The 65,908-nt window shown below is 38.0% G+C and overlaps 1 protein-coding gene across 1 annotated transcript; it reads left to right on the forward strand.

The window, feature by feature from the left end:
- Positions 1–34,945: 34,945 nt before the first annotated feature.
- LOC149202447 (uncharacterized) lies at positions 34,946–37,457 on the forward strand. The gene is made up of 2 exons (XM_089399991.1): positions 34,946–35,248; positions 35,990–37,457. Exons 1-2 carry the CDS (start codon positions 35,068–35,070, stop codon positions 36,997–36,999), a joined length of 1,191 nt encoding a protein of 396 aa, XP_089256117.1. The 5' UTR covers positions 34,946–35,067; the 3' UTR covers positions 37,000–37,457.
- Positions 37,458–65,908: the final 28,451 nt, after the last annotated feature.

Raw genomic sequence — 65,908 nt, forward strand, 5'->3', positions numbered from 1 at the left:
ACATGAGTTGGATCACAGAAGCCCTTATGCTTGTAACATTTCTTTAAATACAATTTCATTAGAGTTACAGGTCTATGGGCCTTCGAGCACTATCCCTCTAGGATGCACTATTCCTTGGCACATTTCCTTTGATTTTTTCCCAAGCTCCTTCAAATTCTTTCCCATAATGTTTATCCTTATTCATGGATCGAAGGCCCTTAGTCACCGCGACACATGAAAACTTCAAAAAACCAAGTCTTGGGCATACCTTTCAATTTTTTATGGAACGACAAATTTTGGCAAAATATTTGTCTCTCGTCTTTGTTACTTACCACAGAATCCCAATGCTTTATCCTTTTTCTTTAATTCCTTACGTGCTTTTGGGCATTATAGGGTTTCATGATTTCAGGTTTAGTTCTCGCTACCCAGAATCAATGCTTATCCCATGAATTTTCTCCCAAGGTTCTTGGATTCTACACTTCTGAGCTCTTGGGTAATTTTCCCACTACCTCGGTTTGATGCCATCTCATAACCCATTTTTAAATAGACCTTTGGGCTTCTAGGCTTGTAGGATTTATGGGTTTCGAGCTTCCCGCTACCCTGATTCACTACAATCTCGTAATAATTTTAAATAAACCTCTATGCTTTCATGCTTTCTAGGGTTCTAGACATTACTACTGAGGACTTCAAGGTCCTTACTTTGACTTATCATAATTTTTTATTGAGAGGCCCATTTTCTAAATTCCACATTTTGTTGGAAAGATCTTTCCGGGAACTTTACAACTATGCCACCTTCAAGAGAAACTGAGTTGATCTCTTGATACATAATATCATCCAAGTTTTGGGACTCCCCAACCATCATAGTCATCTTTTTATGGATTCTCCACTAAGCCTGTTACTATTATGATTCTCTATAGAACACTACAACAACCATGGGACCCCCCTTGAACAACATGCTCATCAATGCCAACATCTTCTTCCTCTATTCTCAATATTGGTCTGCTTGACATCATTGACAACATACCAAGTTCCACCAACCATTCGGACAATGCCAATTGTCCAACATAACCCCGACTACCATAGTTACTTAGAACAAGAGAATCATCAGGAATTTAGACATGATCATATGTCAGAGGGATAATCTTTTGGCGACATCCCTTAGCTCCCAAATATTAAGGGAGGGAACCTTCATGGAGGAATAAAGACCGCAGGCATATATTCTCTAAGATCTCAAGAAATGTTAGAATCAATGATGGGAACCTCTTAGAGGTCTAGATCCTTCGAAAATTTCAAAGACTTTACCATCGATTTGTTGCCACCTCGTATTCCCCTACATAATCCCCTATTTTTGTTCCTGATAGTAACATTCATGGAAGAGTTTTGACTAATAACCAGCCCTACGGGAGAAGCCTTCTTTTTTGAACAGTGAGGGGAATAAGGTCCATCAATGGCTTCCACATGAGAAGGTTGATATCCATTAGAGAAAATTTGAGGTTAAAAATGGGCCTCAAAATAGAAATGTACAACAAAAATCAAATTCATAAGAACCACTAGGATTCAATATGATGATGTCAATCATGAGGGATGATTCACCATTTTTGGAGTAAAAAGGTTATAATATATTAAGAAAATAAAAAACTACTTTTTCAACTCGTACTTTCAAATTATCTCCCTACAAATTTACTCAAATTTTGAGAAGGAGCACTTGTTGGAAATATAATTTCATTTTCCATCCAAAAAGTACCCATGTTGCATACTTTTGATGGATCCTACTACATGAAAAAATGTGATTGCAATCATAATTTTTCATGTATTTCACATTTTTTGCACAGTAGGGTCCATCAAAAGTATGAAATATAGGTACTTATATGGATGAAAAATTAAATTATGCATCCAACGTGTGCTCCTGCTTGAAATTTGAGTAAAATCATAGGGAGATAAGTTAAAAATATGAGTTGAAAAAATAGTTTTTTCTTTTTTCCCTCCAAAATTTGATGAGTTATTATTTCCACTATTATTTTATAATATTCCTTACGAGGCACATTTTAGACCTAAAACTATCTCTAATGACTACCAATTTAATTATTTAATGTTGTACCTATATGTGAAGATCCTAGTAGGCAAGGAGAATTTTCTTTCAGTGAAGGAGGGGCTGTGGTGAAGTAAAATTATAAGTGTGGACACGAACAAATTCCTCTAGCCCGATAATGGGTCTAGCCACAACAGGTACATTCTAAGGAAGATTTCCTTAGATTATAATCAATCAAGAGGGCCTACCTCTTGGTCACTTATTCTCCTTGATGATGTCCTCGCTTGCTCACTCCAGCAATCTCTCGCTTCCTTCTTCGAGCTCCTGAAACAAGTAAACAACAACAGCACACAAACATAATAATAGACAAATCAAAATTCAACCTACTTAATGAGTCAAGAAGCATTAAGACACAAATATGTATGAAATCAATCGATAGTTGCATATATTAATATCAAAGAGAGGATTACAACCATTCGTCTTGACGTCACAGTCTTCCTCTGACAAGACCAGGTTCCCACATAATTCTGCTATCACTTCATGATGGCTTCAAACAACAATACTTTAAAGGCTCCTCCCTCTATACTTCACTCCAAACCAAACACACTTCTCCCTCACACAACTAGATGGCTACAACTAGTAATAGCTTTCTTGTCAAATCAAAATAGTATACTCGCACTCAACCAACACTCTAACTAGCTTGTGCTTGGGAAGAAGGGAGGTTTATATAGGAAAGATGGATGGGAGGTGGATCCTCTTCTTATGGGAGAAGGACTTATCACTTGAGGTAGTTCCATCATTATAGGGAAAAGGATCCCAAACTATCATCCTCGACCCCATCCAGCCAAACCATTTACCAGACTTCCTTTACGAAGCTTCTAGAGATGGAAGCTTCAACTCTAATTTAAAAAACTTTCCATATCAAGACTAGCGCGACTAGAACACAGCTCAGTCACACTGATCGGCGTGGGGAATAGTGCTAATATCTACACATCAATGTGGGAGAGACAAAGGCCATTAGCGTCGGTCTTGTAAATTGGGCAAAATAGAAGTTTCAGGGGAAATGGTGCAAAACAGAAATTATCTGCTCATGAACAGGGACGTAATGGGAGTTTCTCCATGAAGGAAAAGCATGCGAATTTCACTATAGAGGTCCTCCAGGATCAAGGAATGGGGATTACAAGGACAGTGACAAAATGTTGTGTAACAGATGCCCCCTAAAGCGTGAAGGCCGAACCGGAGTGAGGGATGAAATGCTTTATAAATCAGTATGAGGAACCAGTCTGCTGTTGGAAAACCTGCAAGCAAGTACAGATACATATACATAAATGGAGATCTTTGTGGAATGATACATGAATTGTGCCATGGACGTAGCCATCTAGAGAATGATCATGTAAATGGATCCAGGCATGGGCGCAGCCATCAATCAAAGAGGATCATAAAAAAACCAAGGTATGGTCGCAGCCATCCAATAATGAGAAGGATCACATATGATAGCTCATGGTCTGGTCATAGCCAGCCATCTGATAGAGACATGCATATCATCATAACCATGTCACATCGCTTCGCAACTTGGACTTTTGTGATTTGAGTCCAAGGTATTGTGCTCCAACACGACCCAATCAAAGTATAGATTCTAACATGCAAATAGATGTGTTGATGTTGAGCATGCTAGAAAGCCACTTGATTACTAGTCCATGATGTAAATTGTTAACAAGCATGAGAGAAACCACAAATAATGATGATGGCCCTCAAGGTACTATCACCACAATCCACGAGATGTGAATACAAGAACTGAAGTTGAACATCCACGAAATCACTCGATCGAAAGCCAATGATGTGAACTTGTCATCGAGTGTGAAGAACTTGCCATTATGGCATGCAAGCTCTAAGGTACTAGAAGGGAATCTCTCGGTCAACTTCCCGGATAATGAGTCGAAGTCGATGGAAAGCGACCGTGTCAAAGGAGGGCCATAATGAATCCCACATCATCAACGCGAGACGGGAGGATGTAAAATGATTTTGGATGATATAGAGAAATAGAGGTAAGTACAACTGTAGAAGGACAACTCTTGAACATATTGGCGACACAACTAGAAGTTTGGCCACTTCTGGATCCATAGAATTGGTGGTCATGGTGACATAGCAGAGATCGAAGCGAAGACAAAAATGAATGGCCCAAACCCAGGAAAGTCAACGATGTAAAGGAGGTGTCCCAACCCGACACGAAGCAAAGAGTGTCATGTTCAAGAGTGAGTTGTTGACATGATTCGATATATTTCCAAATTTTTCCCCCACCATTTCTGGGGAGTATCCCAATTATTTTTTAATTGCAAGCTTGAAGAGGATAACATATGCTTACATTGTAAGTTCATCCTTCGGACGAATCTAACCTAGTAAGTTTAACGAGCCCTAGGAAGGAGAAGCTTGTGTTCGTCATGGTGACGAATCTGATGTCTTTTAATAGTTTAACGAGTCTGAAAAAGGTGTAACTCGATACCTTTTACATGTTTAGAGAGTTTGAAAAAGACATGTAAAAGAAAACTCCACATGGTCCCTTTTTGTACATTTGTGTCTCTTGAGCCCGAAAAGGTAGAAAACAATTCTTGAGAGAACTGCTTGACCATTTCAGTCAAGGAGTACCTTTTTAGTAAATAGTGCCTCCCAGTCCGAAAAAGGGGTAAATTTATACTAGGCACATGACGTTTCACATCCGTTAACAAGTTCGAAACAACAAGGGCTCGGCCATCTTTTCGTTTTTTAAGGGTCGGAAAATAGTTGAAAGTGGACCCCCCATTTTTATTCTCTTTAACGACTCAAAAAGGGAAAAATACTCGGCAATCTTTTCATATGGGTTTAACGAGTCGAGAAAAGAGTTGAAATATGACTCATCGCCATCATCGAACATCCATCACCTGTCGCTGCACAAGCAAGGCAAAGTGTATTATCGAGTCCTTGAGGCAAAATAGGTCAAAAATATTTACAAAACCTGATATTTTCATGAAAAATTGAATAAAAAGGGGAAAAGTAAATATATTTTTACCATTTACCATTTTAACTTTGTAGTGAAAACTTTTACCCACTTTTTCCCTAGTTTTTCTGGAGCGTATTGTAGGAGATCCAGGAGCTCAATCGAAGAGTTGTTAGTCCCAGATAATAGCTGAAGCCCTGAGTGCCATTTTCATGCTATTTATTTATGCTTTTAACCATTTTTTGGATCTTTAGGGAGGTTTTTGAGAAAAATTTTCACCCTCGGTTGGCGTGATTTCTGGGAATGGGATAGCGTTGGTCGAGGGTTATTTTCACGACCATTCGCACAAACCGGTGCGACTGTTTCTAAAACAAGTGAGTTGGCGTCATGGATAGGGAACAAACATTTTTTCTCAAAATTGACCATTAAAATTTGATTTTTATGTGCCAAAATTGATGATTGACTCAAATAAATGGATTTTGCAGCAGAGAAATCATTGAAAATGGTGGACTGGAAGGAAAGAGAACATGAAGATGTGGACACCCAGGCAATGAATGATCCAAATTGCTTGGAGGCTTTGAGGGCTGGCGGGCTCCTCAAATTTTTCCTTACACCAAGGATGCAGGCCCATCCCGAATTGCTTCGGTATTTGATAAGCCTTTGGGACATCAATCGTGAGATTTTTGTCATTGGGGACCAGGAGTTGGATTTGACAACTTCAGACATCTACTTAATCATTGGGTTGTCTCGTAGAGGTGAGCCAGTGAATTTGTATGGGTCACATCCCGTCAGAGCAAGCATATCTTCTCTTCTTGCCGCGCATTGTCTTGAGGCCCTGAAATACAAAAGTGGGAAGATCGAGATTTCCAATGTGTGGGATTTGACACTGAGGGTACTTCTATTGACCCTCAAAAAAGAGGTAGGGTCCTAGGCAGAACATGAGACTAATAAGTTGAAGTTCCTTTACGCTATTGATTGCACAGCTCCTACGATCTTCAACTGGACAGAGGCTATGAAGATGAATATCAAGCACCAGTTGTCCAAGGCAAAGGCGAGAAATCTGAAGCAATTTGGCTTCAAATCAGTGTTTGTGACCTTTTTCCTAGAATGGCTGCCATTGTTCTAGTATCATTTGACTGAGGTTGACCCTCTTGTGCCACGCGATCTGCGGATGGCCCGCTAGAGTCGTTTGATGCCCAGGATCACTGGGGGTTAGTAGATGTCCTACCGACCAACATTCTTTTCATGGCTACGATGACAAAAAATCATCATGGAGGATTGGCCATACAATGGCACTGATTTCTGTGGAGACCCAGATATGCCCTTGCCTGATGGGGAGGACTTTGTTGACAAAGGTAAAAACCAAACCAAATTTTGATTTTGATGTTTTTTAATTGTTTTTATTATATGCATGCTTATAACATTTCTCTTGTGTATGCAAATGTTGGACCAGAGCGGCCAACCGAGATGTCCCCGAGAGCTAGGCATTATCCCCATCCTATTGATCTTGTCACCCCTTATCAGGAAGGGAGCGATAACGAGGAGGCGATTGCGAGGAACCTCGAGGGGTTGACTCATGGTATCCCTGAGTATGCTCAGGAGACATGCCTCGGTAGTACCAAAGGCACATAATGGGAGTCTTAAATCGGATCCACCAATTTCTAAGTCGTGTAGTATGAGCCGTCTCGTGCTATCATGACCACCATGCTGAGTAGTTCCTAGGTCCAGTACTCACATATTTTTTTTTAAGGCCTGCGTGCCATGAATGTATGAGGCCTACGAGCCTCCAATGTTATTGTGGACATACATATTATTCTTTGGGGTTTTGATTATCAAACATTCTCACATATGTATATATGTTATATTTTCCTTTCTATTATGGTACAAATGGTTTGTCTTATCTTTTACAATTTCGCAAATATCTATCCAACACGTAATTAGATAATGCATCTAGGAATATGATGATAAGTAATATAATCAAAATGTATTTCCAATAGAAGAATATGGAGATACATTCATAATTTTTAAGGGTTCCTGATGGAATATTTCTCATTGAGTTGAAGGACGACAAGCTATGAATCCAGGTTGAAAACCAATTCTCTAATGCCCAGAGTGATGGCTTCTAATAACAGTTCGATGACCGCACTGTATTCAGCAATGTTGTTGGTTGTACGACCTAGGCAAATACCTTGATGGTTAATCAACTCACCGTTAGGGTTGTAAATAGCCCATGCTATGGATGATAGGTTCCAGGTACTTCTGCAAGCACCATCGGCAAAACCGAAAAGCATAGTAAACAGGAGGGTTGTTTGAAAATCTTCACACAAAACCACGATGTACAAAAATGAATCACACACTAATGTACATAAGTAACCATGCAAGATGACCTAAGCATAGTAATGTTTGAGGTTGGATTCCATGCTAGAACTTGAGTAATCAATCAACTCAGATGAACTTTGAAGCTTTTCCATTGTCATGACGAGTAAGCATCGACTTGGAAAAATAATAGAGTAGAACTCATATAAGGCTTTGCCCCCATGCCCCTTGGGCGAGGGAGGGTTACAAGTCAGAGGACAAGAAGTGAAAATTCAAGGAGGGTGAAAAATCTTGAATCCATAAAGGGATAAAGGTGCCCTCAGTTGAAAGATCTTGATTATGTCAGGATAAACTGAGACACCAATGAACAACAGACAAGAGGGCTCTTTGAAAGCAATAGACATGACCATTGGACTAGGCAGGAACGAGGAGCAATGATGGGTATCAATCCATGGTGGTTCCTTGAGAGACATGATTTCCATGATACCTTCATCGGTGAGGAAGGTCTCGTCTAAGGGATCAGAAGATTCCAAAGTGCCAAGCTAGGGGGATTGAGAATACACATCGAGAGAGTGTCTTCGAGATACGAGAATCAAAGGATGCAGAGATCACAGCCGAAATAATTTCCACGTAATTGACTTTGGCGGGACTAAGCGGCATCACATCGCCCCAAGCATCAACCAAATCTGGCGCAAGTATGATCCAAGGATCATATTTGACCGAGATCATGTTGATGGAGGCAACATGAGGAGGTGGGAGTGGAAAAATCCCCTTTAAGGCAGAATATTTGAAGAGACCTTCCCCCACACTCTGAAAGGGAGCACTAGAGCGATTAACATACGAAACATTTCCATCAGACGAGGAAGAGGCAAAGAAAGATAGCTTATCAACGGCGAAAATCCTCCCTTGATGGGGAAAACGGATCACACTAAACAAAGAGGAGGCCATGGAATGCATGGCATGGGTCCAACATCGGCCGGTAGAAGATTATAATTGAGATTGGTGTCAACAATCTCTACCTCGACTTGCACTGTCTTGCCTTCCAGGGTGTTGGAAAGGTTGTGCAAGACACTGAAGGGTCGTGAAGCATGCCCACTGAAAGCTTCCAATGTGTTTGGAGACTGGTTCAGTGTAGGGGAACCAATAGCCTTCCAGCACATAGTTGACATGATGCAAGTAGAAGAACCTTCATCAATGACAATGCAGTGGATGGTCTTTTCATTAATGATTACCTGAATAAGAAAGGCAATATGATGAGGGAGTCTCGAAACATGGTTCTCTAGATCGAAACATATCAAATTAGAATCAATGGGATCGATGCCCCTGATAGTTGACAGTAAAGATTTCCACTGTGATGGGTAGCTTTAGAGTACCTCGAGAGTGGACATGGTATGATGATGCCTTAGCCAAATCTTCAACAATATTGTAGTGCTGAGTAGCTCGGGCATTGGGATTGTATGAGGATTTCCGTAGCACACCTCGAGAGGGTGGTCGTGGAGCGGAATCAAGGTTAGGGCGATCGATTTGCAGAGGGCCATAAACTAGGGTAGAAGAAGAAGGTGGAACTTCTTTTTCTTTCCCTACTGTGGGAGCTGGAGTTTGATAATCCTTTGATTGGGTAGCCACATTAATGGGTGTGCTCATCATGAACACTTGAGATTCAAAGGAAGCAGATTGAGGTTGGTCTACCATCTGAGCCTGCTAAGACAGAAAAGGATATTTGAGGACAGTAGGGGTCGCTTTGAGCAATCTACTAACTTCAAATCGTCGTGGAAAATCCTTAGTATAGTGATCCTCCTCGCAAATGAGGCAAGGATACTTAGGTTTCCATTGTGATGATTTGTCGGCAGACAATTTGGGAGGACCCTGTTTCGGGGCCGGCTTGCTTTGCCTTTCCTTTTTCCTTTCGAGGATTTGTCCACTGCAGGAGATTGGATAGCATGGACCTCTGAGGTTTTACCAGGGCCTGGAGGGTTTTGAGATGAACTATTGGGAGCAGTATTCGAGACAGACTTTTGTTTGGAAGAAGTTTTGACAAGGGCCTGGGACACTGAACCAATAACTCCATCAATGGGAGGGACATCGAGTGACTTTGATGTCATTGGATCGGATGATGGCCGCGGAGCATTGGGTACTAATTCGTATAAGGTGCCAAGCTTAAAGTAGACCAGGTCCAAGTACTATGCACGAGCGATGGCTTGCTCTTCAGTGACGCATCCTCCCATGGCTATATCGTGAGAAATTGGGGCTATGAATGATTTGGTAAACCATTCAGAGAGCAACTGATCAGCTATCTCGAACCTTATCAGTCGACATCTGCATCTCCATTCATGGATATGATCAGATATATGAGTCGCAGTGTCTTTCTTAAGCAATGTGGGCAGATAGGTACCCATTTCATAATGAATTGGTAGTTGAAAATGCATGAGAAAGGCCATAGCTAACGATTTGAAGTCATGAAAAGTACTTCGAGGTAGCTCGATGTACCATTTTGTTGCGGCACCCATGAGGGTTCATTGGAAAACATGAAAATGAATAGAATCATCCACGTATGAGTTCGACGAGCACTAGAGGTGATATGTCATCACATGGGCCTGAGGATCTTCTTTAGCTTTTCCATTGAACTTTGGGCAATCACTTGGTATCTTGGACGGCACCAGAGGCCAGCACGGAAAATGAAGAGTCGAATCATTCATAAGACGCGATACATCCAGCAAATCAAGTGGAGCCAAGAAAGGTAATTAAGTGTTAAAAGGCATGGTAGGTCGATAGGCGGGCCCATAAGGAGGAGCCCATCCTTGTTGGTAAAGATTTTGACCCCACAGCGGGGGATTTGGTCCATATGGCATCTGAGGCTACCCCCATTACAAATTACCTTGACCAAAGGGAGGATTCAGACCTTGAATACCTTGAAACTATCCATGCACAGGTTGCTGATAGGCAATGTATGGGTTAAAAGGTTGTTGATCCTGTTGACCTTGGACATATGGGTATGGGACCTGTTGTCCTAGAACATAGGGTTGTTGGGCCTGTTGTCCCTAAACAAGAGGGTTCTGGACTTGTAGTCCTTGGGCATAAGGTTGATGCACTTGTTTCCCTTGGACGTATGGATTCTATACCTAGTGTCCTTGACCGACAGGATTCTAAACCTGTTGGCCTTGGACAAGAGGATTCTGCACCTACTGCTGTAGGATTTGACCTTGAACCTGTCCATGCAAGGGTTTCCCTTGTTGATAGGTATACAAGGGTTGTTTCTGCCTAGGTTGGTTTTGCTGACCTTGCAGTTGCAAAATTTGTCCCTAGGTTTGTAGAGGTTGGGCCTGCGATGGTATGGGTTGACAGGTATGTAGAGCATATTGCATTTGTTGCTGCGCAACCTGCTACAATTATTGGAAGGGCTGACCTTGCGCTTGTTGTAGGTGACCTTGCTACGAGATAATCTACCCTTGCTATTGCGTGGAAAGCCCTTGCTACAACAAAGGTTTCCCTTGCGGTAGCAAAGGTTGCCCTGGTTGTTGCAAAAGATTTCCTTGTTGTTGCAAGGGTACTTGAATAGTGCCCAGGAAATTACCGAACTGAATTTGGCTGTAGCCAGACTGGATGTACTACCCAGACGGGATGGTGTAAGGTTGATTAACAAATCCTTGAGAACCATATGGAATGTAAGGATTTTGGTATTGGAGCTGAGCCCCATAGGGTTGCTGATACTAAACATTGTTCGATCCAAATGGACCAACAGGTTTCAGAACCTATTGGTACTAGACATTTCTTGATCCAGTAGGGTTAGCAAGGTTGTAAATAATACCAGTAGAGGGTTGGCTTATACCAAGCATGTGAGCTTATGAGTCGCTTGCATTAGTGGCACCTAACACCAAAGAGAAATTGAGGTTGTGCCCCCCAGGCGGTGGCACAATCTTGCCATTGACTGATGGGATAAAATAACTGGTAGAGACAATCTTTGAAACTACCAGTTGCGAATGATGCGTAACTAGGATTGATGATACAAGAGTGTTTGGGACGGTGAGTTGCACCGGGATTGAAGTAACAACTGGGTGGGAAGTCGTGTTTGTGATAAACGGACCTGACGTAGGTCTGACACCTGACGCCCAAACAGATTTATGGTAGAGTGATGAGGCACTCAATGTGCCTGAAACTAAGTGCCCTAAAGACACATAGCCAAGTGGAAATCTGGTGGGAATACCTTCCGAATAAGGGAAACCTTTGGGAGGGAACTACAACTACAATTCTTCTCCCTCAACATAGTGTGGAGTTGAGACTTCAGACTCATCTGGAGAAGTGATTGGAGCATCGCCTTCGGGTTCCATGTCTGGAAACAAATGACGATGAACAACCAAATGTGTACTAGGGGATAGCTCTAAAGGAACCCAGTTGATCATACGGAATGTAAGGGTGCTGTGGTGATATCTCAACAGTGTCAAACAAATGGTTCGGAGGATAGATAACCAGTCCATGTTGACCATCAATGGTCGACGAGTTCTCTAGCGTTTGGACGGGATTATCTGGAGATTCCAGGTCAAGAGCAATAGATGACCTTGAATCCAAAGTAGGTGGAGGATGAGATGATAATGGTTGAAAACTCAAAAAAATTGCGAGTTCAACATTTTCGTCCTCAAATGGCTTTGATAACTTAGGAAGTGGCTCCTCAAACAATCTTTCAGACAAAGGAGAGGAAGAGGAAATGGGTGAACCAGATGGTTCAACCACGATGACCTTGTCTTAACCGACAAAACAAATAACTTCAAGGCTTTAAAATGTCTTTTTAAGGGAACTCACGATTTGGTAAAAAATCTAACAGGATGTTTTGGATTGTGGGCAATCAATTATTTATGAAGCATAAAATACTGATGTTCTTTCATTTTTTAAGAGTCGAGAAAGAAACAAAGATGACTCTATTTATTTCGATTGGAAACGAGATCGAAAGGACAAGTGCTCGGATGATCTTTTAAGTTTAATGAGTCAAAAATATCAAATGACTACTCTGGATGATCTAGGTAAACAAGATTATCAGGCAACCATGAACTGCAGAATACCTCCTAGCGAACCAAGAAGTACGAGCAGGTAATCTCCCTGAATGTTGTGTTCGATGTATCACGTTCGCAAGGCGGCCGACTCGGCTTCCTAAGTGATCTGAAATGGGGACCTAAAGGCTTCTTGTCAAGCTTACAAGAACCTCTCCCACTCCAAAGCTTGTATATTCCCAAGACCTATGCTTATGATTAACCAAATGCAAAATTAAAGGACTTGAAATAGGTGTATGCTTTTGTTTGCCTTTGAACTATTTAATGCCTTAAGTTCTGTTGCTTATGCTGATATTTAAATACATGTAACAATAAATAATGCAGCAAACAAACAAACACATAAGACAACAATATAATATGGAGTTCACCCTAATATCTTGGGCTACGTCTCCTTGAGCTCTAGTCAACTTGACTAGGCTCTATGGGATTATGGATGAATTCTTTTACAAGCTCCACACTCAACTCCATTGGTTTACAACAGAACCTATGGGTTTAGAATACCATCCTAACCTGTTGACTGTCCATACTTTGCAGATAGATCTAGGCTTCTCTGTACTATATTCCTTCACTTAGCACTCTAAGCTATCTTGAGCTCTAGCTTGCACCAACTTCCTCAGAATTTTCTTACTGTCTCTGGAACTCCTTCTTCTATCTTCAGCACACATCAAACACCAGCAACAGCTGGATCACTTCGATCTCTTTGTTGTTCTGCAATTTCATTACAGCCCATGGCTCTTAGAAGTCTGTTTTGAGCTCTCTGGCTCTCTAGCTAACTAGCTCTGGCTCTCAACTGTCTGGCTCATCTGGCTCTAGCTTTCTTAGCTATCTAGCTCTGTCCATCTGGCTCTGCCTCCAACCTCTGGTGCCTATGCCTTTGCTTGGCCCTCTGGCTTTGGAGCTCTCAGGCTTTCTGGCTCTCAGTGCTCAAGTTCTCGGGCTCTTTGTCCCTTCCTCATCCTAAGGAATCATCCCTGGGAAATTCACCCCCAACCTCTGGTGGCTCTTTGCCTCTATCAGCTCTGTGGCTATGGGATGTTACAGCGTGAGATCTCTAGAGAGATAACTTCCTTGACGGGAGCCTGCTGTGAGCTCCTCTGAGAGGGAACTCACTTCTCTGCTACTACATTTTTGTGAGCTCCCTGAAGGGAGACTAGCTTCTTCACTTGGCTCTCTGGCCTTTTAGGAATCCCCTGACTCTGCGGCTTCCATGTCCGTTCCTCTCTGTGCAATCATTCCTCTATGGCCCTGCGGCTTCTTCTACTCCTTGTCTCTTCGACTGGCCCTCTGTCTTACTGGCTCTGTGGCTCTGCATCTGGCCCTTTGGCTCTCTATCTTTGTGGCTCTGTGTCTGGCCCTCTGGCTTCTAGCTCGGTGTCTCTACGCATTACATAATGGATTCCTATTACAAACGCATCATTGTTTCAAAACACATCATTTGTTACAAAACGCCTGCTTACAGCGTGGCACAAATGATTCAAGGACAGGGACAGTTTACAAAGGAATCAACGGCCTTTCTTCAGACAAATTCCCGAAAGCAGAACAAAATTCCAATACACAGAGATAACGCGAAAATACATTGAAAATCCGAAAATCCGGATTTCAAAATTTATGAAATCACATTTATAAACTCATCGGGTCCACACTTTATTGCAAGTCACAATCGCATTGGCCCTTGTATCAGGGATTCACCGATCGTCAATTGTCGATCAAATCAAGACCGTCCATTCTTTTTCTTATCCGACGGTTGATATCGCACATCACATATCACTATCGCTATGGCTCGGGGGTTCTTTCCATATACCATGGAACATGCTGATGTAGATTCTCTGATCTGATCATTGTAATCACAAGTCGCACATCGCATGGCCCTTACGCTATCTCCTCTGATCGCTAATCGTCGATGCCGATCATCGCATATCGCAATTGGCTCCGCCTGGGTCCCAATATCATGCTAAGGCCTACCTCCGATGCGATATGTCAGAGATCGCTATCAGGGGAGTCCTTCCACCTTTGGTCTAAGCCCTCCTTTTAACCCTTCTGATGCGATTTTTCCATATAAGGCCTTAAGCCCCATTTTTATAAGAATTTGCCTCCTTTTCAAAGGACAATGGGCAAACTTCTTATTACAATAACTTTTTCATCCGAAGTCCATTTTAGCCCATTCAAATTGCATTAGATTAAGAATGGAGAAATCTATGCAATGAGACTATTCCCAAGGGCATCCTTTGACTTTCATTTTTCTCTGTGAGGAATATTCATAGACTTAGAAGTCTATGTTAGATCCATTTTGGATCACACCTTCCCACTAAAAAGAACTTTTGGTCTCCAAAAGACTGATATACTGATCTAAATAGTAAATGAGAGTATCTCACCCTCTTCTTTCAACCTCCATACACTTGCCTTGCATAGTGCCTCTGAACCAAAGCCTTTGAACACTTCCTTCCTGGATGTGCTTGTCCTCCTGGGAAGAACTGTCTTCCTCCTTAACTTCTTGCAGGACTTCTACTGAGAAGGTTACAGAAGGTAGTTTGAACTTCTCTTCCTTGATCATTAATCCAAGGTGGCTCAAACCAATGTGAAGTTACATCTGCTTCACAAAATTTTCATTTGTACATGTTTGACATACTGTCAACAACAACTATTAACAACAACAACAGGATTACAGACAACAATTGGATGGCCTAAACTCCTGCTTCAACAAAAGAAACAGATTTTCACATCTTGTGAACACCTCCATGTCTTTACATCTACATACAAATGATTGACTAGATAACAAGCCAACAAAACATTCCTTTAAAACAATTGACCCTTCAAGTCAAGCATGTAGAAAAGATCTCAAGGATTCTTTTTCAAAGATGAAACACTTCATCATCATCTCCATCTTCAAGCCAAATCAACTTTTCTCAAGTCAATATTGCATTACATGCATGTCTCAACAAAGTAATCAACCCTTCAAGTTAATCACACATACATGTTCAAATACAGGAAATCATCAACATCCCTATGTTCATGCATATCATGCTTATGCATGCATTTCATCCTTCAACTTTCTCTTATGCGCATTGTACTTTAGAAGCTGAAATGAAGTATAATGTTTCATCCTTCAACTTTCGCTTAAGTACACTGTACTTTCGAAGCTAAAATGAAAATAATGTTGCAGCAATAAAGTGAGTCTCATACTCAACTTTTCCATTCACCTTCTTAGTAAAATCCTACAACTTGCATCTCATTAACAAAGAAATTCAAATAGATGTGACTTGATATAATGCATCTTCAAAAGACATGCAACCTTAATTGGATAAGAACTCTAGCCATTTCTTACCAATCCATTTCAAAGGTCCTTCCTTTGTCTGCACATCAACAATAACATGTGAATCATCCTGAACACATCATTTATGGAAACTTCCTTTCCATTCTTGCCATTTTCTCTTTCCACCTTCAAGTTTTGTGGAAGCATTATTGGATTCAGAGTCCAACATTTTCCAGCAATATGTCCTTGCTTATGGCAGTAAGTGCAACACATGTGCATCCTCTTGACAACATGATTTTCCTTGTCCAATGGACCTTTGGCACTTTGCTTCCATTCCTTCAAAATTTTCCTATGTGTGGCCATTCTCTTCCAACATCTAGAAATATTATGGTTATCCAAACCACAAAAGGAACATGTAATTCTTTTCCCATACTTATATGGAAATTTACCATGCTGAACATAATCAAAAGGAATATGGTTAGAACTAGATTTATACCTTTCTTTTTCACCTTTATTACCTTCTTGAGGAGGTGAATTGAATGAAGAAGTAGCTCCCTTTGGAACACCATCAATCTCTTCAATGGTTTTAGAGTTTCCAAAACTCTGGTTCACGTGTATGCTTATGAACACTTTCTTCCTGAAAATGATTTTCAAACTATTTCATTCCCCAAGAATACAATCTTTACACTTCTGAGGTAGAAGTCCTGAAATGAAACTCCTTCTTGGAACTGTTTCAATGGCCTTTATGGCAGCTTTGGAACTTTCTCCATAATACTGTCCATAGCCAAGACCCAAATGCTTAGGCTTTTCTTCAACCATTATTGGCTCAAAAATACCCTGTGCATGTTTTCCCAAGCCTTTTCCTTCATAGCCCATCTTGGACATTAACTTGGAACCTATGCCTCTGGTATGTTTTTCAAAAGAACCAATATAAACATTCTTAGAGGAAATTGAAGACAAACTGGAATTATTTACCTCTTCTTCAAGCTGATACTTGACTAAGGCTTCCTTTGCAACAAAGAGTTGTGTCTCCAACTCATGCATCCTTTCCAGGTTCATATTTGCAATATGAAGTTGCCTCTCCATTTCCTGCAATTTGTCAGAAAGAAACTGCTTCTCTTCCTTCATGGAATTCAACTGCTCTCTAAGTATGATGCTCTTCCTTCCATCCTCATACATTTCTCTCACCATATCCATCATGATGAACAAGTCTTGCTTCATGTCTTCATCAAAGACTCTTGTGAAGAAAGAAGAATTTGAGGACTCACTTGTAGAAGTTGTCATTATCAAAATGAACAAAAGAACTTCAAACAAGATTAACAAAGAGCTTATTCAAGCAACCTTTTGTAACAAACCTCTTGTGCTTCAAGGATTTCTATGAGGTCCTTTGGTATAAGAAGAATGCCTTAAGCCCTTCTTCCTTCTTTTCCTCTCCTAGACTTAGCTATCAATAGCTTTCCCTTCACCTTTGCAAACTCAAACAATAGTCAATTTTCAAACATCAAACAATCGATCCTCAACTATTTAAACACCTTTCAAGTTAAGCAAGCATATAGATTGCTCTGTCAGTCAAGCATTCTGATATGATACCACCTGCTTTGGTATAACTTAAGCTTTGATATAACCTTCTTTGAAGGTGGGGTTAATTAACCTTTGGCTCCAATACCAATTGATCTAAAATGGGGACCTAAAGGCTTCTTGTCAAGCTTACAAGAATCTCTCCCACTCCAAAGCTTATATATTCCCAAGACTTACGCTTATGATTAACCAATTCCGGAACTAAAGGACTTGAAATAGGTGTATGCTTGTGTTTTCCTTTGAACTATCTAATGCCTTAAGTTCTGTTGCTTATGCTGATATTTAAATACATGTAACAATAAATAATGCAACAAACAAACAAACACTTAAGACAACAATATAATATGGAGTTCACCCTAATATCTTGGGCTACGTCTCCTTGAGCTCTAGTCAACTCGACTAGGCTCTTTGGGATTATGGCTGAATTCTTTTACAAGCTCCACGCTCAACTCCATTGGTTTACAACTGAACCTATGGGTTTAGAATACCATCTTATTCCGCTAGCTATCCATACTCTATAGATAGATCTAGGCTTCTTTGGACTAGATTCCTTCAATTAGCGCTCTAAGTTATCTTGAGCTCTAGCTTGCACCAACTCCCTCAAAATTCTCTTACTGTTTTTGGAACTCCTCCTTCTGTCTTCAGCACACATCAGACACCAGCAATAGCTGGATCACTTTGATCTCTTTGTTGTTCTACAACTTCATTACAGCCGATGGCTCTTAGAATTCTGTTTTGAGCTCTCTGGCTCTGCGGCTCTAGCTCTCTAGTTAACTGGCTCTGGGTCTCAGCTCTTTGGCTCATCTGGCTCTGGCTCTCTTAGTTATCTAGCTCTGTCCGTCTTGCTCTGCCTCCAACCTCTGGTGCCTCTACCTCTGCTCGGCCCTCTGGATCTGAAGCTCTTAGGCTTTCTGGCTCTCGGTGCTCAAGTTCTTGGGCTCTCTATCCCTTCCTCATCTTGAGGAATCATCCTTGGGAAATTCGCCCCCAACCTCTCGTGGCTCTATGCCTCTATCATCTCTGCGACTATGGGATATTATAGCATGAGCTCTCTAGAGAGATAACTTCCCTAATGAGAGCCTGCTGTGAGCTCCTCCGAGAGAGAACTCACTTCTATGCTGCTACATTTTTTTGAGCTCCCTGAAGGGAGACTAGCTTCTTCGCTTAACTCTCTGGCCTTTTAGGAATCCTTGGACTCTGTGGCTTCCATGTCCGTTCCTCTCTGTGCAATCATTCCTCTGCAGCCTTGCGGCTTCTTTTGCTCCCTATCTCTTTGACTAGCCCTCTGGCTTACTGGCTTTGTGGCTCTGCATCTAGCCCTCTGGTTCTATGGCTCTGTGGCTCTGTGTTTGGCCCTCTAGCTTCTAGCTCATTGGCTCTACGCATTACATAATGCATTCCTATTACAAATGCATCATTGTTTCAAAACGCATCATTTGTTACAAAACGTCCACTTATAGTGTGGCACAAATGATTCAAGGATAGGGATAGTTTACAAAGGAACCGGTCGCCTTTCTTCGGACAAATTCCCAAAAACAAAAAAAAACTCTAGTACACAGAGATAACGTGAAAATACATTGAAAATCCACAAATCTAGATTTCAAAATTTATGAAATCGTGTTTATAAACTCATCAGGTTTGTTCTTTATCAAAAGTCGCAATCGCATTAGCCCTTGTATCGGGGATTCACTAATCGTCAATCGTCGATCAAATCAGAACCGTCCATTCTTTTTCCGATTCGACGGTTGATATCACACATCGCATATCGCTATCGCTACGACCTGAGGGTTCTTTCCATATGCCATGGAACACGCCGACGTCGATCCGATCATCGTAATCGTAAGTTGCACGTCACATGTGCCTTAGCGCTATCTCCTCTAATCACCGATCGCCGACACTGATCATCGCATATCACAATTGGCTGCGCCTGGGTCCCAATATCGTGCTAAAGCCTACCTCCAATGTGATATGTCCGAGATCGCTATCGAGGGAGTCCTTATGCCTTTGGTTTAAGTCCTCCTTTTAACCCTTCTGATGTGATTTTTCCATATAAGGCCTTAAGCCCCATTTTTATAAGAATTTTCCTCCTTTTCAAAGGACAATGGGCAAACTTCTTATTACAATAACTTCTTCATCCGAAGTTCATTTTAGCCCATTAAAATTGTGTTAGATTAAGAATGAAGAAATCTTTGCAATGAGACTATTCCCAAGGGCATCCTTTGACTTTCATTATCCTCTGTGAGGAATATTCATAGACTTAGAAGTCTATGTTAGATCCATTTTGGATCACTGAGGATAAAAGGATTGTAGCCTAGTGGGGTCTCCCATTATATACGCAACGGTACGGGGAGCACAAATCCGTGCTAGCATTGTGTAATGCCGAAGCTAATGATAGTTGTTATGTTTACAAACTTCGGAACACGTCTCTAGCCTAGACCTTCTAGATGTGATCGTTAATGTCAAATGCACCTTAGGGAAATTGAATTCATTTTAGAGTTGATATTGAGTTAAGTTTCAGTTTTTAGGTCTTAGCGATGCTACTCAAAAAACCTAAAATGCAACTAAATGGGACAAGACCCTTTCAATTCGATAATATTCCTACACTAGAGAGGGTAGAAACTACTCAATCAAATGCAAACAATCAAGCAACTGGAAACGAAATGATTTTTCACTACTTCACTTTTTGAAAAATAAATTAATTGAAAAATGCATTCCAATTCCTAATTTCCTGACAAGCACTTATCTATTAGTCCTTTCGAAATGAACAAAATTCTTTTCCTTTTCAAATGTTGATTCAATTCTAGTTTTTAAGAAATGCGAATCATAATGAAGCAACAAGATATAATTTCATATTTTCTCATGAATCAACGAAATAAACTTTCGCATACAATCTTTTAATGAAAAAAAAATTTGAGGCCATGAGCTCTTCAAGAAGATGACAACATGAAAAGAGAAGTTCATTCAGATCAACGAAACACTGACTTTGCCAAACACAAGACTGACAATGTAATCTATGCTGGAAAAATATGTTGAAACTAGTAAACAAAACTTTTTTCAAACTTGTGCAAAAAGAGGTCAAAGTCGTAGAAGGGACTAAAAACAAATGCAAGGAGAAAACTCACCCACAATCGGACTCGATGAGTCCACAAGCTACTGAATGGACGACTAGCTAAATGTCCTAGTGTCATTGGCCACTCAATGACTCGATCAATCAAACAACAAGATAACAAGCCTACAAGAAAGCAAAACCAAATGAAAAGTAGCTTTCTAATCAGGGAGAAAAATAGTCAAAAGGCTCACAGGGTCAAAAACACAAGAGAAGAACACATTGGCCAAGATTGGGGTCTAGCCCTAATCTTCACTTACAGGAATCAGCGCGACTGCCTAACTGACAACAAGCACCAGAGGCAGGTCGGCGCAACTATTCCTCTACAATTCACACTGATCGACATGACTGTCAGCCAATTACACATGCTGTCCGAGAAAACTAAGAAAAAAATAAAAAAAATCAAAACAGGGACCAGATCTGCTACTATGGATTTTAGACTTAGGCCAGTAAGCAGGAGAAAAGCAACAGAACCAAAGGGAAAACATGAGACTATAAAAGTTCTCACGAAATCATGAAATCCAAAACAAACAAAAGATGAGATCTCCCCAGTGGAGTTGCCAATCTGTTGTGAAGTAAAATTATAAGTGCAGACACAAATGATTTCCTCTAGCCCGATAATGGATCTAGCCACAACAAGTACATTATATGGAAGATTTCCTTAGATTAGAATCAATCAAGAGGGCCTGCCTCTTGGTCGCTTATCCTACTTGATGATTTCCTCGCTTCCTTCTTCAAGTTCCTGAAACAAGTAAAAAACAATAGCACACAAACATAATAATAGACAAATTGCAATTCAACCTACTTAATGAGTCAAGAAGCATTAAGACACGAATATGTGATATTACAAAACATGTAGGAAATCAAACCGTAGTTGCATATATTAATATCAAAGAGAGATTACAACCATTCGTCTTGATGTTGCAGTCTTCCTCTGACAAGACCAGGTTCCCACACACTTCTACTAGCACTTCATGATGGCTTCAAACAACAATAGTTTAAAGGCTCTTCCCTTTAGACTTCACTCCAAACCAAACACACTTCTCCCTCACACAAATAGATGGCTACAACTAGTAATAGCTTGCTTCTCAAATCAAAATAGTATACTCACACTCAGCCAACACTCTAACTAGCTTGTGCTTGGGAAGAAGGGAGGTTTATATAGGAAAGATGGATGGGAGATGGATCCTCTTCTCATGGGAGAAGGACTTATCCCTTGAGGTAGTTCCATCATTATAGGGGAAAGGAGCCCAAACTGTCATCCTCGACCCCATCGAGCCAAACCATTTACCAGACTTCTGTTACGGAGCTTCTAGAGATGGAAACTTTAGCTCTAATTTAAAAAATCTTTCCATAACAGGACTGTACGACTGGAACACAGCTCAGTCACACCGATCGGCGTAGGGAATAGTGATAATCTCTACACATAGGCGCGGGGAGACAAAGGCCATTAGCATCGATCTTTTAAATTGGGAAAAATAAAAGTTTCAGGGGAAATGGTGCAAAAGGGAAATGATTTGCTCATGAAGAGGGACATAATGGGAGTTTCTCCATGAAGGCAAAGCATGTGAGTTTCACTATAGAGGTCCGCCAGGATAAAGGAATGGGGAGTATAGGGATAGTGACAAAATGTTGTGTAATAGGGGCCTTCACAATAGTGGGTAGCTCTCGTTTGGCCCACCCCACCTCAGTGATATTTGAGTCGAATCAACGAAAAACAGAACCTCATGTGATGCAGGAGGTATACTAGACCAAGGATGTGAAATATGGGCAGAAACCAAAAGATATTTTAGAATAGATGACCTTCTAGAGGCACCCATGTGCACCGTTGGGTTTTTGAAATGAGGCTGGCATATATCTTCAACAGGACCATCACCCAACCCTGAGTAGTCTAGGGAAACAACCTTTTAAAAATGATCTACCTTCTAAAAAAAAACAGAATTGGATGGAGAATAGGAGAGTTTCTTGGAGTCGAAGATCTTTCGTCATAGCCAGTCGATGGAAAAAACATAATCATGTGTATCTCTTCCAACCCTACCATGAAAACAACTTGAACATTTGGCTAAAACATGCCCCATTTGGTGACAGGACAAGTATCTGAACGGGGCCACCCAAAAATCAATACATTGGTGAAATGAAGAAGTCTCCCACTTAAGACCAAGAATTTTGTTTACCACCAATGACACTCCAATGTTCACATAATTTACATGATTCTAATGAGATTTTTGGGAATAAGTCTTCATTGATTTCAATATCTCTTCAATACTCTAACCACTATTCAAGTCTTGATATCCTTCCAAGGGTTAAATTTCATTAAATCTCATCAAGTGCTAATAGGTGAATTGAAATGAAATGATAGGTTTCTTGTGCAAATGAAATAATATTATTTGAATATTCCCTTTAGAGGACTATTTAGTGTTGTTGAAACAATATTTTGATGGGTATTAGTGCACCAAATAGGCAGCACTTGATAAACATAATAGAGCAGAAAAATAAAATCAAGGGAGTATTCCCATAATATTCTTTTGGGGGTTTATGAAGAGTTGCCAAAATAATGAGGATTTGGAAACTTTCACATACTTTTTAGCTGACTATTGATGGGAAAGATAAAGCAATCCATATGGGATGATTTTAAAAATTATCAAAACAAATCAAAAGTGAGTTTTCACATGCATGCAACAGACTAATCATTAATGGAAAATTTAATGTTTGGAAGTTTCATTTAAGTTTCAAGGTATGTAGAATCCAACTGTAATGATCAATATTTGACAACTTAGAGTGCTTAGATTCACCCCTTTCCATTTAAATCAACATTCAAATTCCCAATTTACTAGCTTTTCTCTATCTTCCAATTGAAAAACACTTGTTATTGATATTCCCAAAAACAATTGTGTTGCTCAACTTACCAACTAGAGGAGGTGAAATTATGAGCTATGCATTAGTTTTTTGTCTTGTTATCAGTAGTAAGTATTCAATTGAGGTTAGGTACACTGACAACAAGTGATTATAGGTTCTATTATATTTTCATTGTTACCTCCATCCTAATTTAATTATTCTTAGAGTATCAATGTGCTTAGTATAACATTAAATGTTTCCATTGTAGGTAAAATGCCACCAAGGAGACCTTTCATTCAACAATCCCTAAAAAAGTGGAGGGGAAAGGAAAGGAGCTAGTGAAGGCATCCAAACCAACATTGATGGAAGAGATAGCGGTGAGGTAAGAAAATATTTTGGATCTAGCTATCAAATTACTACTAAATAAAGTGTTTGTGTAGCCATTACTATATAAGGACATGAGTCGATCACTCAAACACAAGGTCCCTTACTAATATGAAACATGTTATTCATGAAATTAAAAAATAAGAATACCAAGACTCCAAGACACACAATGACTTCTTTGTCATGGAAAGGGATGACACAATTTTTCCCAACTTTATATTGTCTTTGCTACACTTAGCTATAGCAAGGGCACCAATGTTCCCATGTAAGGAAGCACTTAAATGGATGATCAACCACACAAATTGTAAAACATTCTCAATTTATAATGAGAAGTGGTAATGTGCTAGAGTGTTTCTTCTAGAAGAAGTTGTAAAGTACTATAAATTCTATGAATCAGAGATATTTCTCAACAATGAAGTTGTAGTAAAATTCCATACTTGACATGATGTAGGCATGATTTTGGCTAGTTAGTGGAAATAATATAATAAATATTTTAATAACTCTAAATAATGGTATAGTATGATAGGTTTATTGGATCCATACATGTACATCATGATATTACTATGTAGGCTATGTGGAGAAAATGATTTCTCCCAATTTAGCAAGCTTGGGTCCCCTTAGATCATATAGTGGGTTTATATGGAAATATTTTCAATTGGAGAGCCATAATTTCCAAACAAATTAGTGTTAAAATTGAACAATATTAGAACCATAAGCCAAGTAAAGTTCCTTTATTCTATATGGATTCATATTTACTTAATTTTTTTGTGCCAAAAATGCTTTTTCTAGATTAGGTCTAAGTTGGGACATTTCAAAATCCCCGGTGTATTTACTTTAATTTTTTATGGGATAATAAATACAATAAATCTTGCTCCATGATATGTAATTCATTCTTATTATGATTATTCTATAATATCTTAACAAGGATCTCCAAGGTTATCTAAGTAGGACAAGAAACTGCCTCCATATATTGGCAACTAGTATATTGATGAGAGGCATACATATCTCATAATATGATGTAATTGGACCACCTCATCTTCTACCAAATTTTGTTCCTAACAAGATGGTTCTAGGAGAATTTTTTTATCAAACTATTTTACAAGGTTTCAATGCATCACTAGTCAAATATAAGAACATGGTCTTTGTACCCTATAGTTTTCACACTAGGAAGTATTCGATTAAATACACAAAAAAGTCCAAGAAAGAGAGACAAATTCATATATAATATAGATTTGAGACAAACCTATATAGGGGGCATGACCGCAAAGGTTTAGAGCTTAAGCATGTTGAACATGTGGCTTACCACTGGCCTTACTCCCATGATAAATGGCATGATGAAACCCTTTATTGGGGACGCAAAAAATGGTATGAAGTTCTACAAAGGAAATCCAATCCCAAAGTTATTATCTTCAAATATATCTCGTACAAGGAAAACTTGAGGTGATAATGGGAGGATTAGTTTTAAGTATGGAAGTAGAAGAATCTTGGAGGGCACAAGAGATAATATTGAAATAGGAAGAAGAATGCAAATCCATACAAGATGAAAAATCTTAAGGAAGAGGCTTCCCAAGGAAAAATTTCCAAATAGATATTGGAGGAAGAAACACAAAAACAAAAAAAAATCTTGGAGGAACATAGCATAAAGGAACATGAAGAAAAAAGTAGACATGATTTAGAGGAATATAAAAGAATCATAGAAGAGATAATATAACAAAAAAGGGGGGTTGAAGTTGAATAAATAGATAAGTAATTCGAAGAATTTCCCACAATAGGAAGATAAGAAAAGAAAATATGGGAACTAGAGTAGAAAAATGTAATAGAGGAGCTATTGAGAACGCAAGAAGAGGAGAGAAAAAAACAGTTGGAATAGGGAAAATCACAGTAGTTGACTATGAAACAAGTAACCTTATCTTGTTAGTCATACTTCTCAAAGAATGATTGATTTAACTCAATAATAGGAGGGGGTATTGAAAGAAAGTTTCCTAATAGAGAATGAAAACCCTTCTAGTATTGAATATCCTACTCAAAAATCCATGCAAACTAATGCTATCAAAGGGTGTAATGGGGATGATAGAACCAAAACTCTTGATCAAAAGGATGAAATTATATTACCATATATCATTGAGATAAAAGGTCACATTCCAACCCTAATTGAAGAACTAAAATGTCTCTGAATATTCAAGATACTACTCAAAACTAACAAAAAATAGAAATACCAACTTTAACATAGGTCCAATTTTCATAAAAGACTTAATCAATGGACAAAGACAAGGAAACTATGGAGGAACATTTCCATACTCTTGGTAGTTTGGAAAATATATTATCTTGAGGGGACTTGCCAATCCCCCAACCCATAAATGAAGTATCATATTTAGACTCCATTTCCTACCATCATGGGAGAAAATCCATTGTCAAGAAGACACAAAAGAATTTGAAAAATAACTATAAGTAGTGGTATAATTTTCACCTTCAAAGAGATTCATTGATGTGAAAGGGGCTAATATGAATGAATTGATATCTATTCAGATGGAAATATCACATTCTTATCTTGATAAGGCCATAGCATAAGAAAGAATTAGAAGATATGTGGAAAGAATTAATGCCACTCAGACATCAATTCTAATACTACAAGAATCCATAGGAGGTGTCTCTAATTTTTTACATCTCACATTCTTCTCCTTGCGAGGCTTGAGCATAAGAAAAAGAATTAGAAAATATGTGGAAATAATTGGTGTCACCTAGACATCAAGTTGAATATTATAAACAATCCATAGGGGGTGTCTATAATTTTGTGAATATTTTCTAGAATAACATGTCAAGCATTAATAGGTAAGACATATCTTTTATAAAATGTACCATAGTTTGAAGAAGAAACATTATAGCTTTCATTAGCAATCAAAGAATTTCTTCAAGGGAGAGAGAAAGGGGCTAAGGCCCTAAATCAAATTAAATTCATCAAGGAGATCTAGAAAGCTCATGGTGTGGAATATCATGGTATTTAAGTGTTAGTTGACAACAACATAGAGATGATGTAGTCTATAGCAAAATATGGACAAATATAGCTAGCAAACCGAGTGATTAAATGGAGGAGGAGTGGTCTAAATGTCACAAATCATGGAGAAAATCATTAAGGAAATAATTGACCTCCAGCTACCAACTTTTGGATCACTATAAGGTTTTCAATAGATTGAAGAGGTGATGGTAAAATTACAACAAGTCACTGAAATTCATCAAGCTAACATCAAGGGGAAAACCATAATTGTACATAATCACTTGCAAAAGGTTTTGGCTACCTAATTAAAATGTATCGATAAGATGGGGTAGCTAGTATCAAAGTAGAACAATACATCTATTGCTACAAAGGGAAGAAAGAAATCCTTAGTATCCCAATGGATCAACACAAGTTTCCATAAATTCATGTGTATGACAAGTTTTTCACACATTATTCATCTTAACTTTCACACTTTGTTTAAATTTCCTTACACTAAGTTAGTTATTTTTAGTCAATGTAAGTTTAGTAAATAGAAACATCGACCTCCTATAAAGGATTTTTTGCATAATAGAAGATATTCTAAACTATTGTTGTGAGAATTATTTTGAAGCATAGTTTAGAAGCTCTTCAAGAGCCAAGGTGATTTATGGAGTTCCTATCAAATTTGTTTGTATTCTGAAGTATTCTGTGAGGAACCTAATATGTCAGGTGATTCTAGTAGGGATTTCAAATGTGTTTAAGATTATTCTTTATGCATGAATGAATTCTAAAATTTGTGATAAATAAATGTTGTAACCATAATTGTGCTATTATAAGTATTTTTTCCCACAAGAAAAATCATAATTTTCATTATAAAAGGTGAAAATTACATTTTGCAGATGCACTGTAGTGCATTCAAAAACCATGTCATTGAAAAGAAAATTCCCATCCATCATAAACAATCCCAAAAAATTCAGGCCCGAAAGCCTTCTCAGTTCTACATCCGAGTATAATCAAATATACATAAATATCATCGTAAAAACATTAACAAATACCCTCCTTCAACAAAGGGAGGATCCAAAATATAGACATGCCATAAAGATCATAATAAGACAAAAAAATTAAGCTTGCAACTGGCTGAACCCCATGCCTTCTATGAAAGGCATGTGGTAAAAATTGAAGTGAGCATCTCCATTTTGTTAAGTGACCTTCCATGTACCATGGTCTTGTTGTGCCCCCTCTTTGGAAGGGTCATCTACCATAAAGTTCCTTTACCTTGCTATTATAAGACTATTTATATGTATCTCATGTTTCAATTTTTCTCTTTTTTCATAAATGCTTTTCTTAATTTGTCAAATTTGTAAAATCCAAGCTAAACCAAAGTTATTTCTTCCCCTTCTTTATGTATGGGATTTCTCCATATAATATCAAACTACCTATTCGAGAGTTTTATCTACTACTTGAATTTCATTCACTTGATAATGATCCACATCTTCAGAAATGACATTGTAATCAGAGATTATGGATGTATCCACAAAGTTTTTTAAATCCTCTTGCAAGATACTAGAGGTACATGTAGCTGTTAGTATGATCAAATTGAATTTCCTTCTTATCTTTTGAATAATATTATCCATGACCCTTTTTCTAGAACTATGTGCTAATACGTGATGATCTACTATACTAGAAGTTGCAGGAGTAAAATTATTTCCCATTCTAACTTAGAAAACATTACATTAAAATAATCGTCTCCTAGAGGAGCATGCATAATGGCATGGACATTTTTGAATGAACTAGATACTTGTAGAGTTCCATTATGAGCAGGACCAACATACATCTAATGGGATAATTTCATAAATTGAACCATATCTTAAATTGATCTGTGGTCCCATCTTGCACCACAAAGATATCCCTCTATCTATTCCCTGTTGTTATCACATTCCCTTCTAATAATTATGGTGAAATTATGATAAAAAGGAGAAAAAAAAATTCATTGGGTTTACCCTTTATGAAAGAAGAAAGGGAAGAGCGAGGGAAGGGAAAACATGAACCAATGAAATAAGTCTAGGATGGAAGGATTCAAACATCCGAATAATAGGATCAAAACTTGATACCTTACCGCTTGGTGATACCCCATTCCAATCCTGTTTCCCTGTTCATATGCTAATGAATACTTATATCAATTTTTTTTCAATTCATTAAATCATATCCCAATTGGGCCAAAATATTTTGTCAATATTTCAAAAAAATAGGTTATTGATGGAATTGGACATAATAGGAGAAACAAAAAAAGGGAGAAGAATATCCATTCATTGATCATTTTCTATTAGATTGGGTAAAATATTTTATGTATGAAAGAATTGTCCCTTCTAACCCTAGGTCTAGTCAAACTTGCTGAAAAGATTTGATCAATCAAAGACTTTTTTGGCTTTACCACTTTCTTCCCCCCCTCCCCCCACCAATTTTAATTGGAGAAGAAATTTATTCATTCAAATAATCCATTTTTTTAAATACTTGAGGCCTATGCGATTTTCAATCTAATGCCAATTATTTTTGTTCACTCTTTTCTCTTAGCCTTTGTTTGGAAAGATGCTACAAGTTTTCGATAAAAGTATCCCCTTTTTCCCTTTTCAAACTTTTGGGTCATTGTCATTAATCCAATTTTTGTATCACTCTTTACATTTTTTTGTGACGGATGTTCTATCCTTGCTCCACTGGATGATACCAAATTCAAGTACCTTATCTTCTCCTAGATAAAATATTTTCCACTCACCTTCATCAATTACTTTTGATCCCACTGCTCACTTTAGATCAGGCTATTTGGTCATGTATTAACATGATCGATACCATTGAAATGTTTTCATAAAGATTCGATAAGTATCTAGTTGATACAAAAAAGAAGAGGGGAAAAAAGACTATTTGGAAAACAAAGATATAAATTATCTCCTTCTTTAAAAATGATTTTCATATGTGATTTGGAGGCACGATTTTGTGATTTGTAACAATATTATTGTTTGGTATTAAAATATCCATATATGGTACAAAGATTGATGATTTATTATGTTGTACTTATAATGAGGATTCCAGAGATTATGTAATTCTTACTCTTAAGTTATTTGTTTATGTAGTGGTTGTAGTTTTCATTTCCCTTTTTATATTTGGATTCTATCAAACGATCCAGTAGATAATGCCAGATGTAAAGAATAATGAAAATGTTCTCTAGGTTAATGGGTATTTTTGGTTCCATAGAAAGATTTAGGGTTATTCACTTTTAGGATCAATAGTGGATGAACAGAGAGAGAGAGAGAGAGAGAGAGAGAGAGAGAGAGAGAGAGAGAGAGAGAGAGAGAGAGAGAGAGATTTGAACCCTTGGTGAGGAGGATTCGCACAACGAATTAGAAATCTGTCACTTTGGTTTGCTTAGCCATCTCTCCAAGATGGAAGATTCCATGTCTAGCAAAATGAATGGTGAAGTAAAGGTGCACAAGATAGCATGTATTGATTGTAATGGAAATATAATGAATATTGCAATTATTCAGCTGGATATTGTAATTATTCACTATGGCTATAGGTTACATATAGCATAACCTTCTTTCAATTGCATTAATTTATTTTTATTTTGAACACAAATAAATCTAGAAAACTTAAAATAACCAAAAAAAACATAGAGAATAAGTTCTTATACTACTAAAGCTTTTCAAAAGATCAAAAGATTCTCACACGTAGGTATTATTGCACACCAAATACAAAGGAGTCTAATTGGACTTCTTCACCAAATATGGAAGATTCTAATTGGACCTCTTTCTTTCTTTATTTTTTCCTTTCTTTTAACCATGGTGAATTGGTAACTCATTGGAGTAATCTAGAAGAGGCCCAAGATCAAACCTAGCCACTATCACTATAGCACCAAGAGCATATCCAACAACTAATATGCTAGACATATTAAAAATTTATTTAGTTAGCAAGAGTTCAGTGTCCATAAGGGTGGGGGAGTCTACTCCTTGACCCTTATCACAATGGGCCAAAGATGTCCCACCATGGGATTTAAAACTAAGTGGAGGGGATAACATCCCATTGCACTCCCATGATGAGACTTAATTGGATCTCTTCCTTGGGAAAGCCCATGAAAAAGTCTAATTAGACCTCTTCCTTGGAAAATCCCATTAAAAAATCCTAATCAAACCTCTTTCTTAAGATTAATTTGAGCATTAGAAATCTAAATTCCTTAACATAATCAATTTGTTATATTTTGATTAAAATTACTATTTTTTATTTTTATTAATTTTAAAATTTAAAATTATTAGAAAAATACCCAGTTTATATAAGGTTTTAATTTTTGTTTATATATTAAATATTATCTTATTAAAATATATTTTGATTAATAATATATTAGGATTATCAAGATTATTATTTTGAAATGAATGTATGAATGGATTATAGTAAGTGATATACATTTTGAGGCGAGTTTTCAAATTCTTAATATAAATTCTATTATAAAATTAGAAACCTCCATTCAAAATGCCTATCACTATGCTGATTCACTATGTTTAAAAAAAAATCTATTAATATGAATAACTCAAACATGTATTTATCTAAAAACTCATGTCAATAAAATGTTATTATTTTTATTTTTTTATTAATTTAAACATTAAAATCATTAAATTATAAAAATAAAAATAAAAATAAATCCATAAATATAAAGGAAAATTAAATATTTTATTTTATTTTAAACTAACATATCTATGTTAATTTAAAATAAATAAAAATTAATTTTATTTATGGTAAATAAGTTTTATTCATTTTATTTTAAACTTTAAACTTATATTTTTAATGTGATTTTTAATCTTTTTGAATTAAATAATAAATTATTTATTTATTTTTTCATAAAAAAATAAATAAAAATGAAAATTAGAAGATGAATAAACTTCGAAATAAAATTGATTTGTGCATCGAAAGGTACCTTGTATATATTTTTGGTTGAGAAATAAATATGGAATAAGAATACAATCATTGGTAAGCAAACATCGAAAGGTACATTGTATATATTTTTGGTTGATAAATAAATATAGAATATGAATACAATCATGGGTAAGCAGGCATCAAAAGGTACATTGTATATAAGTTTGGTTGAGAAATAAATATTGAATAAGAATACAATCATGGGTAAGCAGGTCTAAAGTTAACCCATTTCTCATAAACTTTTAGATCACTCCAAGGCAATTGAGGGTGTTCAAGTGCCTTGGGATGTCCAAAAAGTCTATTGAAGACACTACGATTACAATGGCACATCCACTTTAACATCGACAAAGTATCATATAATAAAACCAGAAAGCTTATTCAGAAATTGTTCTTTATTATCTCATCTAACAATGCACCTTCAATTACCTTAGAATTTTGTCAACCTGATTAGTTTCTCCCTTTTCTAAATATTTTATTTGTCAACCTGATTAGTTTCTCCCTTTTCTAAATATTTCTAAAAGTAAAAAACAACATATAAATAATAACAATGTTCACTTAAACATTATCCTTTATTATCTCATATAACTATGCCCCTTCAATTACCTTAGGTTTCTGTCCAACACTTACATTACTCTTTTATTCAATTCTATATTTATTTCAATACAATACATAAAAGTAAAAAACAACATATAAATAATAACAATGGTCACTTAAACATTGTCCTCTATTATCTCATATAACTATGCACCTTCAATTACCTTACGTAACACTTATGTTACATTACTCTTTTATTCAATTCTATGTTTATTTCAATGCAATACATAAAAGGAAAGGACACAAAATAAACATATATGTTAGGTGAAAGTTGGTAAAAAAATAAAATAATTTTTTTAATTTTAATTATTAAAATATTATAATTTCAAATTATAATAAATGGTTATTGATAATAGTAATTTGAATAGTAAATGTTATCATTTAATTTTTAAAATTGTTTCCGTTTAGCATTAAGAGTTAGTTTTTTTCGAATGTAAAGAATATTTAAGGAAACAGGTATGACCCAAGATTCAAAGGTATTTAGCAAGAGTAAAAGCCGAATTTTTCAGGATTAATAAAAATTATTCCAGGTAACAAGATTTTCCGTAAATAAAAATAATAAATCAACCTATATTTGTAGTTAGCTGCCAAAAATAACTATTTTCACTACTGATTTGATAAAATTTTCATATTTAAAAAAATATTATCATTCAAAAATTTTAATATTCATTTATTCCCAAGAAAAATAAAAATAAATTAGGTCAATAGGCCCCTAAAAATAAATTATGTAAATAGGCCCCCATACTACCCCGCAGAAATGTTCAGTTCACGATGACACTTCGTTTTTGGCGTTCTCATGTGATACCCAGGCTTGTACCTCCGATTTGACTCGAAAGTTACTTCTTAATTCTACTTTTTCGCTGACACGGGATCGAATCTCAAATAAGTTAAGTTCGAGAATTCTTAAAAAAAAAAAAAATCTCGACCGGTGAAGACAAAGGCCCACGAACCCATCACCCACCAGACGACACAAAATGTAATAATACTTCGTACCAGATTATATACCATCACAACAAAACAAACGGCCGTTCCAAAACCTAAAGAAAAAAAAAAACTATGTTCCCTTTTACTTTATTGCACTAGATACTGCTGCATTGTTTTTAAAAAACCGTGGAATGTACATTATTTATAATATTCTGAAACAACAGCATTTCGGAACAGAAGTAAACCAATTATTGGCTGTTTTCTGATCTTGTATGTGGGATAAAAATAATATGATGTTCAATAAATAAATTTATTGATATTGTGATAATAAAATGTTAAATAAGGTTACAAATAAAATATTAAATAGTGTTACAAAGTAATTTCGGTTTTTAGAGTTTGTGTTTGAAATAGTTTTTTGATAGTAAGTTATTAAAGTGTATCTCAAAGCTCTTAAATTTAAAAAGTTATGACCATCAAAATGGATTAAAAAAAGTTATGACCATCAAAATGGATTAAAAAACTTATCAAAGTATTTACAAACTAATCTAAATTCAAGTAAAGTAAGAAACATTAAAGACATTTTACACAATTTAAAAAAAATAGATTTTATTAAGTTATATATTTTTGAATGTTGTAATTAATTTACAAATGGATTTTTATAGAACTTATAAATTTACTCTTACATAATTATAAGTGATCATAACAGTCTCTTTAATTATCTTCACAATATATTCATAACTATCTTCTATGATCTCTCTATTATATCCTTAAATCCTTTCATGGATCTCTCAAAAAATCTTTATCTGTATTTTCACTCATTTTTCAACTTCTTTAGAATTCTAAAATTAATGTACATCTCATCATAAATATTTATTAATTAACCATTACAAACTTAGAAATTGATCTTTTTATATCTCTTTTTCCATTTTTGACTCTAAATTTACCTTTAAGTATCTTCACTTTACTCTCTTTAATTTTCTTAAATTTCTATCATATAACTGCAAACACAAACCCAAACCCAAACCCGAGTGAGAGTCCATATAAAAAAATTCGCCATTTATTAAAAATACATAAATAACCAACAATTTTTTTAAAATCCTTTTATCATAAATAATTTATCAACTATTTTCCATCCCGAATCTTCAAACCTACAACTTCGCCATGCATCATCTTAAAAAATAATCATCCATACTAGCCATACTCTTATCATAAAAGTGTTAGTTTGACAACGAATTATGTAATTTTGGGTAAAAATGTAACTAGTCAGTTCTATACCAAAATAGTAGTTATGTAAAGAGGCGGCTAGTATAAAACTAGTGAATGCCCGAGAAATGTAATAGTGGGGAATCATTGTTGAATTAATAGAAATTCCAATCTCTTACCCCGTGGATTCATTGTTGAATTAATAGAGATTCCAATCCCTTACCCCGTAGAGGTTTCCTTCACACCCTATCAAGGTTTTACCACATAAATCCTGTATGTATCTATTATTGTGTTTGGTTTCAGTTTTTCAATCAATTATGTTCTTTTCTTGACTAATGTATAACTGAATATTCATTTCTTCCCTAATTTCCCCTATCCGCAACAAAAAGAAATTTACGCTGAAAAGCGCTCCGACACAATCTGTGTCCATTAGTGTAATTTTATAGTATTTGGCTTCCAGATCGTATGCAAACCATAGAAAATAACATTTTGAAAATCTACCTGTCCATTAGTGTAATTTTATAGTAATTGGCTTGCAGATCGTATTCAAACTACAGAAATAACAATTTGAACAACAAATAAATACAATATCAACAATGGTAAAGCTTGTAAGTTTACTATACATATAAAAACCAGGAGACATGAATCACAGTTATCAAACAGATTTGAATCTTTTACCCTTTTTTAAGCCATGTCGTCACGTGATATGATGAAGACCTAGGTTCATACTTTTCGCACAACAGACAAAATCCTAAAAATTGCTGTGTGCACCCGTGACTTGGAATACTTTTTTGATCAGTGTGGTGCAGATCACAGGCTCTGGTTCATTCTAGTTATTATTATATGATCCCCACCAACTTTGTGTCCCGCGTGTGCATCTTTAAATAACTTCTGTCTGTCACTTAATTCTTCCAAAGCCATCTGATACATTCATGAGCTCAATGAATTTCAAATTTTTGTTTGTGGCAGCAATACTAGTGATATCTATATCATGCAAAGGCAACGATGCAGCGGATCGGAAGAAGGAAAACCCGTCCATCGCGATTGTGGGAAGCGTCTTCTGCGACACTTGCTTCCAGCGAAAGTTTACGACCAGAAGCTACTTCTTACCAGGTTTAAGCATTAGATCAAAATTGTAAACACCGGAAGTGTGGTTTTTTTATTTAGATTTTAAACATTCTAAAGTGTTTCGATGTTTGGAATCTATTTGCAGGTAATTTTAGTCTGTGCTTTATTTTGGAATAAGGTTTTTAGATTTTTATTTTTTAATTAAGAAAAATATCTATTTTGGAATGGAGGCCCCTAAAACTTAGTAAAAAATTTCAAAAAATCTTGTAGAGATAGTTTTTTAATCATGTTTTTTTATAGTGGAAATGGATTCAACACCATGGAAATGGATTCAACACCATCAAAAACTCGTAGGACACCTAAAATTATAAATTTTGACAACTTTTAGTTGAGTTTACAAAAATCCCTGCTTGATTTTTTCAAAATATAACTGGAATTTTCAGGGTAAAAAATATAATTGTTACATAAAGGTTTTTGGAATAAGGTTTTCCAATTTCTATTTTTTTAAATAGAAATATATGTATAATCTAAATAATAATATGAGAATTTTTTTTGGTTGGTATATTAAGAATGAAATGAAATTAAGAATTTCTAAACTGTTTTCAAAAATTATGGAGTAAGTTTGTGACTTAGGTCTATCTTAGTTATCTCGGCATTACAAATTCTCAAATAAAGAACACATATAAATGTTTTGATAACTATTAATGTTTATCCACCATTCATTTATATGCCTATTCTAAACCTCCATAAGATATTTGATATATTTACAATATTTCCATTTTGTAGGAGTTTGGGTAGCCATAAAATGCTATACCAGAACAGGAGGGAGAACAACAACCCTGGGCATAAATGGCCAAACCAATAGCCATGGAGTATTCAGAATAGAGGTCCCTTTCAGCTTTGATTCTGAAAAAGAAATTCAAACCTGCAGCGCGCATCTACTTCGTACCCCCAGTGCCTCCTGCAACGTTCCATCAATAAAGACGAAATCTCACTTTGCTATCAAGTCCAAGATGAATAACAACTATGTCTATAGCGCAGGCCCTCTGAGTTATCGGCCAGCGAGGTTTCCTGCGTTATGTCACAAGGAGCAGCGAACCAGAAGAAGAGGAACAGAATGGACGAGTACAGCTGATTCTCGGAAGTCAAATTTTAGTGTTTCTTCCGACTTTGAATTCCCTCCCATACCCGCTTTTCCATTTCCACCGCTTCCTCCTATAATTATTCCATTGCCTCCCGCTCTTCCTCCATTTTGGAACCTGCCTCCAATTCCATTTTGGCCACCGCTTCCTTCGCCATCTTTTCCTCCGCCCCCACCTCCGCCGAACCCCATTGGGGGATCGCCACCGCTGTTTCCACCACTTTCCCCTCCTCCTCCACCACCTTCAAACCCTATTGGAGGATTGCCAATCCCTCCTCCACCACCTTCAAATCCAGTTGGAGGATTGCCACCATTGTTTCCTCCACCTCCAAACCCCATTGGAGGTTTGCCAATCCCTCATCCACCACCTTCAAATCCTATTGGAGGATTGCCACCATTGTTTCCTCCACCTTCAAACCCCGTTGGAGGATCGCCGCCCCTACTGGTACCACCCCCTCGTCCTCCCCTGCTTCCAAATCCCATTGGAGGATCGCCACAGCCACTTCCTCTGTCTCCTCCTCCCCCACCTCCAAAGTCCATTGGAGGATCGCCACCACTGTTTGGTCAGTCTCCTCCTCCGCCAAATCCTATTGGAGGATTGCCACCACCTTTTTCTTTATCACCTCCTCCGTCGCCAAAAAATGTTGGAAAATAGTCACCATTGTTTTCTCTATCTCCTCCACCATCACAGCTACCATAGACTTAATTTATCTTAATGGTAGATTGTGAGAATATCTTCAAATCCAACTAATATCAACTCTATGTACTCTACAACCTAGATAAAATGCTCCTCCTACATACATTAAAACTGCAATATTTATAAAATTGATTAATCTAATGAATAATCTGTATATTCCATGTAGCTTCCGTCTGAGAAGATTCTTGAATAATGCTCTCTACTTTACATTCTAGATAAGAATGCCCCTTCTGTATACATTAAAATTGCAATATCTGGAATTGATGAATATAGCCCTTCTATAAACATTAATCTGTATATTTCTTGCAGAATGGCTGTGTGTGGCTTCCATCCCAGAAGATTTATGAGTAATACTCTCTTAGAACTTGAACAAGTTGGTAATGTATTGCAATCAGATTTCCCTATAGGAATCCGGCATTTAAAATCTTTTAGAATTCTAAATTTGCATTTATATCATGCATTTGAAACTTCTAGAATTCTAAATTTGCATTTATATCATGCATTTGAAACTTCTAGAATTCTAAATTTGCATTTATCCACCACTGCACTATGTCAGAATGCAGAGAAAGCTGAATTTGGAAACATTCACATCCAACGATCTCTATGGATTCCGTAACCACATTTAATAGATCACAGGTTGGATTCAATGAAAATGACCTGAGTGGCAAATTTGACCTAGTGGCAAAATCTCCAGAATCCGGCTATATTTTTCTCAACAAATGCGACAAAAGAATTGCTTTCAAAATCAAAAATCCCCAGGCTCTTAAAATCTTCAAACTTAACAGCTGTATGGTGGATTTCCCAAATTTTCTATCAGATTTTATCAAAATCTGGTAGGAAATTCCATTGTGTTGCAACAAATTTGAAGTTTTTTTAGACCACACATATTTGGGTGTCACAGCCATTTTAAATGTTAAAGGTTAAATGGAAAACATTTACCCTATATAAAATCCTATCATGGCCATTTTTGTTTTATTAGAGTTACATTCTTCTATCGTCATTGGTTGAATTTGTTTTTAAATTCAAGAAACTATCTCATCATTATTGCTATATATTAAAAGAATTAGTCACTATGTTTTATATTATAAATCTAGACATTTCATTGAAAGCTTCTTCTTATTGAAAACAATTTACCCATTTATAAAATGTTGTCACCAACATTTTTGTTTTCTTAGAGTTACATTCTACTATTTTCAAAGTCATGAGAGGAAAGTTTGTTTTAAAATGTGTCTCGTGTTTAACATATATCCCTTCCTGGTCGTGGTGTGTCCTGGAAACCCTTGGGGTCATCAACTCACGTCATCTCATTATAAATGCATGGTGTTAGATGAAGGGTGGCGAATGTGCGATATTATCTAGGGTGGTGGGGAGGAGATCTCTTCACCTTGCTGCTTATGGTTCTTAGTTCTGGTACTCTTTGAATGTTTGCCTCGCTTGTATTCTTCCTTTGGTAAATTTGCTAGTGGTTCCAGTTCTGGTGGCAAGACGACATCATTTTAGTCCCTTTTCTTCAGATTGAGGAGCACTTAATAGGGTCACTGTTTCTCATTTTGTTCTTGAAAAATACAATGTTTGGTTCATCCTTCGAGTTGGCAGTTGTTTTACCCACCTTAGGCACTCCAAGGAACTGATTCTGTAGGCATTTCATTCAATTGTATGGTCTTGGTTTGTGGCGTATGGTATCTTGGTAATTTCTCTGAAATCGGCGCGTCTCAAGTTTCCGAGGTAACTCCCTTTGTTACATCCATCTATAGATTTTAGGTGTTAAGTTTGTGGTATGTTTTACCCTGAAGAGGGCTTTCTACCTTATAGTGAAATTGGCCTTAGTCTACATTGAGGGGTGTCTAATTACAACCTGTCAAGTTCATCTACCTCGTACTTTTTTTGGGTTCCAATTGTGAAGTTTTGTAGAAGACCTATTTGCGCTATGCCCGAGTTTTGAAGAGCCTGGGGTTTGTTCCTTTGTTTGTCTTGTTGGTCATTATTTTGTCCAACTTTATGCGAACTACTCGTTTCTCTCTGTAACTATGCCTCCTCGACAAAGAATGGAAAGTCGTAGAGGAGGTGCAAGTAGTTCGACCCCTCATCGTCTAACATTGTTTGGTTGGGACTTGGTTGCAAAATATTTTGATTTGGCCCCTCCCAAAGTCAGGAGGGAAATTCTCCACCTTGAATCAAAGGAGTTCAACTACCAACCATACTTCTCAGATTCTGAGGTGGGAGGAGATGGACTTAAATGGATTCATAATCTAGGGAAACACAGAAAACAAAGAATTTATTTTCTACATTCTTTTGCATAACACCAACAGGTGGATAGCCTCTTTTGCATGGTCCTCAGAGACAAGCAAGTGGATAATTATAAACTTTTTGCAGGACAAGAGGATATTAAACGACTTCTCCAGAATGTATGCTTCTACTTGGATGATATTGTTTCACGTTTGAGCAGGGTTGAAAAATATGTGGTCTTTGAGTCTGAATCTGAGATTGAGGAGCTCACTGATCCCCCTGCAGTCATAAATGCTTCAACTGCTAATTCCTCTCCTCTTTCTCCAGTTATTATATCAGACTAATGAGGAATTGGATGGTTCAACTTTTTGACTACCTCTAGCGGTACTATCACTTGGTTTCCTGGAACTCTTGGAGGCACCCTTGTTGCTGATCTAAAATCGAAGGAGAACTTATCCTTCCTAAAACTGGCAGTCCTCTGACGTTTTGCAACTAAAAATGGGTCTTATCAAAAAAACAAGTTTTATGTTATCTTCAAGGATAATGAGTTAGTTTTCATGTGACCTTTAAACAAGCAACATAACATCATGAAACTCACAAAGTAAAACAAGAAGAGAAAAAAAACAGAATTTGGTGATGGAGTTCACCCCTCCTGGACTACATCTCTGGGCCTTCTAACACAGCTAGACTGCTCCATAGATTTCAGTGATAAAAGAGTACATGAAAGGTGTTGACAAATGAGTTGCTATTTTTCCCTTCAAGGAAACATTCTCCTGCAAAGAACTATCACTCTAAAAAGCATGACAACCTACAGTCAATCATGAAACAATCAACAAGAAAAGGGCTTTCACATCAAGACCCCATACTTCATCCGAAAATGAGCATACATGTACAACAATTCCACATTGAAGTACTAAAAGAGAGCTTTCCTCCAAAAGACATAATGAGAAAATACAAGCATGATTTGCACCATAGATGGCATAACTATTGTAGATAACATATGAAGGCTATAAAACCCCTACAAGGTCCTCTCCATGCTCAAAATCCTTCAAAAACTGCTTCAAACCACTGATTGTCCCTGGCACCCATAGACTCAAACCTGCAAAAGTTCCTTCTAAAAGTGCTCCAATCAGTAAACAGAGGCTTCCATTGGATTCAGAATGTCCAAAAACCCCTATATGGGTTCTTCTTGGGCTCAAAAAGACCAAAAACTCATCAAGTTATGGCTCTCCCAAGTTTCTTCTGCTATTTGTCCTCCAAATTGGTTGAACCTGCAAAGAGAGTGACATTTTCGCCCTTTCATCTACTTGGGAGGAAATATATTCTCCCACCATTGGTGCAAATTTTCTCTTCATTAATTTTTCCAATAACCTCGTAGGCGCAAAAACATGGCCACATGGTGTGCCATAAGTCCAGGAGTTAGGCCAACAGTCCGCCCCCGCCATCCTTGGCGCCTTTTCTGTCAGGTTGATGTGGCCAGAGGTCAGGGCTAACTACTCACCCCCGTTACACTAGCTTCTGAATTTATAGCTTGTGGTTACACGCCGGCACCGTGACTTGGGGATAGGCCTCAACTCTGCCCCCACTCTGGTAGCACCCACCTAAACTGCGTAGGGTCATATGGCTTCCACGAAACCTGGGGCTAGGGCCTACAACCTGCCCCCTCCACCAAGCACCTCTCCTCTACACCATGGTCCTGTGGGAGTTCTCGTGACCAAGGGCTGGGGCTGGTCCCCAAGCCCTCTCCAACTGTGCTCTCGGTCTAGTGGAAATGCACATGACCATGAGCTAGGGCTAAAGTCTAGCCCTCTCTGCTAATGTTCCACTTTGGCTTGTGCTTGGTCCTATGGGTGCTTAATATGACCAAGGGTGGTCCACGATATTCTTCTCCATTCGCGCTAGGTTTTTATGGTGATGTACAAGACCGGGGGTTGGGGCTCACTGCTCGACCCCTCTCCCAATGCGCCATAACTTAGCCCTTAATTATATGTGGTAATGTATATAGGTTAAGACCCATTGTGTAGTAGAGTTGGTAAGGCTCATACTTTGTAAGTGGAAAGTCACCCGTTCGAACCCTGTCGAGGTCACCGAGATCATAAAAAAAAATTAGCCAGCGTGGAGGCGCCACATGGCATCTTCATTTGGGCCACATGACATCCTTCCATTGGGCCACCAAAACAAAAAGAACCAATGAAAATCTACCATCTCACCCTGTATGATCTAGACACATGGCGAGTTGTGGTTGGTCCTATACGCTTGATTGGCATGCTAACGTCATCATGACATCTGCAGTACGGACTACCCAGTCAACACATCTGCAATTTTTTTAGTTGTTGAGCCAAATGATCAGAACATCATAAATTTTTCATATGACATTGGATTGAGGTGATTCAAGTGTTTTTGGAATTAGAACGATGAACATTGTGACTTGACACTAGTTTTGAAAGTATCCGATCACTTTCATTTTTGAGCAAAATTTTGATCTCTGAATCATACCTCTCCACTAGGAACTTTTGGACTCCAAAAGTTTATCTTCTCCTAGTAAACAAAATGAGGAAAAAACTCAAAACTTTCCAAATCTAAATACTTAATGTTTTGTTTTCAATTAGTGCCTTCAAGTTCCCATCAAGGTACTCCACCTATCCTCTGCATGAATTCCTCACCTTCCTATCAAGAACCAAGCCACAATTCTTAAAACCATTGAGGAAGAAAAAACATTGATGGATGGAATATGAACATTCTCTCCAAACCCATCTTTCATGGCTCAAACAACTTCATCTTGAAGTTCCCTTGTTTAAGACAAACTTGACTTACCATTTTGGAAATCAGAAGCAATTCAATGCTTGCCATGCACTAACTCAACTTTGCTTCATTGTCCTCAAATTGTGCTTGTACACAAAAGTGATCTGGATACAATAATTCAATGACACATTTGGCTTTGTCCAAAAAAACATAGTCATTTCTTGTACAATCTTTATCAAATATTTCATTCACAACAAGCTTCATCTTAAACACCTATGTCGTTGAGTACATGATGCAACTGTAGACATATTGGACGAAAAAAATTATTCATCCCAAAACATCCTCAAAAAATTGGACTCATAAACTAGCCAACATAACATGACATGTCAATGAAAAACATACTTGCTGCAAATAGTGATTATTCTTGCTTCACTTTACAAAACACCCGAAACAGGTAATGCACAAAAAGTATTTACAATTTACCTTAGAAACAAACAATACAACAGTATATCAAATATGTTATTCTTCAGATGCTGATGATGAATTTCAAGATGGCTCAAGCCACCCACTATTACCAACATGCATATAATGAGAGTTTTTGAGATGCTGACAAAACTTGCAAGCATCATTGTCCACATAAGGTCCATAACTTGTGTTTGGACCATGCCCACAAATTGGTTTCACATTGTAGGAATTCTTTGTTGCTTCTAGAGTGGAACTCTCACCAACCTATTCCTCAAGCACACATCGCTACAATTGAAGGCACATATGTCTCTTCTCCTCTTCAGCAACTTCAAGGAACCTCTTCAATTCAACATTCTCCATTCGAAGAGACAAGTTCATCTCCTCTATCTCTTGGATACTTTCAAGCTTCTTTCCCATACTTGCAACTTGGTTAGAACCAGCTCTAATACCAATTGATATGAAATTAGAGGAGAACTTCTCCTTCCTAAAAATTAACCATCCTCTGACGCTCTATAAGTAAAAATGGATCTTATGAAAAAAACAAGTTTTATGGTCTCTTCAAGGATAATGAGTTAGTTTTCATGTGAACTTTAAACAAGCAACATATCATCATGAAACTCATAAAGGAAAAAAAGAAGAGAGACAAAACAAAATTTGGTGATGGAGTTCACCCCTCCTGGGCTACATCTCCGGGCTTGCTAACACAGCTAGACCACTCCATAGATTTTAGTGATAAAATAATACATGAAATGTGTTGACAAATGAGTTGTTAGTTTCCCCTTCATGGAAGCTTTATCTGGAAAAGAACTGTCACTCTAAAAATCATGACAACCTACAGTCAATCATGAAACAGTCAACAAGAAAAGGGCTTTCACATCAAGACCTTGTACTCCATTTGAAAATGAGCATACATGTACAACAATTCCACATTGAAGTATTAAAAGAGAGATTTCCTCAAAAATACATAATGAGAAAATACAAGCATGAGTAACACCATAGATGTCACAACTGTTGTAAATAACATATGAAGTCTAGAAAACCCCTACAAGGTCCTCTCCATGCTCAAAAGCCTTCAAAAACTGCTTCAAACCACTAATTGTCCCTAGCACCCATAGACTTAAACCTGCAAAAATTCCTCCCCGAAATGCTCCAATAAGTAAAACAATATTTTCATTGGATTCAGAATGTCCAAAAACCGCTATGTGGATTCTTCTTGGGCTTAAAAAGACCAAAAAATCATCAAGTTATGGCTCTCCCAAGTTTCTTCCGCTATTTGTCCTCCAAATTGGTTGAACTTGCAAAGAAAGCGACATTTCGCCCTTTTATCTGATCAAGGGCAACAAATTTTCCTACCATTGGTGCAAATTTTCGCTTCATTAATTTTTCCAATAACCTCGTAGGTGCAAAAGCATGGCCACATGGTGCACCATAAGGCCAAGGGTTGGGCCAACAGTCTACCCCCGCCAGCCTTGGAACCTTTTCTATCAGGCTTTGGTCGCATGGTTTGATGTGGTCAAGGGTCGGGGCAAACCGCCCGCCCCTTCCATGCTAGCTCCCAAATTTATTATAGCCAATGGTTACGCACTAGCACTGTGACCTAAGGCCAGGCCTCAACTCCACCCCCACTCCAGTAGCACCCACCTAAACTATGCAAGGTCGTATGGCTTACAAGAAACCTGAGGCTAGGGCCTACATCCCGCACCCTCTGCCAAGTGCCTCCCCTTTGCACCATGGTCCTGTGGTAGTTCTCATGAGCAAGGGTTGGAGCTGGTCCCCAAGCCCTCTCCAACTGCACTATCATTCCAGTGGAAATGCACACGACCATGAGTGAGGGCTAAAGTCTAGCCCTTTACACCAACATTACACTCGAGCTTGCGCTTGGTCCTTTGGGTGGTTAATATGACCAGGGGTTGTTCCTCGCTACTCTTCTCCATCCACGCCTGGGTTTTATGGAAATGCACAAGACCAGGGGTCGGGGCTCACTACCCAACCCCTCTTCCAACGCGCCATAAATTATCCCTTAAATATATATGGCAATGTATATAGGTTAAGACCCATCATGCAAGAGAGTTGGTAAGGCTTAGACTTTGTAAGTGGCAGGGCACCTGTTCAAACCCTACCGACGCTGTCGAGATCATAACACAATTTTTAGCTAGTGTGGAGGTGCCACGTGGTGTCCTCTAATTGGACCACGTGGTAGCCTCCCATTGGGCCACCAAAACAAAAAGAACCAATCAGAATAGACCCACTCACCCTCTATGATCTAGATATGTGGCGAGTTGTGGTTGGTCCTGTATGCCCAATTGGCCTGCTGATGTCATCATGACATCAACAGTATGGACTGCCCAGTGAGCGCATCTGCATTTTGTTTAGTTATTGAGCCAAACAATCAGAACATCATAAATTTTTCATATGACATCGAATTGAGGTGATTCAAGTGTCATTGGAATCATAATGATGAACACTACAATTTGACATCGGTTTTGAAACATTCTAGGCACTTTCATTTCTAAGAAAAATTTTGATCTTTGGATCAGTTGCCTTCTTTGGTGATATGGTAGTTAACACCACGATTTTCTGCATTGGGCATAAAATTTGGTCTCGGTTCTTACATAGGGGCGGTGAATGTTGGTTTCTATCCTTCTATGCAAGTTTTTAAATGATTTTGTTTTCATGAAGATGCATGTTTTTAGTTTCTAGTCTACTTATGGAGTACAACTTATTACATTTCACAATTAGAGTTATGTTTGATAAGACAAATCAATAATAATTTGTAGAAAAAGCCAAATTCATCAAGAAAGGTGGATTTGAGGTTAAATCCCTACCATACACTTAATAATTATTAATGTGGTTAACCACATTTACTATTGTGATTGTGCTAGTAATTATAAATTGTAGCCATATGTAATTGCATCTTAAATAGATAAAAGAGTATTATATATATATATATATATATATATATATTATAATACTTATTTGAATACTATTTTAATTTAATTCATTTAATTATATGCATATAAATATATGCAACACTTTTACACATATAATATATATTAAGTCATTTAATAATTTAATCTTAATAGAGTTGAATAAATAAAAAATTTCTCATATTGTCAAACCAACCCAAAGTTTATTCTTGTATCTTCTACAACAAATCAATTTTCTTAGAAAAAACAATATAAAGAGGATGTTTGAGAATTTGCATGTACAGTATAAGTATAATAATGACTCATCTTAAGGAACTCTAATCTGCTACCAGACATAGTATTTTGGAAATAATGTATACTAGGGAGATTATATTTACACACAGGAAGACAAAGAGGCTATATAACGATTATCTCTAACTGGGTTTATTGAAATCATCACATGGATTTTTGATCTCTCCCTCATAGCCTATTTTAATGCCCATGTTTCCAATCTTCCATGACAAGTGATGGGGCTCATCAATAGGTACATTTTGAGGTTCATTGGGCTATCCTCCAACCCTTAAAATTCTCCTTTTCTCACATTAATTCACATTTTTAACCATAATATTCTTAGTAAGAAGACTAAAGGGTGTTTGTCATATTGCATGGCCTAATGTGATTAATATGCAGGAAAAAGAAGCAATTTTGGATATATTTACTATGCAGAGGCTTGATGGAGACACTCAGAGAGAATACAGGGGGTTTGTTCACCTCATTAACTCCCTAACTCGGCTTGAGATCAAAGATTCCTCACTAAAAACTTGAATTCACTAGAAGCTGAGGAAATCCAAGTGCATGACAAGGTTAAAGGGAACCAAATCCACAAATCTCAAGATTTTGGAAGGGAGCATTCCTCCTTTCAAGGGAGATTCCCCCTCAGTTAATTTTGTGTAAATAAACCAGCTGAAAGGCTCATTAGGATTCTAATTTTTGTTTCAGTTAGGAGTAGCTACTAAGAGCTTAGAGCTTGACATTGGTATTCTTATCTTTCATATGATGTATGTGCCTATTATTTCCTATTAATGAGAAGTTTACCATTGGTCTACATTTGAGTTAGTTTTGGAAGGCTGAAATCCTTGGGTTTGGGCCCAACCCAGAGGCTTTAGTCCCTCTCTTGTATTTATTTCTTGTTCTTTTTCAAAGCTTTGTAATTCTTTCATGTTTCAGTAGATGTTATATCATAAAAAGTTGTAATTTCATGTTTTTTTGTCACCTCTCTTGTGGGAAGAGTGATTGGAAGATCTAATAACAACCCAAAAATATGTGTTTATGATTTCTTGGAAATTGATAAATGTTGGTTTGTAATCCTTTTGCATGTCTAGTTTCTACAACTTAGAAGTTAGTGTCATTGGTTTGGTAATTAGAGTAGTGTTGTAGGTTGGAGAAGATTTTAATAAAATTCAACTCATATTTTCCACGTTAATTTATCTCACTTTACTATTGGTCATTTGATGCATGTATTTGACTAGATGCAGGAATTGTGTTGATTTACAGGGGTGGGCACACCTTTCCACATCCACCTGGACCCTTCCATATTCCTCCTAGACACCTCACATTTCTCTGAAATTCTGCCACCAAAGTCACTATGCTAGGGTAAATGGACACCATGGACATAAACTTTGGTGCAAGATAGACCTCCGAGGGGTACTAGGCTTGACCAAGGGGATCCCACAACATTCATTCACCTCCTTCTACGTTCATCCACATTCTTCTGCCTTCAAGGCACCATTTCTATCCTCAAAAATCTCTTAGACCCTCCTCTTATATCAAAACAAGGTCTCCTGTAGCACTCCAGTAGCAGTCCTATAGTGTTGCTTTCTTCAACCATATTTTCTCCATACTTTGACCCTAGAATAGTTAAGTTTAATAATGACCTATAAACTTTGATTTCATGATTAGGGAAGACTCTAATACTGATCAGGAGCTCAGGACCAAGTGTCGTAAAATGCTCAAAAATGAAAGTGCTCAGAACTAGTTTGAACCTAAACAACCGGATAGAGCTCATCTTCCTGATTCTGGCGCCATGAACGGTTTGGAAAACGCTCGCCGTATGAGAAAGTTATGCTAAAAAGAAGAATTGCCTAATAACATTGAAATTTTGAATTTTTTTCAAAAAAATAATTTAAAAGAGAATATTCCACACGATATTCATTGGAATATTCTGTCATGGGCAACGAATGGCAGACTGCCACGTGGCAGGCGTGGAGGCCGCCACATGGCTAAGGTGACATCAGCACTTTGGGCGCATGTTTAAAATTTTGGTCAAATTGTGGTTTGAACCCGCGACCTCTCATGGGGAAATGCAGCGCCATACCAACGCGCCACAATAGTCGCATTTGAAATGTATGCCGAATGACATGAACAAAGAGTTTAAACATCCGTTTGGGCGGGAAATGAAGGGGGCCAGCCCCTAAGGGCCAACTCCCATACATATGTCTGCAGCCCCAGAACCGTGGGCCTTACCATAACTGCTGGCGCCATAAACAATGGTCACCGCCCTTTGAAACGTGGTCACATTCCCGTAAGTCAGGGGCTAACACGTCAATTTAACCGCCAGTTCTTAAAGGTGGGCACGGAATCCTATGTAGAACCTCCGAGCCCGAAATCCCGTTCACATGCACAGTTATGAAAAACGGATAACCGATGATCAGTTAGCGGTGGAATTGGTGGAGCGCCAAAATTGGAGGGCTTATCTGGACTCTAACTACAGTTAGCTGGAGTGATTCTAGGCCAAATTGGAGGAAATCTTTAATGAGCCATAACTTTGGCTAGGAAAGTCCTTTTTGGACAATTTTTTTATTTTATTTTGGGTCTCTTCGACATTCTGGAGCCATTGGCACAGGTTTCATAGCCATATGAGGTCGTTTGCAGGTGTTTTTGCTTCGTGAAAGTTCCAAGAGCCACTAGGGCCAAATCAGTTTGAGAGCTGCATTGGGATATGTGCAACGAGTGAATGTGGAACGAAGGTCATTCTTGAAGTTTTTTAGCATTTTGAATCCATTTCTACAGCTCATTTTTCCTGTTGACGCATTCTTCTCACTGTTTAGCTTCAAGGAAGCTTTCAGGGCCACCAGGGCCATTTCAGTGTTTGAGCTGTTTGGGGGCTATGTTCATCCATTTTTGGTGATTCAAAAGCATATGTTTGCTATTTTCGACCTTTTGAGTCTAATGGAAAAGGTTTCAGAACCAATTGAGGTCATCTTCAGCTCAAAATTCTCCATTCAATTTTAAAGGGCCACGAGGGCCAATTGGGGAAAGTACTGTGTAAGGTACAATTTCACTGTTTAGTGTTTGGGAAAGAGCATGTTTAGCTAATTCCTATCTTCTAATTCTGTATTTACAGTCATATTTGTCTTTTGAGACACTCATATTCTTGTATTAGCCTTTGTAGCATTTTTAATACAAGAGGACAAGCCTAGTTTGAGAGGCTTGGTCCAGCAAATGTAGCCTAGAAGGGGTGAACTACTTCATCATTCGGATGTATTTATTTGCTAAAGATGATATGCTAAACAAAACTGATGTAAAGTGTTAAATAGAAAATATACATAACTTTCATACACACATAATCACCTATTCAGCTATAGAAAGTTATTTGTCTTATTCTGCAAGACATCAAACTTCAAGTATGTGTATGTCAAAGGCTTCTAAGTGTTTACTTTGTTATTTCTTTAGGCAGAGCCTGTAGAGGGCCAGGTAGCCTCTGGAACTCATCCTCTCTTTAGAGGTGACATGTTTGGTGAATGCCCCTACAGTCTATCTCTGTATAAGAAATAAGAAGTTCTCACATTTTCAGACGTCACTTGGAGTGTATAGCTCACATTTGAAATTATGGGAAATGGATACCTTGCACCCTTAAACAAGTACATTCCATTTTTAGATCAGATGGTATCAGAGCACTAGGTTTTCTTGACTGACATCACTAGCTTGATTGTGTAGCTTGAAAGGTGTCTTAAGTAGTGTTGAATATTGACTGCTTTATTATTCTGCAAACTACTTGTTGTTTGAGTTTGCTAAAGCTCTTTTTTTCATTTTTATAATGACAACTTCCATAAGTGAGTTCTCAAAATCGTCCTCCTTCACAAGATTTTTTTATGAAGGCTTGAAGCAAGAATTTTTCATCATGATGAATATGGTGAGAGAAATGTATGAGGATGAAAGAAAGAGCTCTAGACTTCTAGAGCAGTTGAATTCCATGAGGGAAGAGAAGCAGTTGCTTTCTGACCAATTGCAGGAAATGGAAGGCCAACTTCATATTGCAAACATGAATATGGAAAGGATGCATGAGTTGGAGACACAACTCGTTGCCAAAGAAGCCTTAGCCAAGTATCAGCTTGAAGAAGAGGTAAACAATTCTAGTTTGTCTTCAAATTCTTATAAGAATGTTTATGTTGGTTCTTTTGAGAAACATACCAGAGGCATAGGGTCCAAGTTGATGTCCAAAATGGGATATGAAGGAAAAGGATTGGGCAAACATGCACAGCGTATAGTTGAGCCAATAATGGTTGAGGTAGGGCCTAAGAATTTGGGTCTTGGCTATGTACAATCTTATGGAGAAAGTTCCAAAGCAGCCATGAATGCAATTGAAACAGTTCCTAGAAGGAGTTTCATTTCAAGTTCTCTATCTCAAGGTTGTAAAGGTTGTATCCTTGAGGAATGCAATAGTTTGAAACATACCTTGCAAGAAGAAGGTGTGCATAAGAATGCACTTGAACAAGAAAATTGTGAAAGCTCTAAAACCATTGAAGGGATTGATGGTGTTCCAAAAGGAGCTTCTTCTTCATTTGATTCACCTTCTCATGAAGGTAATGAAGGTGAAAGAGAAAGGTATAAATCTGATTTCAATCATATTTCCTTTGATCATGTAAAGCATGGTAAATTTCTACATAAGCATTGGAAAAGAATTGCATGTTCTTTTTGTGGTTTGGTTAACCATGGTGTTTCTAGATGTTGGAAAAGAATGGAAACATACATGAAACTTTTGAAGGAAAGGAGGCAAGAAGCCAAAGTTCCATTGAACAATGCAAATCATGTTGTCAAGAAGATGAACATGTGTTGCACTTATTGCCATAAGCAAGGACATACTGTTGAAAGGTGTTGGACTCTGAATCCAACAATGCTTCCACGAAAATTGAAGAAATTGGAGAAAGAGTATGGCAAGAATGGGAAGGAAGTTTCCATCATTGATATGTGTCAGGATGATACACATGTTGATATCGATGTGCAGTTAAAGGAAGCGCCTTTGAAATGGATTGGTAAGAAATGGTTAGAATGCTTATCCAATTAAAGTTGCATGTCTTTTGATTGAATGCATTTCTTTGTTAATGGAATGCAAGTTGCAGGATAGAAAATCTGAGTATGAGACTCACTCTATCGCAGCAAAAGTTATATTCATTTCAGCTTTGAAAGTACATGTACATGTGATCGAGGATATTGTACTTATGATTGTACTTAAGAGAAAGTTGAAGGATGAACTTCATGCATGAGAATGATATGCATGAGCACAGGGATCATGATGATTTCCTTGTATTTTAAACATGTATGTGTGATTAACTTGAAGTGTTGATTACTTTGTTTTTAACCATGCATGTGATGTAATATTGACTTGGAAAAAGTTAATTTGATCTCCAAGATTGTAAAGAGGAGAAATGATGAAGTGTTTCATCTTTGTAAAAGCCTTCTCATTTGGGAGGCAACTCTTCTTCTTGAGCGGAGGTGCCATGGATGGGCATCGTGACAGTTGATAAGGCATGACATTTTGGCATCAGTATGCTCTTTTGGCTGAACGAAAGAGGATATTTCTGTTCCTCAAGTGCTGTACAGTTCAGTTTAGAGATTCAGTAAGATTTTGGGGACCAAAAGCCTTCACATTTGGGAGGTGTGATCAGGAGCTCAGGACCAAGTGTCGTAAAATGCTAAAAAATGAAAGTGCTTAAAACTGGTTTGAACTTGAACGACCAGATAGAGCTCGTCTTCATGATTCTGGTGCCATGAATGGTTCGGAAAACGGTCGTCGTATGAGAAAGTTATACTAAAAAGAAGATTTGCCTAATAACATTGACATTTTGAATTTTTTTCAAAAAAAAAATTTAAAAGAGAATATTCCATAGGATATTCATTCGAATGTTCCGTCATGGGCAACGAATGGCAGACTTCCATGTGGCAAGCGTGGAGGCCGTCACGTGGCCAAGGTGACATCAGCACTTTGGGCGCATGTTTAAAATTTTGGTCGAATTGTGGTTTGAACCCGCGACCTCTCATGGGGAAATGCAGCGCCATACCAACGCGCCACAATAGTCGCATTTGAAATGTATGCCGAATGACATGAACAAAGAGTTTAAACATCCGTTTGGGCGGGAAATGAAGGGGGCCAGCTCCCATACATATGTCCGCAGCCCCGGAACCATGGGCCTTATCATAACTGTCGGCGCCATAAACAATGGTCACCGCCCTTTGAAACGTGGTCACATTCCCGTAAGTCGGGGGCTAACACGTCAATTTAACCGCCAGTTCTTAAAGGTGGGCACAGAATCCTATGCAGAACCACTGAGCCCGATATCCCGTTCACATGCACAGTTATGACAAACGGATAACCGACGGTCAGTTAGCGGCGGAATTGGCAGAGCGCCAAAATTGGCGGGCTTATCTGGACTCTAACTACAGTTAGCTGGAGTGATTCTAGGCCAAATTGGAGGAAATCTTCAATGAGCCATAACTTTGGCTAGGAAAGTCCTTTTTGGACGAATTTTTTTTTGATTTTGGGTCCCTTCGACCTTCTGGAGCCATTGGCATAGGTTTCACGGCCATCTGAGGTCATTTGCAGGTTTTTTTGCTTCGTGGAAGTTCCAGGAGCCACCAGGGCCAAATCAGTTTGAGAGCTGCATTGGGATATGTGCAGCCAGTGAATGTGGAACGAAGGTCATTCCTGAAGTTTTTCAGCATTCTGAATCCATTTCTATAGCTCGTTTTTCCTGTTGAGGCATTATTCTCACTGTTTAGCTTCAAGGAAGCTTTCAGGGCCACCAGGGCCATTTCAGTGTTTGAGCTTTTTGGGGGCTATGTTCATCCATTTTTGGTGATTCAAAAGCCTATGGTTACTATTTTTGACCTTCTGAGTCTAATGGAAAAGGTTTCAGAACCAATTGAGGTCATCTTCACCTCAAAATTCTCCATTCAAGTTTAAAGGGCCACCAGGGCCAATTGGGGAAAGTACTGTGTAAGGTACAATTTCACTGTTTAGTGTTTGGGAAAGAGCATGTTTAGCTAATTCCTATCTTCTGATTCTTTATTTACAGTCAAATCTATCTTTCGAGACACCCATATTCTTGTATTAGCCTTTGTAGCATTTTTAATACAAGAGGACAAGCCTAGTTTGAGAGGCTTGGTCTAGCAGATGTAGCCCAGAAGGGGTGAACTGCTTCATCATTTGGATGTCTTTATTTGCTGAAGATGATATGCTAAACAAAACTGATGTAAAGTGTTAAATAGCAAATATACATAACTTTCATACACACATAATCACCTATTCAGCTGTAGAAAGTTATTTGTCTTATTCCGCAAGACATCAAACTTCAAGTATGTGTATGTCAAAGACTTCTAAGTGTTTACTTTGTTATTTCTTTAGGCAGAGCCTGTAGAGGGTCAGGTAGCCTCTGGAACTCATCCTCTCTTTAGAGGTGACATGTCCGGTGAATGCCCCTACAGTCTATCTCTATATAAGAAATAAGAAGTTTTCACATTTTCAGAGGTCACTTGGAGTGTATAGCTCACATTTGAAATTATGGGAAATGGATACCTTGCACCCTTAAACAAGTACATTCCATTTTCAGATCAAATACCACTCCAACCCCATCCTTTCCTCACTCCAACCATAAGACAATAAAATCGAATTAGAATTAGTATTTTTCTTCATAGTTATGTTAAAGATTGGATTCCTCATTTTCAAGCAAGTGTGAATAGGAAAATGATGCATGCAAGTAGGTTATTGGTTCAATTAAGTGTGAAAGTAGAGTAGCATGGTTTACTTCTACAAATATACTAGCGTTTTTCTTTCATGCAATTTCAATTAGCACTTAACATTTAATGAATGGCATTTTCACCTTTGTAGTTAGAATCAGTTCATCTATGATTTCACAAGAAATCCTCTCTACAATTAGTTGAAGGAGTGGTATCTAAAACCTTGATATGATCTCATGAATGAGGGTGACATGAGTAGAACCTAACATGTTGTGGATATAGCACTGTCACCTCTAAGTGTGTACGAAACTCAGGTTGATAATTTAAGTTGAGAAGCCCTTGGGAGTTGCAACATCCTTGGTGCAATACCAAGGCTCATCATTTGTTGGCATCGTTGTCAGGGAGATGTCTAAGTAGGTGTTGTTTCTACTTAGGATTTACTTGTTTTTTATGTTTTGCATCAATCTTATTATATTGAAAAAAAAAATGAAAAATTCAGAAAAACAAAGCTAATTCTTTCATGCCTCGTAGGAGTAGGGATAACCAAGGGAAATTCTTACCAAAAACCCCCACCCCCTGAAGTATTCAAACTTAATTCTTCTTTGGTGACTATGCACTTCACTCTCTGACTATAGGAGAGTTAGAAGGCCCTTTAGGTGAGCAACCTGAAATTTTTGAATAACCTATAGAGGAATAAGAACCTATCTCACCTACCCAAACCATGGCCGAAAATAGGAACAATGAGATTTTCCCTATCAAAGAAAACAATGGAGAGGCAAGAATGAAGAATATAAGCCCTGTTTCCCTTCCACACTTCCATGGACTAACCTCTGAGGATCCTGACACCTTCATGTTTTTTTATTTTTTTTTTGCCTGTAGGACCTATGATTATTCTTCTGATGAAAAAAATCTAAATTTGTTTCCATCTACCCTCAAAGATAGAGCCTTGTGTTGCTTTATGATTTTACCTGGAGACATCATCATTACCTAGGCCCAAATGCAACAAGTCTTCAATGAAAAATATAGGGACTACTGTAGGTCCAAAGAAACAAAGGAATAAGTCTTTAGGATGTCCCTTGGACCTTATGAATCCTTAGAGGACTACGAGGAAAGATTCCAACTAAATTATAGGAGGGTCAACTACACCCTTGATCCTAAGTTAGTCAAGCTAGTTCTTCTCTGATGGATCAAGAAGGATATAATGGAAACCCTCAACATGTTTTCTAGAGGATATATCTACTAGTTTCCTTGTGATGACATCAAAACTATATTCAGGAATGCCTCTAGGGCTGCTAGGAAAAAGGGTAGGTCTAGCCAAGGCTTGGTCGGTTCCTCTCCCTCTATAACAACCATCAAGCATAAGATAGGAAGTATGTTGCAAGATTTAAAGAGTGAAATTTTGTATACCTTTTCCCTACAAATGGATAATATGAAAATTAAAAGGAAGCAAGAGGAACCAGAAAGGGCACTAGATATATTCTACCCTAAATGCACTAAGAGACACCCTAAGAATGAGTACCCATTGAATGTCATAGAAGTCTGTTTTGTCTGTGAATAGAACCATGCAATAGATAGATGCCCCTCTCTGTCAGGTCTAAAGGTTGTATACCAAGGGGAAGAAGGTGGGTCAAAGAAAATTTGTTTCAATAACCAAAGAAGGCCTCAAGGTCCCTGTCCATATCAATAGGGAATGCAAGGTGCACATTATTCTCATTGCAATGCAAATCAAAACGCACCTTTCCATCCTTGGTACCCTTCCACTCATCCATCGTGTCCCACACCTCCTTGGCCTTATACTCCTCAATATCCTCCTCAGCCTATTGACCCTCCTTTCTTGATCTAAATTTAAACAGGAACGCAAAAAATTACAGATATAACCATAAATACAAAGATGCAGCAAAAATAACACTTCATTTCATTAATATCAAATATTGAAGTATGCTTACAAACATAATGGAAATAAGACTAGCTCGAGCGATGAGAAGCGATGTGGTGACTACATGCCTCTGAATTGTGTTAAAATGAGGATCAAAGGCCTATTTATTATTGAGAAATAATGGAAAAACCTAAACATCCAAAAACCTAACCCTAGGAGATGAAGCGCCAAACTGTGGGTCCCGTTTGGGTAAATTGGTACATCAACTTCCCATGGTCGTAACTTTGGCATACGATCTCCATTTGATGTGCACAATACCTCATTAGAAATATCTATCCAAGGACTACAACTTTCAAGTGACCAACATCAAGTTATAACCATTGTTGGCCCCAGTTTTCCCAAAAAATGACGTTTAGGGCCTCAAAATGGCTCCGGAAGTTCAGGACCCAAAAAACTGCCAAAAATAGTAAATTGTGCTACAAATAAGGAAACTAAAAAACCAAAATAAACAATGGTAGGGGTCCAAGTGCAATAGGCGGGTGGCCACCAATATCCACCTGGATCATTTCCAACCATATCCACCTCAATCTTCCCAATGGAGCAACCCCTCACAAGGGTGGAGGCCTCGGACAACACAACCTCCTGCTCTTCTACCTCCACCTCAATCTCAACCATAGCACCCTTACCATATCCCACCTACGAAACCTCAAATGCCTGCTCAACCCAATCTTAACCCGAATAATAAGTAGGAACAATAGGTTTATAGGGGGGAGACATCCTATCCTGCTTATGATGTGGAAATTCAAGAGATCAACCTTCAGTCTGGGAGGGTTCTCCCAGATAATCAACCACCTTCTCCACCTAAAGAGATTGAACAAGAGAAGGAATAAAGTGCCCCTTAAGTCCATGCACCTCCTTATCCTGAAAGTTTGGTCCACCCTAAATAGCACACCCCATAAGAGGTTGAAGTTCTGGGAGAATTGAAGAACTTGTGTGTCAAGATACCCCTTCTCTAGGCCATCAAATATGTTCCCATTTACAACAAGCTTATTAAGGAGGAATGTTTAAAAAATCCTAGGAGAAGAAGAAGGGATGTCCCTACAATCAATGTTGTTGGGTAACTATCTGATCTGATGTTGGGAAGAGTAATCTCCCCAAATTACTTGGATCCTGGTAGCCTTGTAGTGGATGTGCACCTTGATGGCATTATGGTCCCTAATACTTTTATTTATCTTGGGGCTTCAATCAATGTAATGACCAGGGAAACCATGTTGAAGCTCAATCTCCAAGGGGCTTTGAGTAAAGCCACTACAGTGTTGCAGCTTGCAGAAAGATACACAGTGGTTCCTGAGGGAGTTATTGAGAAAGTGATGGTCACCATTAACTCTTGGGAGTACCCCATTGATTTCCTAGTCCTCCATCCCAAAACTAAGTTTAATGACTATCCACTCATCTTAGGAAGACCTTGGTTGGCCACTGTTGATGCCTACATTAGTTGCATGATTTGGAACATGACTATTAAGAATGGACATTTATAAAAACATCTTGTGTTGTGTCCTCCTTCGCAACCTTCTACTGAGCATGATTTACCCTTATGTTTAGAGAATGAGGAATAGGAAGAATTTTATCAGACATCCCTTTATCCAGTCTGCACTCTAGATATTGTTATAGGAGGGCGCGGCTTGATGAAGATGACCTTATTGACCATATCTTATAGAATCAGCCTCCCACTGCCATACCAGTTGATGAACTAATGAAAGAATCTAAGAATAGTCCTTGAATTGATTTATGCTTTGTTGACTCTAGCCTAGCACATGTCAAGATTGTGCAGATTGGCCCATCCAAAAATCTAAATATCAACCCCTCTCTCTCAGCTAAGCAGGAAGAATAGTTATGTAGTGTGTTGAGGCAACATCTGGATGCTTTTGATTGGGATTATAAGGAGATGAAAGGTGTGCATCCCTCAGTCTGTACTTGTCATATTTACATCAAAGAGGGATGCAAGCCTATGCCCCAACCCTAAAGAAGAAAGAATCCATCTCTTAAGGACATATTGAAAGAGGAGTTACAAAAGCTACTGGATACAAGGTTCGTATACCCCATTTTAGATAGTGAGTGGGTGTCCCCTCTCATTTTAGTCCCAAATAAAAATGGGAAGTGGAGGATTTGTGTTGACTATAGAGAACTTAACAAGGCTACAAAGAAGGATAATTTCCCTTTCCCTTCATTGACCAAGTCCTAGATGCCCTTACACGAAAGAAATTATTCTCCTTCCTGGATGGATTTAGTGGATAAAACCAAATACAGATCAGCCCTAAGGACCAAGATAAGACCACATTCACATGTCCTTGGGGTACCTTTGCATATAGGGTCCTTCTATTTAGCTTGTGCAATTCCCCTACTACTTTCCAAAGGGAAGTTCTAAGTATATTTGTTGAAATTGTTCATGACGCTATCGAGATATACATGGATGACTTCACTCCTTATGGATGTGAGTTTCGGGAAGGTTTGTCTAATCTGTGAAAGGTCTTACAGAAATGAATTGAAATGAATATTTCATTAAGTACCGAGAAATGTATTTTTTTGATGAATACAGGGATTGTCCTTGCCCATTCTATATCCAAGGAAGGGATACATGTTTATCCAAGGAAGGGATACAGGTTGACCCAAACAAAATTCCCATCATTAAATGGGTCCCTATCCCTAAAAAAAATAGATATCAGGAGTTTCCTTGGATTAGATGGGTATTATAGAAGGTTCATTAAAGACTTTAGTAAACTCGCTTCACCATTGTTTAGACTACTGGCTAAAAATTCAAACTTTTGTTGGGCAAACAACTTTCAAGAGACCCTTGAAGTGCTGAAAGAAAATTTGACCAATTCACCCACCCTTAGGGGTCCCGACTGGGTATTACCTGTCCATATATGCATAGATGCATAGGATAAATTTGTAGGGGCATCCTTAGGACAAGTGGAAGGCAAATTTCATTATGATATATATTTCATCTGCAAGAACATTTCTAAAGTTGAGTTGACTTATATAGTCACTGAAAAGGAATTATTGGTTGTGGTACATTCTTTGAACAAGTTTAGGCACTAAATCACTGGTTACGAAACTTTTGTTCACACTGGTCATGCAAGCATTTAGTATTTAATGAATAAACATGATGTCAATTCCAGGAAAAATAGATGGTTGTTATTATTACAACAATTTGATTTGACTATTATTGACAAACCAGGGAAAGAAAATGTGGTTGCAAATTTCTTGTCAAGACTAACACTGACTGCAAAAAAGGAAGAGATGGTAGATGATTAATTCCCCAGATGAAAAACTCTTTTCCATCTCAGTGTTTTCTCCTTGGTTTGTTGATATAGCCAACTACTTGGTTGCTAGTAGGTTCCCTCCTAATATATCCTCCAAGGAGAAAAGAAAGATTGTCAAGAAAAGTGCCCCATTCACTTGGATTGGGGGAAATCTTTTCAGATTGGGACCAGATAAAAATCCTGAGGAGGTGTGTGAGGGAAGAGGAGGTGTTTGACATCCTCCCAGAATTCCTTGATGGACCTTGTGGGGGCCACTTTGCTACTAAGAGGACAACCTTCAAAGGTCTACAAGCAGGTTACTACTGAACCACTTTACATCAAGTTGCAAGGAGGTACACCACCAGGTGTGATCAGTGCCAAAGGATGGGTAAGCCCACACCTAAGTATGAAATGCCCTGACAACCTTAAGTGACCCTAGATACATTTGATAAGTGGGGCATGGATTTCATTGGACCTATTGATCCCCCATCATGACAGAAAAAATTATATCATTGTGTGCATAGATTACCTAACTAAATGGGTTGAAACAAAGGTAGGTAAGGCGGCAACTTAGTAGAAGGTGGATGAGTTTCTAAGGGAGGACATCTTCTACAAGTTTTCTTTTCCAAGAGATTTAGTCACTAATTAAGAAACACAATTCACCTCAAATCTGATTGAATATCTCATGAAGCATTACCACATCAAGCACAGGACATCCACTGCCTATCACCCTCAAGAAAATATGAAGCTATAGGTCACAAAGAAAGGAATGGAGAAAATTATAACCAATGTTGTTAGTAGCAACAAAAAATATGGGGAAAATAGGCTTGTAGAAGCCACTTGGGCCTACAACACCACTTAGAAGACCACCACTAGTGTAACATCCCTGGTTAAAAATTCATGTAAAAAATATATAAGACCAAGGTCATGGGACACATATTCCAAGTTGAATGGTGGGAAAAACATCCTAATGGGTGTTCATTTGGTTTATTATCGCTAACGAAATTGGCAAAGGCTTTGGAAAGGAAAAATGGCATTTTGGCACATTTGTTTATGAAAATAATGGAAATTAGGAGAAAAGGCAGGTGAAAGGTCACAGGTTGCATGTGAGGAGGAAAATGAAGGAAAATAATGGAAATTGAAGAAAATAGAGGCCTCATTGATAAAAAGGCTTCTAAGGATCAGTGGGCAGGCTTGGTTAGTGTAGCTTTTTGTCAGTTCAGTTTTGGAACTCTCATTCTATTCTCTTTATATCATACTCTTGTATACTTGGAGTTTTCTTGGAGCACTCTTGGAGAGTGTGGCATACTTGGATGCTTGGAGCAAGAAGGCAAAGGAAGAGCAAGAAATCACAAGAGGACATCAGGATCAGCAACAACAGTGGGTTTTTCTTGCAGGTACTGAGTTGCATGTATGTCTTCCTCACTAGTTTTGGCATATGCATGTGGTTTATTAGTCATGATTTTTCATTGGCATGGAGGATTTCCTAGATTGAAAGTGGATTATCCCAGCCTTCCCATTTCCTAGATAGCCATGGTGTTGTGGGTTTTACTTTTGTTTTCTGGTTGGTTTTCTTGTGCCTTTGGCTGTGGGTTGAGTTATTAGTTCCTAGAAGCCTTGGTTAGAAAAATGCTCTGGAAGCCTTGTAACAACTTGGGTTGAGTTACTACTCTTGGAAGCCTTGGTTGGACAAACACTCTGGAAGCCGTGTAACAGCTTGGGTTGAATTACTAGTCCTGGAAGTCTTGGTTGGAAAAACTCTCTAGAAGCCATTGGTGGTTTGAGTTACTAGTCCTAGAAGCCTTGGTTGGAAAAACACTCTAGAAGCCCGGTGGTAGCTGTGGGTTAAGTTACTAGTCCTAGAAGCCTTGGTTGGAAAATGCTCTAGAATCCCAGCAACAACTGTGCATTGAGTTACTAGTCCTGGAAGCTATGTTGGAACAAATGCTCTGGAGCCCTGGAAAACTTGGGTAGAGATTGATTTGGTGATGGTTAGTGATGCTCAGCCATGAGCTAGAATCACTGGTTGAGGGTTGAGGTGATTTGGCCTCTTGAATCCTTGGTTTGGTTTTGATGGATTTGTTTCATGCTATCCCACATTTATGCTTGGAATATCACACAAGGGTGACTGGCTGAAATAAATATTTAGCTCAACCTAGTCTATAGTCAGGTGGTTTTTGGAAGTCCCAATCTTGGTCGGCCTATGAAATCATTAATAAGTGATCTCTTTCTACTTGGTATGTTATGGATAAATATACTTATTTATATGTGGTTTATATGGCTGTTATATCCTTGATATTTTGTTGTTTATATGTTGGTTGTGAATGGGTTTTATGACAACAGAAATGTGTGGCTCTCATCAAGTTTTTGTTAATCACTAAATGTACAATGAATATATGTCTTAATATATGGTAATGCAATTATTATGATGAGGCATAAATGCTTCTTAGTGATTTTCAGGTAAGTGTGAGACCGCTATGCTCAGTTCTGTTGTTAAGACCTGTAGATTTCATGTTTGTGACATGTTTGATGAAATGCTTGTCATGGCTAGTAGGGGTCTAGTCTAGTCCTTTTTGATGTTTTTACGAATGCATATTTGTTCCGTTGTGAAATTTCATTTCTGAACCTATCATTGAGTTTTGTGCAGTGACCTGCGCTCTGGGCCTGAAAAAGGGGCATAAATCTCGAAGTCACAAGCACAACACTGGGTAAAAAAGTCCCAGAAATTTCCCTTTTCCTTGTTGTGGTAGATTCTAGAGCCTCTCAGACAGACCCTTATCCATATCAAGGGAGTTTCCAGGGGTTTGATCCACTAAAACGTCAGTTGATCTCAGGGGTTGGTTACATGAGTGGTTGGGATGGCTCCTGGGAGTTCTGTTGCTAATACGGAAGGTCTATGTGATGTGTTCTATTGATTCAGTTCCTTAACTAACAAATAGGGATTTGAATCATATCATATTAACTTCTCGTCACATGTTTACCCCAGTTTTCCAGTTACTTGGGTAGATGTGGGAGAAGGGTGTTACTGAGTAGTATCGGAGTGAGTTGCGTTCTCTTTGGGCCATATCTGATACAACAAATTGGTAACATAGTGGATTTCGTTCTCTCCGGGTGGCGTCTGGTTTCCTTTCTTTTGGGTGATATATGATACCATAGATTGGTGTCGAAGAATGGTTCACCCCTTGGACTGGATGGGCGGGATGTGTTTTTCATGCATACATATCAGTTGCATATGTGTTCCTTATGCTTGTAGTCCATGTGCTTGTTGCATTTTCATGGTGTTAATCATGGTTATAGTGATGTCACCATGTGAAGGTTGATGGTGTTTTTGTGAGATGTGTCGTCATTAGTGTATGGTTTCGTATGCATTTGTTATGCATGGCGATGTCTATATGTTGTTATGCATGCATTTTCATGGTGAAGGTTATTCTACACACGGTCATTGTATGCAGTTAGGTCATCATGATGATATTGGTATGTTATGATGCTAATGTTGTGGTTGAGATAGAGCAAGAGATGCAAATCATTAAAGTGAAGTTGCAACAATGGACTTCGCGGAAAGAGTAGATCATCATACAAGTTTGTATGGTGGGCATGCATGTATGTTGGTTAATGTTTGTTATAAGCATTAGGGCTACTGATATGCTTGCCATTCTATTATTGTTATGGTTACATGTATGATAAATGCTAGTTGATTAGTGTAGTCATACGCACATGTGTCGAATAGTCATGAATGACAGTAACTTGTGGTTATGCATTGCTATTGTTGTTTTATGACAGTTAACTTGATGATTATGTTATATGTTGTTGATGAGCATGTTATATGTTAACTTCTTGTTGTTATGTGTTAGTTAATGGTTAGGGTTATTGCATTAAGATCCTGATGTTATATTTATCATGCTAAATTGGATCAGCCTATGCATATGGTTGGGGTTATGAAATTAAAGTATGAGTTTGAATTTGTCATCTATTTGATATTTGAGCATTTGATTATGTCATCTAGTTGATTTATTTAACATGGTATGTTTGCAAGTTGGTTGAATGTTTGATGAATCGCATGATATGAGTATGTGTCTATAATAATGCATCAAGAAATGATCTTGTTTTAAGATGGTTTTACTGACACATGTGTGTTGAGATAGCTAACATGTACTTGATTGTAATAGGTGACAGTTGTAGCATTATGTCTAATGACTATGAGTTGACTATGGATTATGACATGATTGTTAGTCTTGGTAAAGGTTGATTTCAAATTGATATATATGGTTTTCTTGATATTTGGAACATGTGGTTGACATGTGTGAGTAGTTGCAAGGTAACATGTTTGGCATTAGTATGACAAGGTAAGGTAACTAGTATGTTGTTATGTTTACTTATGCACTGACAGTTATGTGTTTATGGCAGTATGATGCAGGGGATTGCATGGCAAAAGAGATTGCCATAAAATCTTAAAGAAGGCTCAGGTTGAGCCTTCACTTAGAGGCACTAGGAACCATGGGATTGAGTCATGGTGCATATTGTTAGTATTTTGCTTTCGGTCTTTTGCAATTTGTTTGCACTTGATTTGCGGTTTGTTTATGTCTAGTACATGGTCATACCACTTTGTTTGTGGTATCGTATTGTTATTGGTTTTCATAGTTTGTTTCTTGTTTGTTTCTTTTTCTTTCCTTTTATGTTTGAGGGTCTTGGGAATTGGTTGGGAAAAGAGGAAAGTTAGTGGAACTCTGGAAGAGCTGAATGAAACTCATCAAGTGATGTAAGACTCGAATGAATCTCAGTGCATGTATAAGGGAAGTTGAAGGCAAGTGTATGACAGCTAGTTAGATTAGTTGGGTCCAATGAGGTAAATGGATGGTGATAGCACAATCATGAGAAAGGTAATAGAAAGGGTAAAGTAAATGGATTTTAGGTTTCAGATGCCTTGGCTATGTTGGGAATTATTTCTCTCAATATCGTGCATGTTGTGCATGAATAAAGGAAGTTCTCTTAATCTTGGCCTTATGATATCTAGTAATTATGTTGTGATCATGATTGCTTTATGCTAATGTTTATATGCATATATGTATGTATGTACGTTTTTATCTGACAGGGTCATTAGGGATCATGATTGTTTTATGTTAATGTTTATATAGATGTATGTGTGTATGTCATTATCTCACAAGATCACCAGGGATCATTCTTGTGGAGGAATGATTGCTTATGTAGGTGAATGGCATGAAGAGGTTCCTGGTTTATGAGGAATCAAGTGGGAAGAGTAGTCATGACAAATATATGAGGTCAGTATCATGTGGATATGAATTGATATTGTATGCTTGTATTATGCCTATGTTTATGTTATGACAGGTAACGTTGAAGGATACATCAACGGAATGAAAACAATGTGCTTTATGGCATGCTAGGATAAGCATGGATGGCAGAGAGACACTGGAAGCAAGGTTGCTTGGTAGAGGCAGTATGGTTTTAGATGTGCAATGCTATTGTTGTGTATATGTTTTGCATGTTGTATATTCAGTGATTGTACCTATGATGATGTGTAATGTTGTATATGTAGTATTATGTACATATGATGTTGTATGCCTATTGTATATATGGTGTTGTGTGTATATTACATATGCAGTGTTGGGTATAGATGGTGTTATGTACATGTTGGATATGTGGTGTTGTGTACACATAATGTGCACATGTTGGATATGCGGTGTTGTGTGCATGACTATGCATGTGGTGTTGTGTACATGTTGTACATGTAGTGCCATGTGCAGGTGGTGTTGTGTCCATGTTGTGCATGTGGCGCTATGTACATGTGGTGTCGTGTAAATGTCATGCATGTGGTGTTGTGTACATGTGGTATTATGTACACATTGTACAGGTGGTGTGGTGTACATATGGCACTGTGTACATATTGTGCAGGTGGTGTCGTGTACATGCGATGTTGTGTACAAATCGTGCATATGGTGTTGTGTACAAGTGGTATTGTGCCCATGGCATACATGTTGTGTTGTGGGCATGCAGTACTATGTATGTGCACTGTGTAGTCGTGGTATCATGACATGTGTATTTGTTGTATTGTAATTTGTGTACGTATATGTAATGTGTTGTACATCAGGTGTAGTTGTATGTATTGTGTGGTGGTGTACACTCGATTTAGGCATATGTATTGTGTTGTGCCATACATTGGGTGTAGGTGTATGTGTTGTATGTCAAGTGTAGGTGCATGTATTGCATGGTGTTGTACGTCAAGTGTAGGTGCATGTATTGCATGGTGTTGTATGTCGTGTGTGGTTGTATGTGTGTGATGCACACATTGTGTATGTGAACATGGTTGAGGAGAAGGAATTGGTAGTTTTTCAGGTGTGGCAACCAATCCAGAGTGTGTATAGAATAAGGACAAAGGTAGAAGCAAAGATCTGTGAAGGATAAATATCAGTATGTCATTCAGTTTTATTATGCATGTGATTTATGATTCTGGTCTATGATGATTACATGTGATCTATGATTCTGGTTTATGATGGTTACATGTGATTTATGATTTTGATCTATGATGGTTGTCTTTTGAGATAACCTGATGTGATATGTTTATACATGATGATTTGGTCAAAGATGCTAGTTTGACTTGTGACAGGAAACGAACAGAATTGCAAGTATACCTTATTGACGGACCACCAATGAGGTATGATTTGAAGTTATTTCAATTTATTCTAAATCTAAGGGAAGTTACGTGCTTGGTACAGGAAAGCATGGGAAATTCTCGGGTTAGGTGGTTGAAAATGACTACAAGAATTAATAGCAACAGTGAAAGAAATTGGAATATGTAGCAGCATACAGGTAAAGCATTCAGGAGTAGGGCCATTGTCGGAAATTGGTACCCAAAAGTGTTCATTGATTTCCATGAACTTGTTATGAGCAGTATGATGGTTTTATGCTGGATATGCCTTGGTTTTTGGACCTTCCGATGTGAGGAAACCTTACCGAGGGATGGAATTCCTGGGACAGGGGTTCTAGTGGAACTTGGAAGGTGTGTGACTTCACTGAAGGGGGTGACCAGATTGCCTGAGGGACTCTGTAGCATAGCAGTGATCATTTTAAATACTACAGTGAGCTAAGTTATAAAGCTCCATGGGTTGTATGTTGTTCTTACAGCAGTCTTCTTGGTTGTAGGTGTCATTGAAAACTGAGGATGGTGTTCCCCCAAGTGGGAGGGGTTTGTAGCAACGCTGGTTAAAAAATCATGTAAAATGTATATAAGACCAAGGTCATGGGACACGTATTGCAAGATGAATGGTGGGTAAAACATCCTAGTGGATGTTCATTTGGTTTATTATTGCTAAGGAAATTCGTAG

The sequence above is a fragment of the Pinus tabuliformis genome, chromosome 2_1 (genome assembly GCF_031772625.1).
Source record: "Pinus tabuliformis cultivar Carrire ecotype Pingquan chromosome 2_1, CPIR1, whole genome shotgun sequence".
Taxonomy (NCBI): domain Eukaryota; kingdom Viridiplantae; phylum Streptophyta; class Pinopsida; order Pinales; family Pinaceae; genus Pinus; species Pinus tabuliformis.

Coding starts and splice junctions, on each gene's coding strand:
- LOC149202447 (XM_089399991.1), top strand. CDS start 35,068: ATGAGCTCAATGAATTTCAAATTTTTGTTTGTGGCAGCAATACTAGTG. Junction 35,249..35,989: donor CAGAAGCTACTTCTTACCAG/GTTTAAGCATTA, acceptor TCCATTTTGTAG/GAGTTTGGGTAGCCATAAAA.